Source organism: Ischnura elegans, chromosome 2 (assembly GCF_921293095.1).
Source record: "Ischnura elegans chromosome 2, ioIscEleg1.1, whole genome shotgun sequence".
Taxonomy (NCBI): domain Eukaryota; kingdom Metazoa; phylum Arthropoda; class Insecta; order Odonata; family Coenagrionidae; genus Ischnura; species Ischnura elegans.
This window is the reverse complement of record NC_060247.1, coordinates 135,761,430-135,833,518: the sequence shown is the minus strand read 5'-3', so window position 1 is coordinate 135,833,518 and position 72,089 is coordinate 135,761,430. Positions and strand designations below refer to the sequence as shown.

Genomic DNA, 72,089 nt, shown 5'->3' with positions numbered 1-72,089 from the left:
GGCCTTATACGATATGCATTTATTACATCAAAAAGCTTTTGGCATAAAAAGAGGCCGTGATGACACCAACCGCCAATTATATTTTATCACAATCGATTGTGATAGAGCAAAAGAAAAACGGAGTGACCCGTATTTTAACAGTTTATTGACATTTGCATCGCCCTCTTCTCGAGCTGTTTTCGGTGAAAAATCTACGACCCTTTCGCAGATAAGTTGCTGACGTCGCGAAGTCCCGCAAAACGTGTCTACACTTCTCGCCTTGTCTTCGGACCCTGATAACCACCTGACACGGTTCCACTTTATTGAGCAATTCATTTCCTCAATGAGCGATTCTCCCCGTGCAAGATGAATCTCTGATGACGTCACCAACTCCAGGAAAAACGGGTCTCCGCTTCTCGCCTAGTATTTGGACTCGCAGAACAACCTGTCGTTGTTCGTTGTTGCTTACAATCCCGTGAGCAATTCATTCCCTCTATGAGAGATTCTCCCCGAGCGAGATGAAACTGAACTCTGATGACAAAACAAACTCATGAAGAGTGAGCGATCAAATTTCGTTTGATTTAATGCAAAACTTAAGAAAGAGTAATTGAATAAGGGCAATTTTTGTCGTAACTGTTGTTCACCTTCTAATTACCGCACAATGTCAATGCATTGTGACTTCGGGGTTGAGTGCGCGACCCAAATTATTTGACAATGAATGAAGAGCTCTAACTAGATAAAATTTAGAGGCTGGGACACAATCCACGCGAGAGTGTGCCGTATGCTCCGGATACCGTGAGTGACGTGTGACGGGAGATTCCCTCCACGGACGCAATCGACGTAGCGGCGCGTCTCCTTAAATAGTTGACTGCCATAAAGCACAAGAGTATTGAATTTGAAGAGTTTGAAGAGTTATTGAATCCAAGTAACAGAGGTATGTAAACAAAGGCGGACTTGTTACCTTTTTCATAGGTCGATAAATACTATGTTTGGAAAAATGCATGAAGCCGGAGCGATGTATTTGGGATTCCTGTAAATTTTTTTAATAATCCGCTTTATTCTATCTATCTATTAGTCTCTATATAACGAAAGTTAAATTTATCATTATCGGTAAACAAAATATGCCTTTAAAATATTTTGAATCTTCTCTCGTAGAAAAGCGTGTTTAAAACTCATAAATCTGCTCTCCTTATATCTTTCTGTGGTTTCCGAAAGGTGTCTCTCATTGATCAGAGGGATCGTGATTGGTTCTCCATAAACGGGAAACTTGAAGAGATAGAAGTTGGCCTTCTCTCACGTACACGTACCGCGGTCGCGTTCACGTTCACGTTGGATGTGTCCATACCGCATTCTTTCTTGTTAGCCATCTCAACGCATATTCCCGTTAACGAATCACTCGTTCATGGTGAGTCGCAGCCTTTAAAATAATATCGAAACCTGCACGGTAAGCGTGCGTTAAATAAATAAATATATGTACATATTTATCCCCCGAAAATAAATGCTTATTACAGTCCTTCCTTTCTTTTTCATTTCCCGCTATTTCCTACTTTCTTAATTTTCTTCATCCTCGTTTCCTTTCATGAATATTTTTTTTTCAAAAATTATTTACCAAAGTTATAATTACACAACTAGCTTAAAGTAAAAATACGTCACCAACACTACTAGATTGTGAGATAATACCGCTTAGTTTGACTTTATAGAATCTTCAAGTGCTTTAGGCTCCTTACACCACTTAGCTTAATCGATCGACTATGTATAACGTGCATTTGAAGTACACTAAACGCATCAAATTCCCATAAAGCTGGATTCGATGTTATCGCAATGAATAAACTTTTTTAGAGCAAGGATCTGAAAAAAGCAGGCATTTCATGGGCGTGTTGAGATTTTTTTCGCGCAGATCCCAAGAATGCTTATGAGATTTAAATTGAATACGCTAAAAAAAAAACTTTGATCATGGGGTGATTTCCAGTGGAGGAATGCCTCGGGAATCGGTTAGCGGAAGCGCTCGTCATACGGTAGAAACTGCACCGGTGACCTACCTGGACATGGGCTCGCTGAGGAACAAGGCAAAGACAATTGAGTCATTTACGTTCCGAGGAGGACATGACTTCGTCGCTCAACCCGCGCTTTCCATTCTCAAGACGAATTTTTTTCAGTTTTTGACTTTTCACTGAGGAAGTCTTTGTATTAGAGTTCGTTTTTATTTGATTTCATCAAAATTTTATAACCTAATTAAAGAGGCACCTTGAATAAATTAACCGGGTAAAAATGCTACAATCAATTAATTAATATGTAATTAGGACTTCAACTTTGAATAAATTCAACCGATTCAGAAGTTATTCAGTGGTAGTTCGACATTGTAAAATAAAATGTAATCGCACTTTTCCATAATTATTTTATTTATTATTCGTAAGACGCGTTCGGGTCTCGGAGTAATCACAATGTACAAGTGTTGGTCTTAATCTTGAAAGGTTTCTAGGTCTTTTGTCATATGATAGCTCTGTGAGTCGAAACGCGTCGTACGCATTTAAGTGCGGAAAAGTGCAATTACTTACATTTTATTTTAATACACAACTTCGAAGTAAGTACCTAACTGTTTGCTCAACTTTACCTGGAGAGAAAGTGTAAAACAAGCTGGAGATACCATAAGAGTTTCAAACACCGTATTTTCCAATCAAAGTCAATTTTTCAGTAAGTGTGATAATAACTGCATTAACTGCACCGTGTGATTTGTGAAAACTTTTTTTTGGAATTTTTAAAATGGCTTGAAAAGTTTACAGCTCCTACAATACGCTTACAATTAAAGGTGCATTATTTTTACCTGCAAGGCTCAAACAAACTCATCCGCTCCGTACATTCAATTCCCTCGCTTTGAGTAATTACAGGTTTATAAAATCACTTTCAAGGCTGTAGCGATAAGTTGATTAAATATGTATGACCGTAAACTCCAAAATCGGGACCCAATTATGTGCCCGAGCAATTGGCTGGATGCAATAAAAACAAATCGTATTTACCAACAAAACATTTTACATTTAATTCATCACCGTTCTAAAACCGAATTTTATTAATGTCTATTATATTTTTCTATGGAGATAGTCTGCCATTCAATAGCTGAATTATGCGTAGATAACTCGCTCTCTCCTGTTACTACGACAAGAAAATAAAGACATCAAGCCAGCTATAAAAAAATAAGTTCATTTTGTAAACAATATATTAGGTAGAAAGAGGGAATTCCTGGCATTAGAAAGTGATACTAGATCCGCAGTAATTTCCTGAATTTCATAATGCTTGTAGGTCGATCGAGGCGGTTGAAGTCATTCTTAATTAGGATTAACTTTCACTTAAGATGCAATTTAATTTATTAAGGCAGTTAAATCCACATAAAAATTGAGTGAAACAGCCAAAAATTGAATTAACTGCGAATTCTATTCGTGCAAATGAAGCAGAAACCAGGTGCACTGGCAGTTAACATGGGTAATTTTTAGAAATTATTGCCGCTTTAACTGAATCTAACTCTTGGCCAAATTCGGAACGAATAAAACACCAGCATTTCGAAGCAGAGTGTTCTACCAGGCAGCAAAAGCGACCGGAGAAAAAAATATAAGAGACATCCAATAAGTGCGATACCGAAGCACTAAATTATACTCTTACGAAATAATTTTTTTTCCGTCATGGACTGCTGATTAATGTTACACAAAAATGCAACATTTTTCGGATTAATGAGTTAGCATTTCCAGGAAATTAGCTTATAGGTAACTTTGAATTCCCGGTTTTCATTTCGCTGCGCACATTAGGAAGGATGAATTTCAAATTCGCCTATTTTTCGAAGTACTCAGGAGAGAAATTACTTGCCCTGACCGGGATTTGAACCCAGATCTCCCGGATTGGCGCCAGATTTAAATGCAATTGGAACTACTGAAAGATATGCGATAGATTACTTCTTAGAGTTTAAATCCCATAAAGTGCTTTTTCCCTCACGGAATTTTCGCGGAGATCAAATACGATGGCTGCATATTCAAGGTACGCGTCCTACTAATTACTGCACTTATCCGTTAGACATAAATTATCTCTCAGTATATCGTTCGAATTGGAGCTAAGAATATAGTGAAGTCCTTATGTGATATTATCTGCGACAATTTCTCGAAGAATAATTTTATTATTTCGGAAAATCATCGAAAAATCCGTGTATCAGCAAGTGCACGCTCATTACATGAACCAAGGTTTCAGGGCCAAGATCTTTAAATTTCCTTCACCTAACACTTTAATCTGCTTTTCCCACAATTATCCCGATTCCTTACTCCCTCGAGCCTATTTCCTATACAAAACGGAACCCACACTAGTATGTCCCAGCGCAAGGTGAGATTCATTTTTCAACACTCGCTGATTCAGTGATTCTGAAATGCACCTGTGATCATTGCTCGCAATCATATTTTGACCCCTGCAGTCTGTGCGAGGCCATTGCATAAGAGAGTTTTCCTAAAGTCGTTTCTATTTTATCACAAACAAATGCAATTTTCGTCGATATTTAAAAGTGATTTTTCCAGCAAACAATTCGCCCATCTTTTTCAAACATACTACACATTTATTTATAACTAGTATGTGACGAAATGATAAATTTATTCACTCAAATACTATGTGGTACTGAGATATTTTAATATGCTAATCCCACATTCAACAATACCTAATTGATTCTTGTTCACTAACCATTTCCTTTTAGATGATATGAAATATTAACATAAAACTGGAGAGCTGTCCGTGATGAATGACGAATGGTCATCGTTTTTCCACTAGTTCAAATTGGCGTGAATTTTTCCTCAAAATTCATATTGACTCTTTTAGACTCTCTAGAGTAATCCATCTTTAAGTTTACGGCTCCGTAGAATGAACAAAGCGTTTCTTTCCACTTGCTGGGAACGTCTTTAAGTTTTAAAAATGTACTAATTCATATCTAAATGCCAATGAGAGAGTTCATACTAGGATTAGCATCAAATCATTCTCAAATAAATTCATACAATGAAATCAAATGCCAGAAAATTAATTTGGATTCCATTATTGCAAAACATTTTCTAGATTTCTGTGTCATTGTAAACATTTCAATCTCACAAAAGGAGCTGTCTCTCTCAACGATTGCGATATAGGGTGGTTTCCTATTATTTTTTTATTGCCTAAATCAAAAGATTATTACTGTTGGAGTACGTATTTCACGCTTTTAGATTTTTAAATTACGATATCTATTTTTCGCGATTAAATGAAAAGTGAACATTTTCAAGCGCGCGAAAACGCGACGGCTGGTATGAATGCTGGGAAAATCCCGTGTGACGTCGTTCTGGTTCCCGCTGCTGCAAGTGAGGTGACCTTGGGGCGAGGCTTTGAGCGCTGATACGACGCAGGATGCTAGTAGGAAGAAGAGAACCCTGCTAGCTGGTAGCGCTTGGCTTAAATAAGGATTATTCCCCTATCAAACGAAGAAAACTTTCCGATCTTAGCCAGTTTTAATAGGTGATTTTTAAGAGATGTTTCCCTGAGCTCTGTGCCTCATGCATGCATTGGTAATCTCAGACGATATAAAGCATCTATCTACTCGTATAGAAACTAGGTCACTGTGACGTCACGTAGAGTGGCATCGCATGGGCGCCAATATGGCCTTTTTCAAATGAAGATAAAATTGTCCATTGCCATTCGTCTAAACCGGTATTTCTAAAACCAAATAATCTGTATATTATGAATACACTAATGGTGGGTAACGAATCGCAATCAATGCCTTTCGTTTTCTTTGATGAAGGAAACTACCCTATTGCATCGGAAATATCATTACCCCTGTCTCTTTCATCGAGCACTTCATCAAAACGCTCATTTCGCTGCAAACATTTGGGATGGCCAATTTCAAGTATTCTCGAGCGGGAGATGGTATTGGCCAAGAGATGCAAATGGACTCGCCTGCTTGGTGCCGGAAAATCAAAACAGCGGTCGACGCGCAAAAGAGGCTTTTCGATTCAATTGCGTAGCCGTTCCGAATGCACTGCTTCAGTAAACGCTCCGAGATAAAAAGCCAATTGGAGAGAAAGAGATATATGGGATGGAAGTGAGTGAGCGTTCGAGGCGGATGTGGCGAGGAAAGTGGCGGCAGGGGGCGCCGTAAATCCCTCTCATATCCACCCCTTCCACTCTCTCTCTCTCTATCCCGATTGTCTCTTGTCCAATGCACGAGCACGGAGGGAGTTTATTACAGTATTCTACCGATTTAGGTAGGTTTCCATGGAGTACTAAATAAGTCATCTGGATGCCTCCAATTCCATCCAACACTGCCTTCTTCAATTCACTGTACTTCCTTTCAATCTATCTAAAAATCCTATTCTTTTCCTTCCCCTCCCTCACGTTTTCCTAACATTTTACCCTCCAACACTGTTTTCAACATCCCCACCACACTAAGTACTCGCTCCATCCATACCTTCTGTTTCCTCCGTACCTCATCTAAAAATTGCCTCTCCTCGCCAACCATATCCATCACTTCGTCGTTCCTTTTCCTCTCCGTCCATTTCACCCTCTCCATTTTTCTCCATACCCACATCTCGAATGCCTCCAATCTTCTCTCGTCTTCTTTCCTCAGTGTCCACGTTTCCGCACCGTAGAGATCTACACTCCAAATCAAACTCTACACTAACCTTTTCATTAAGCTCTTACATAACGATCCTCTCAGAAGCTCCTTCCTGTTCATGAACGCCTCCTTCTCGAATGCAATTCTCTTCCTAATGCCCTCACTACTGTATCCGTTTTCCTCTAACGTACTGCCTAAATAGTTGAACTGCTCAACCAACCAACTCAAGTTTTTCACCACCCACCGAAACATTTCGCACACAAAAGTTAAGTATAAAAGAAAAAAATCCTCCGAAATAATTTCCTTCATCATCATCATTATCATCACTGATCAACATCACTAAGATGGGTTTGACGCAGCTCTCCACTCAATTCTACTCCTATCAGCTCGTACAGTATTAAATTTATGTGAAATTATAAAGTTTTTTGCATTTCATTATAATGAGATTAAAGTTAGGTTAGTGCTGTGTACCCGTGAATGTAGGTACCCATCGTCAAAAGGAGCTGTCTCTCTCAACGATTGCGATGTCTTTTCATACCTACGTATTTCTTCTCGTTCACATCCTTCTTTACATGTTCCATATATTTTAGTCGAGGTTTTCCTTCTCCGTTCTCGTCATCTACTTAACCCTCGACCACTGTCTTCATCAGGTCATTATATCTCAAAATATGGCATATCATGTTGTTCCGTGTTCTTATTAAAGTTTCCATGCGGTTCCTCTTTTCTCAGACTGTTCTTAGGAGAGTTTCTTTCCCATTAATAACTCGGTCGATCCATTTTGGTCTCGTAATTCTTCTGTAGTACCATGTATTGGGCCAATAAATCGGCTCGGATCGCTATAGCTAATTTCAATTATTTTTTCATTTTAAAGTGAAATTTTAAATCTTTAAATTACAATAATTTATCGAAAAAATTCATAATTTTTTCTCCTAACTGTTACAATTTACTAATTAACCGTCCGTATTTCTCTTTAGTGCCCTAGAAAGAAGACTAGCAACGAGGGGGTTGAGCCTGGTTCACGAATATTTGAACAGAGGAACCTCCAAGTCCGCAGCCAAATGCGTTGCCTCCCACCGCGCGCATGCAAATGGGTTTACTAAAGTCTCCACTCGCGTCGCTGACGGGCAAGGCGATCCGTATTTCACGGAGGAAGGGCTGTTAGCCAAAATTTATACTCTTGATGATTTTATCCATCAAATTGATAGCTTTTCATTGCTTTTCATCGCAATTGCAAATGCTACGCTCCAAAATATTGAGAAAAAGTGGATCCTTCTGCACTCACTGCCGTGCTGCGGACATGTTGGAAACCCTATTTGGAAACCGAACCGAGAGGCTAATGATCCAATAAATTTTTGGAAACGACCGAAAGTGGCAATAGAGATAAACCTTCTATGGGATGGAATGAGGCATCTTCTATGCAGTCCCCTTGGCCTGGTTTAAACGTTTGAGTTGACTGGTTTAGCAGACGACTATTACAACGACCTCTCGAGTGTGGACAGTGACTGTGAAGCACTATCCAGACATCATCATTCTCTTTGGAAGTTGGGAAGCAAAGAGGAGGCTCCAGCACGTCCCGTGGAAGTTTTATTCCTATTGCCAAACGTGGTCCATTATTTAATTGGTCTCCAAAAGTTCCCGCGGCTCGAAGATGACTCATGAGCGGACCAACTAATGAACTCTATCAATATTTACTATATAATAATTATAAACGCGATGTATAGCATAAAAAGGTTAAATTAGATAGATCACATCTTCGAGAATCAACCTTCGCTAAACAGCCCTGATTATAGCTTATTTCTATTGAGAATTCGGATTCCTCTGACCGTCAGCGACGTAAGCGGCGGCTTTTTTAAACCTATTTAAATGACTGATGGGTGACAACACATCTTGAATAAGCCTTGTATTGTAAAATTAAAGCTATTAGCAGTGCCGATCCTCAGAAATATTCCCATTATTTTCACTTTCAATTCCCACCTTCGCCTTTCGTAGCATTCACCAACTAGGTACATCAACCTAAATTACGTCTTTGTCCCAATATTACGTTATTACAGATTCCCTGCCTTTCTAAACACCATTTTGTCTATCTACCCATCCCTGGATCTCTCAACGTCCATTGAGACGTTCAAAAAGCAGTTTGGAAAAGCTATCTTCTTCTGAATCTTAATCATTTATTCCTTTTATAGTTTATACATTCTAAAGCTAAATATTATAAGTTTTGCATTCAATTAAAAGACCAAATCGGCTGTTTTTGAATAAATAAAAAAATTTACTTCACATTCACTTTCCATATATAGAAATCGAGCATAGTCGACTTCTATTACAGTCAATTGCGAGGTGTAAATGGAGCTTTATCCACACGCAGCGATAAAACTAATGCAATTAAACCTAAATAAACGTTCCTGGATGTTTGCATAAACATCACCTTTAAAGAAGAGTGCTATAGTATTGAATAAAGTCGGTGTATTTCAGAATGAAAAATATTGTTCAATAGTTTTACAATGGTAATATTAAAATTTATTTTACTAACATTCGCTGTAAATTTTACCTCTACTAGCTTTAATCAATATGTGAATGAACAAAAATATCAATTGATAATTTTATAAAAATGATATGAAATATATTGGAAGCCTTAAAATAGCTTTTCAAAATCTAAATCAAAACTGTACGACATTGAATAATTTAAAACCTTCTACGAAATTCTGTCTCCTATCACCGTTCTTTAAATTAGTATTTATAAGTAGAATTCCTCCCTATTTCTGGGTGCTCACATATAAAAAGTTTACGACTCCTATTTGATACATTATTAATCAATTTAAAAGTGGCATTTACAGGGACGTTCAATTTCACTCTTTAAGCCTCATTCAGCCATTCTCTAGTAATTTTAAAATAACTTTGCTCTGCTCGAGAAAGCGTCAGGAAACATTTTGAGTGCTCCTAAAGTGTTTTATTGGCATAAGCGTCTGGAAGAGATAGTAAATGACGACAATTCAAACGACCTAAACTGATTAATTACTCAAGAATATAAACCTGAAAGTTATTTGGGAAAAGTAAGGGTAGAGTTCACACCAGGCTAAGCCATAGGTGTGTGAGTTTCACACATTCAACGGAAAATGTTTTAATTCTTTGCCCTGTAATATCCAGTAACTCGATAATTTTATTAGGGAGAATCCGAAGCGTTTGCACGGGATTTGAAATGTTGACCCTTCAATTAATAGCCAGGCGCTCCTCCAAAGAGGATACCACACTTTCCTTTTCAGTAAGAAGTCATCCAATTCCAATTATCAACCATCACAACCTTTCGCCTGTACTTTTCACTTGTATCCTCTATACCTACGCCTTTTCAAATAAGTTTTCTGCCTCTATAATTCATGATTATGAATCTAATTATTCAAATTCCTCGTGCGCTTTTATTTTGTGCCCTCCACATAAAAATGCCTCCCATGAGTTCCTACGCGTCTTGTAAATTTTAATAGTGGACTAATTCAAATTTCAATGCCAATAAGGGTTTTTATCCTTGGATCAGCAACAAATCATTCTCAATGACACCGATGAAATTAAATCAAATGCCTGAAAATCAAATCAAATGTCATAACTATGAAAACAAATTCGATATTTATGAGTTATTGTAAACTGTTAAATCTCATTTTTCGGCATTTTTAGAATGGTAATTCTTTTCTATTTATTCTTCACCATTGTCATTCTCACGCAAGTTATTGACGCCTCCCATCCCTGCTTCCCTCGCCCTTTCAACACCACTCTCTATGGGCACATAATCATTCACCACCCAGATGGTCAAATGAATAAAAAATGTAAACATAGAATAGTTTAAATTTTCCTGTAACTAAACTTCTTTGCAGTATTAAAAGTAAAATACGAGTTTACAGTAAAAGCAAATTATGGCTTACGACTTCCGTCAGCATTGATTTACGCCAAATATCAATTTTATGGTAATCTAAAAATGACTTGAAAGGAACAACAGGATGAAACTAAAACGAAAAAATTACAGATCCTTAAGGGCTACCATGGAAAAAGACGCTGTAACTATATTGATTTCAAGTGTATCTAATGCGGACTTGTTAAGGACACAAAACATTGAGCCCAAATGTATAAAAAATCACTCTTGTCTATTCCATTCAATTCCATCCGGCATTAAGAGCCAAATGCTGCCATTCAAACCGCGAGTGACAGAATTTTATCAATTACAAATCCTCATTTCACAGTTCTTTTTACTTCACCCACCGTTGGTCATCTGCGCGATTGAGCAAATTCTCTCAAGGTACTCTCCGCCGCCCCCACTCTTCACAGGCCTTTCAATTGGGAACTCTTTGTGTCCGTGACGAGATACTATCCCCTCTCCGGACTCGAAGCAACATGCGATTTCGACCGCGAGGACACACGTTATACGTTTGCGGCGTAGATAGCGATCCGCGGACGAATCCGTCGTTCCCACAGAGAAGGTACAGTCACTATTCTCCCATTCCCTCTCTCTATTGGACGCTATGAAAGGAGAGAGGTAGGTCTCTCCGTTGGGGACGATGAGGAAAGAGGAGGAGGAATTAGACGAGTCCCAAGCCGCACAAAAAGCCACCAATCAATACTTCAAATTTGAAATACCATGCTTTATTATTGTTTTTATTCATTCCGAAATGTCTGATACAAATATTGATGCTAGTGCTTACAGTTATGCTGAGTACCTATATAATTTCGTTTTTTATAAGAGTGCGTATTGGTAATGGACATTTGCATGGACAATGACCGCAGCGAAGAAAGCAAGGATAGAGGCCGTTGAAATGTGGTGCTACAGAAGAATGATGAAAATCAAATGGATCGACCTAGTTAGTAATGAGGAAGTCCTAAGAAGGGTAGGAGAGAAGAGAAGCCTCATGAAAACCTTAATAAGAAGACGGAACAACCTTATAGGCCACATCTTGAGACATGATGGCCAGATTAAGACAATCGTCGAAGGACAAGTGGAAGGCAAGAATGGAAAAGGAGGCCTCGAACAAAATATATGGAACAAGTAAAGAGAGATGTGAAAGAGAAGAAATACGTAGGTGTGAAAAGATTAGCTGATAGGAGAACTGAGTGGAGAGCTGCGTCAAACCAATCCTAGGATTGTTGACCAGTGATGATGATGATGATGCGTATTGGTTAAAAATATTGTGCTAAATAGAGTAAGATTGATGTGAAAATAAAATGGCGTATTTAAAAATGCCTAAGCGTAAATTGTAGTGCCACTAAAATATGAAATTTAACTTGGAAAAATCATTTAGTTTATCCAGGGTAAGGACCCGGTCAGTTGTGCTAATTTATTCTGTTCCAATGCAACTCCATGGATTGTCAAATGTATACCTTAAATAGAGACTCAAAATGATTGTCAACCAAAGAATAATTGCTGAAGGAGAGACCTAATGCATTAACATTATATTATTATGGATTAACAATGTATAGTTTGGAATATCACGATAAAATTCTTCATTTCCGAATTTCACATTCCTGAATGAATTTGCTAGTCTCAAATAGAAATAATATAATAATATCGGCTTATAGTTATAAAAATATTCCCTAAATATCACCAAATTTTCCTGTTCAAAGTAAATTTTTTTCTCGATAGTATTTGAGGCTTAGATATGAATTGGCACTGTGAGAGCCGTTAATCGTTTAAGAATGAAATGGTTCGTTATCAATTTTTCATCTTTTAGAGTTCTGAATTCTAAGTCCTGGCCTTAAATCGAGTCAGTTCATTACCAAATAATAATAATAACAAGACTTCTGGAGAAGTTAATACATTTTCAAGACGACGGCAGGAGAAGATTGTGAGTCGAAGGGAGGTTTGGAGACTTCAACGTCCGAAGTGGTGACTTCAACGGTCGAGGGGGAGATTCCCATCCCCCCCCCCCACATAACCCATTTGCGTAAGAATGGCATTTTTCGATCCGTTCGGTGCGACGCGCGGAGTGAGCGGCTCTCGCTCCGATTGCAAGGGCGGACGGGCGAAAGTATGCATCCGCGCCTCCTCCCCACTTCTCCACCCCCGTCCCAACATCGACAATGCCCCTCACCCTTCCGTGCACGTGTCGTGTGTGAGATGGAGTGCGGCTCCCCTGCTACAGGAAGCGGAGCGGATCGCAAGGGTGTGGGTGTGGGTTTGGGGGAGGGGAGAGGGACTCGAGAGAGGGTATATAAAGACACGGCCAGGGTACGAACCTCATTCCCACTTCCCACTCCAAGGCACACGGGCTTCGAGGCATCAGACCACAGAGGATCCACAGCGGGAAGAAGATGAAGTTCTTGGTAAGGCCACTATTAAGTACTATCCACATGGATACCCAGACTCGTTCCTCCATACGCCAGGTTTAAATGGGAACTGCGAGGAATATTTCTATTTCTCAGCGCGTTGAATGCGGCAGAATAATTCACGGCGTCTCCTTCAATAGCACTCGCACTCAGTGATTCAACGCGAAGATTTGTTTGGATAGGTAAGGGTGAAGTTCACCTCGAACTGTGCCAAAGCCGTTTGAATATCACACATTCAGGGTAGGAGGACCATTTCCTTTCTCTCGGCCACCTCGCACTCCGAGGATATTCTGTGAAGTGGCCGATTGCTCCACTCAGGAATTGAACCCGGGACCCTTCACTCAGTTCTACCCACTTGGCTACCTCGCCCCCCTTCAATAATACTCAAAGTAAATTCTCTAACACAGGCTTTGATCTACCACAGCTAGCCCCATTCACTAGCACTAAATTTCTTTAACGTAAAATAGCAGGAACAGTATACGTACAATTCGTAAGCACCGTCAGGATCTTCCATCTCTGACTTGAGTAATGAATACAGTCTCGCCCTAAAAGCCGTTGATTTCGCCGACACCGCTCCAAGGGAAATGTTTTCATGGCTCGGGCTCGATATTCTACGCACCACATACCTTTGATCTTTATTTTCTCATTAATTTTTTTCCACCAAAAACTGCATTACTTATTTTTCAGTCAATTTGGCACTTTTACCGCGCTTTAGTTAGTGTACTTTAGAGGTAGGTACCGAGAAAACATCAAATCATTCTCAGCTTTTTATCATTAAATCATACACTAATATGGTAATGAAGCAAGTCAAGGCAATTTTTAAATGTCCTTTGTCATAAATGATAGACAAACAGGCTTATCCATGAAGAAATTGCAAGGCAAAATTTATATTTTTTTAAAGTTGAATTTTAAAGGTCTGATTTTATTTGGAAATTTATCGTAGCATCTGAATAATAGCCCTATTTTTCGTGCAGCGAGTATTGTCAATTTTATTCATGAGTTTTTTATCAATGTCATTTGAAAAGGTTTTCGTCGTTTTGTTATCGCTTTTTAATGTGCGGTTCTTTCATAGCACAAAAAATTGACTTAATGACTAAGAAATAACATTCAGACATCTTGGGCAAAAATAATGCCCGTTTCATGACTTAACTTGAATCTGGGTGGAAATAGAAGCATCTCGTGGGTTTTAATCATGGCTTAAATACACTCGTGTTTGCGTTAATTACGCGCATTCATTGCTTTCTACTAGGCAAATTTGTAAAAATTGTACTCTATGTAAATGTTACTAAAATTACTTACAGAAAAATAAGTACTATTTATCATTATCGAATCACGGTAAGCCATTAAAAAATATAGAGACGGAGAGAGAATTTGCAATCGCTTCCCCGGTTTAACAGATGGTTTTTTTGTTCAATGAATTTTTAGCATTCACGTCGACATAGGGAAAAGTTCTCTGATGATGTTTTCCATGAAGTGTTACTAAATTCAAGTTTTTTAAGTTTCATATTTTCTCTTGTGCGGATCAATGCTTTCCGTTGCAAAACCCGCAAGGCTACCCAAGTGTTCCAACAGATGAACTCCTTCATTTCCGACATTTCAATGACTAACGCCGCAAGAGCTTTCAAGGCATTTCAGGCCACTAGCGTTCGTAATGACGAAACTATCAGTTGTAAGCGGAGTAAAATGTCTGTGAAGATTAGGGCTCAATATTTTGACATCAAAAGCAAAAATGCACTCATGGAAAACTCATCATAATGATGAGGCTAATTTTTCATCGAATAGCACACTGCTTGGTTGTGTTTAATAATCGAGCCTTAGGAGTTTTAAATAGCTCCACTCCTTTAATGATGCCTATATTTTGAAATATTCCCCTATTTTCGCATTATCATTGCTTTGTTCATTTAATATATTACAGGAAAATATGTTTCAATTCAAAAGCCATCTCTAAATACTGCAGGAATATTGAAATTCTGAAAAGTTATTTGCAAGGACCCGCCATTTCCATACAATATCCCCTTCTCTTTACGCATTCATTTTCGTTTAAATTTTTGCTATCTTATACCTTTCGGGGATTACATTATAAGTGCGTGTCTTCAACGCACGAGGAATTTAATTTTAATTTTTTTCATTTCAAAAGTTTTAAGAATAACAAACTCCGTTAACATTTTAAAAGAGTCTCGATTATTTCATTTGCGGTTGTAGTGTTTACTGTTTGAAATTTTTCACACGCGTCTCAAATATAATAATTGAACAGTCGTAGAGAATTCTGACTAATAGGTTGCTTAATTTCTCTAGTTTTCTTTTTCGAGTCACATACAAGTCATTCTATTTGAGTTTTTTCTCACTGACCAACTCTAAATTTTTAATAAGTATTGAAGTTATTTTTTAGTATTTTTCATAGTGTCAGACACAGATTTCGAAGTTAAAATGACTATTGTGTGGTCATTCTGACTAAATCATGCATTTGATCTTTATTTTTGGCTAATAATTGAAACGATAGTCTTTTAAGCGTTAGACATGGAGCAAACCTCCAACCAAAAGTCATCAACAACCTCAAACAAAATACTCTATAGTGTTTTTCTTTGACTCAGACTTATAATTTTTTTAATTGAAAAACGTATTATTTGTTGCAACTTTGACTTTATTGTACATCAGATCACTTGATAACGCTAGCATTTGTGGTGACGGTCATCCAAACGTTTCGCATGAAGTCTGACAAAAACATTTCACAATTCTCAAGTGCCCTAAGCATGTTACATGTTCGTTGCCCTCGAACATTAGCATGTTCGAGGACATACAGGCCCAAATCTACCAGATCACGACGAGACGGCTACTTTTAGAATGCATGCGCTGCAGCAACCACAAATTTGCAGTATTACATTCTTGCGATATTTTTTGCTCACATGATTTCACCCATAGACGGAGAAGTGTGAAATATCAGTCTGCGTTGGTAGATTTCATAAAGACATCGGAAAATTGCAAACAAATGTGAATTCAGAACTTTTTTCTACGTGAAATTAAACAACGATCTCGGCTACCGTGAAAATTCTAGAAGATTCAAGAATCAGTCTTTCAATCCAAATGGTGGTTGCGCTACAACACGGCTAATATTACATTGACATCCACATTCACGGGGAAATCCCGATACTGCAATCTCATGATAAGCCACACCACTTCCTCCCCGCATTTCACGTCTCCTCCGCGGTCCGCGAGTTCAACTTTCCCGCCAAGTCGGCGAAGCTCTTTGAGACCGAATCAGGGGTTAGGGTAGGTAAGTCACGGCCGCGAAGTTGTTGGCAAACACACGTCGTACGGCAGGGCAGGAGACGCAATGCGGTCGCGTGTCCCTTTGGTCACGCTCGCCAAGCACTAGTTGGTCATTTGGAAGTTCTTTCAGAAGGGGGGGAGGTTTATAACACTTTCTTTCCCTCACTCCCTTACGGCGTCCATTACAAAAGCCGGAACAGCCATTATTTCCCCACGTGCCACAGATCAAAGGTGGCGTCAAGAAAAAATTGAAATCCATCGCAGCGAAGTGTTCGATTCCCAATACAACAATGATATCATCAGCGCTATTGAGAGACTATCGCTTCCTGCAACTCACTTTCTCGATTTCCTTGGTAAACTTCCATAGACTCTCGCTTTTTTTCTTTGCATGCCTCGTAGATGCATATGCAACCAGAGTTTTGAACTTCGCTCTTGACTGCCGATTTCTTTCTCTGTTAAACGAATGAGGCAGGGAGCCGCTGGAGACTCCGAGGCTACGCGTCAGCCTAATAATGCTTGAGAAGACATATCTTTCAGAGCGACACCGAGAACATCATAGTAGAACCCCTCTATGCATCCAGGTCAGACAGAAACGAAAAGTTAACAGAGGTATTTTTCCCGACGGAAAAGTATGGGCATTCGCTTTTTTACCGAACATTTAGGGACTTGAATAAATTCTAGGCAGAACTTCGTTGGAGCCTTTCATTTCTATTTGTCAAAAGGTAAAGCCCGGCGTTCTAAAACCCCCGCCACACGCCTGTTGAAGCGTTTTGCGGGGTAACGTGTGGATGTGGACGTAAAAATGTGTTATAAGCACGTGTCCACCTTCATATTCGACTTCATGCCAGCCTACTGGTTCCTCTTTGATCAAGAGTCGTTTATGAACTATCTAAATCCTTTGAGAGAACGTTAGATTTTCGATAAAATATCCTAATCTGTTTACGGATCATTTTATCCCGGATGCTAACCTCCTACATAGACTACAGTATAGCTGCTAACATATATCTATGGAGTAGATCCATATGCACATCAACATTATGGTTTCGACTCTAGCCGATTATCACCTTCTTAAATTGTACTTGGAGAAGACAATCCATGCATGTCGCGATACGATTTAGATTCTTAAGCATTTTCAATCCACCGTGGTAACATATTGCAGTAATCCGCAACAAGTTTCACTCATTCCCGGAGCAAGGGTGGGACAGAGGGGGCACGTGCCCCGAGCGGCAGATTTCAGGGTGTGGCAAATTTTGAAAAGCTAATTTAAACGTTATTTAGCATTAAAAAGTTATGTAGTTGTTCTAATTAAATTATTTAACAACGATTATTAATTTACACGAGTAATTTCAACCCGGCCCTCAATAGTCCCTGCCCTAGGTTCACTAAACAGTACAGTCATCAGGTGGTCAATAGTTGGTAACTTGGCAATGCTACAGAGTAGCGAAAGTAGTCGGAAACGAGTACTCAGAGCGGGATAGCGGGGTTGTACATCTGAAGGACCCGGAATCAAGTCGGAAAATTTTACGCCCACACTCCTCAAGAGGAAAAGGAGGAGAAAAAGGAACGAATGCGATATGAGCCCGACGTCCCCTCCAGGGTAGGGACAGGATTGGGACGGAAGAATCCCAACACCGTCATTGAGGCGACGAGGGCTACCATCAGGGAAACCATGCTTTGCAGTTCCCGCAACCATTACATAATATTAAACATTAAATAATATTTTATAGTTAAGAATATTCCACAGATTTTTCCGTAGATAAAACTAGTTGTGAATAAATACCGTGCGATAACCACGGTAAAATAAATTTTTAATCCATATCTTATAAAATGGAGCTCCTCAAAGTATCAGCCGCATCTATCAATCACGTTTCGGCTGGCTTCACCCGGGATTTGAACCTCGTACCCTCAGATCGAAAGCCAAAAAGGATCTGCCCATTAAGCTACCACGATCTCCGATTTACAAGTCCTTGAAAAACATTAAAAAAGGCTGTTTTTAAATAATGCGAGCAACCCATCCCCAGCTTTCATGCTTCAAATTGCAGAACACTCCACCTACCCGGACTCTCCCCTCTCACCCTGCCTTCATAGCGCCGAAAAACCAACTCTTTCATTCCCAATCTTGACCCGTCAAAGTTTGAACGACTATCAAGTCGATATGCTCCTTTACCAATGTGCCTGATGATGACGATCCTCATCGAGATCTAAGTTCTAGTGAAGTTATGTAGTAAATCTATGTTGAATAAATCTTACTCTCACTATTTTTTAAAATGATAACTGAATTCCAAGTAGTCACGCAGAAGACGACAGAGAAAGTGTTTAGGCAAAATGGAATAGCAAATGACACGTCTTGTTTGACTCTTTCCCACCAGACGGCGTTGGCTCTGGCCCTCGTGGTGGCGCTCGCGTCCTGCGAGGAAGCCAAGGAACAGGAGGCGGCGGCGAAGCAGCCCGAGAAGCGAGGACTCTACGGCCTCGGCTACGGACACTTCGGCGGACTCTACGGCGGTTACGACGGCGGACACCACGGAGGACTCCTGCTGCCAGCCTACCACGGAGGGCACCACGAGAAGGTCATCACAGTGACCAAGGAAGTGCCCGTGCCGGTCCCGCAACCCGTCGCCGTGCCCGTGATCAAGAAGGTGGGCGTGCCCGTCCCGCACCCGGTCCCTTACCCCGTGGAGAAGCCAGTGCCCTACCCCGTGGAGAGGCCTTACCCCGTCCCCGTGGAGAAACCAGTGCCCTACCCAGTGGAGAAGAGGGTCCCCTACCCAGTGCACATCCCAGTCAAGGTCCCCGTCCCACACCCGGTCCCCGTGCACGTCCCCAAGCCCTACCCCGTCCCCGTGCACGTCCCCGTCAAGGTCCCCGTGCCGCAGCCCTACCCCGTCTACCAGAAGGTCCCCGTCTACATCCACGCTCACCCCCACCACGGCCACGAATACGGCCACGGAGGATACGAAGCAGTGTACCACGGCTGAACACATTCCACCTCACATCTCACCTTCACGCCGCTCCGGAAGTGACCCACTGCTAAACGTCTCCGGGAACGGAGGACGGCTTTCGGGAGGCGCTGATCCGGGCGACAAGATATTATAACATCACCTGCCGCGATTAAATATATAATATATTCATCTCTCATTGTAAAATAAAAATCGCTTCAAATCAATTCATCCTCAGTCGCGGCGAATTCATCTGAAAGCTTCATATTTTTGTATGTCATGCCAATGTATGTATGTATTTCGAAATACAAACTGTTTGCATTATTTGCGCTCATTGAAATCTACTTGTTTTTTTATTGTTCGAGCATTGACATAGCATCACCCAAAATGGTTGACTTAGGTTCACCAAAAGGTTCAAATGAGAAGGCAATCATTTATCAGAAATGAGAGTGAAAAACTCCATACTCATAACTACATGCTATAATACCGTGTGCACTGCGTAGTTATGTGGCACAGGGTATATACATGTACCCTGTTCCACATAATTGCCCTCATACAAGCTTTAAAACTAAGAGAAGTTGAAGAAGAGAAATAAAATCCTGAACATGGGAGACTGTCCACGGTATGATTAAGAACACCAACGCAGTATAGTGCTGAATCAAATGCTCCTTATTACTCCAAATCCTACCTTGAGGCATACAAAGCAGAATCTTCTCGTTCCAAAAAAATGGTAAACATAGTTTCTATAGGCGATTCAGTATGAAACTGCGTGACAATGAAGTGCGTTATGCATTAAAAAATTCATGGTTCATGAAGAGATTTTTCAAATATAATCTCAATGCTTTGGTTACCGTGGTAAATTAATTAATAAAAAGTAATATTTTTAACCAACTGCATCAGACGACTGTATTTAAATTAATTAAATTATAACATTAATTGAGTTTAAATAATCAATGCTGGAAGCCTCTTAACTGAAATAATGACGAAGTACCAATAATTCACACGCCGATAGGAATTTTTAAAAATATATAATCCAGCTTCTAAAAGATTGATTCTGAAAGACTAATTTAAAAATTATTTCCTCAACGAAAGAAATTTCCTTTTCGTACCAAGAGGCTTTTGGCGTTGACGAAGTGACCTGGTTTCACAAAATAATCGCTGGCCAGCGGAGCGTGTAAGCCCCAGGATAAACATTCTTATCTTTTTTCCTACAGACCTTGATTTCAATAGACCGTTTTCATTCTGCGCGCTATTCCAAACAGCAAAGTTCGGTGAGAGAGATCCTCCACCTTATCATAAGGTTATCTTTATCCTATTAAGTACACCTATCACACGCAATTAATACTCCTCTGCCAAGTCCTCAAGTAAATCTCATACTTGTTGCAACGCAGGAGGTTCTGAGGAAATGTCCTCTTCAATAACAATAACACTCGTTCTTTATAATTTTATATAATAGATGAATTCGAATAAAATTCTGCTTCATCACATAAAAGAGTCATCAGAATACATTCATGGATATAATTCAATCTGCCATTACCGTACGTTGAAGCTGTTTTACAAGAATCAACTTGGAAACACGTTGGAAATCTGCGTAAAAAATTTAAAATACGTTCAACATCATGTAAACATTTAATGTTAGAATTATTCGTGAGATAATAGGCATTTACGTGAGTCTGAAACACTACAAATACTGAAAATGCCGATTCACAAACTAAAAAGAGAGAGTTAGGGGAATGAGGAGCAAGAGTACGCATCTAACAGACAATTATTAAAACAATGAATCCAGGTTCAAACAATAAATTTTATTTTTGTACAATTCAGTCACTTTTATATGTACTAAAATCCCTATATTCCATTGAAATAGAAAAAATAAAGAACTGCCGTAATTCATTAAAATGTAGGAGAAAAACAAATAGGAATCTTGCCCCTCACAAAAGGCTAGAGTCCTAATCACTATTTTCACATGTTAACTTTTGCTTTCCAGAATATTTGGTGTAAGGTTATTTCCTCCATGTTTTACATTCATATCATACTAGCTGACCCGGCGAACTTCGTACCGCCTAACATTCAATGAACTTATAGTTTAGTTGCACCATTTATAAATAAAGAGCGGCTGTATCGTATTAATCATATTTGATTTATTATAAATTAAATGAGAAAATATTGATGAAATAAAAGTTATACGCATTCAGTTGTTGGCTGTTTGTGTTATTAACCGTAAAAAAGTGTTTTTAGGTCTAAGTCCGTAGCGTAAACTTGGCTCGTTCACGGGGCAGGTTAACGCAACTCTAGACCGATGCTTGACTGATGCTCAAAATAGTGTAAGAAAAGCCCCATATGAAGCAGCATTCATATCAAATGACTTTAGGCGCGCCAGTTATAGTATCTCTGTTTGGAAAAAATGCACTGCGTAAACGTGCTGCATGCGTAAATGCACCACGGTGTACCCTACACATTCGGGTTTAATGTCTTGCGTCAAGCGCCTTCTGATAAACAACAGTTTTTGTTTTGTTATCAGGCGCAAGATAAAGCGAATGAAGCTAAATAAAAATAGCGAAGTGAAGCAGGGACGCAGCAAGGGGGGTTTTTGGGGGTTAAAACCCCCCAAAAGCTCAGGGAATCTTTTTAAAAAACATTTGGTTATTAATATTAGGGGGACGGATGAGTCAGAAAATATTTAACCGTTCACAGAGCCACAAAAACCATTTAGAACCTTTTATCCTAAAAAATGTCTGGGGAGGGCCCCCCCACACCTCTCGCTTACCTTGGCGAGTTTTATATACCCTACAGACCCGCCAGTATTAGCTGCGCCTATCCTTAATTCCTAGCTGCTCCCTTGAAGCGAAGGAAGAAATACAGCGGATGGTTTACCGACTCGTAAACATACCACATATTATTTATCATGGGTTTTCACTGGCACATGAGAACAAACATCACAAAAACTGAAAGACTGACCATGCGATTTGTTAATCGTTATCACGAATGCAACACGAATTGGAAATTGAATACGTTTAAGCTCAAAAGGGCATATAAGTTGGGATCATGGAATCTTCGGATTGAGAACTTCCTCATCTTTGAATTTTCCTTTGAGTATAGTGGCGTGAATCACTTTCATTATCAGTTTTTTAATAACCAAACACGTTCCGTTGGATAGTTTTGGTTGGTTTCGGTTTCGAAAGATCATGACCACAGAGCCTACCTTCAGCTGTAAATCGTGCCGTGGTAAGCCAGGTGCGTCCAAGGACTTAAAATATTCAGATAGATAGTTGGTGACTTCGTCTTCGTTTATTACAAAGTTAAAAGATTTTAATTCATGCAGAGTACACGGACATTACTGATAATCAACAATTGCTTGGAGATTTGTTTACACACACGGTAGTTATGTGTTTGTTGACAACTCAATTCGAGCTGAGCATACCTCTAATTCAATTATTTTAATACTATTTTAATATTACTTTAATATTTTTAACATGTTTGAACATTTAAAGTTTTTTAATATTGTTAAAAAGATCAGTCAATACATTAGTAAAAACGGAAAAAAAATCTTATTTTTTTGACCGTCTTAACAATTAACACCTAAAAATATACCCAGGAGACAGCTGCAAAGCTGGGAACTGCGGAAAACAACAACGAGAAATATACTTGGACTTGGACTCCTAAAAATATATCTGTAACAATAAGATAAAGTTGAATTCTTTTTGTGAACTTTTCCTATTTTTTAATGTCCTATATGTTATCCGGGGCTGAGACGAATCCAAAGAGCCTAATGTCACTAAAATCGGTGCAGCCGTTCTCGAGTTATAAGTGTTCTAACTAACACGATTTTCGACTTTCTTTTATATATACCTATAGATTATCCAATCAAAATTTGGTGGCTCTGGGTACATTTTTCCATGACCTATTAATTCATAATCATTATTTTCCGGTGAAGTGAAATTAGCCGTTTGCCATTCACAGACCGCAGCTTAGTACTGCAACCCTTTACCTAATTTTTAGATATCTTCGCCTTTAGTTTATGGGTGTAGGGGAAGCTAGTAAGAATTTCAGACTGCTTTGTGTTTTAACGCGGATTTTGCGCTTGCAATGCTTTTGGATATGCGTTAATGGTCTCTAGGGAAACATGCGCCTCCCGATGTCTGCAAGGCAAAGTATTCTCAGAGGTGGAAGGTTGAAGAGGATTGAATGGTCATGAATGAGGTAAAGGAATTAAGGGAGGAACACACGAGGGTAAAAACGCTTCTCAGTCTTTTACGTACATTTACTCTCCTTGATCCCTCTTTTTTTCCATTTCATCTCCTCTCTGATTCGGAGCCAACCTATCTGTAACCTATTAATAATGAAAGACACTTTGTTTCTTCCACAAGTTTATAAAAATTTCAATTTTATTACCGGTTTCGGTTGTGACACCATTATCAAATACAGACAATATGAGGTGGGGGCAGGTCTATACGAGGGGGGATCGATAAGTGACGCACAAATTATTTTCATACAGAAAGTTTAATCAGTTTGGCAATAATAATTTTATAGCATTGAAAATACATATTTTACCTATGTTTCAACATAAGATCCAAGTCCCTCGACACATTTCTCCCTTCGTGACACTAGTTTGGAAATATCCTGTTCGTAGAAGCCCGTTTTTTTATAATACAACCATCTCCTCACATTCGATTGACTCCTTTATCAGCGTAGAAACGTTGCCCCCCAGGAATTTCTGCAAATGACCAAACAAATGAAAGTCCGAAGGTGCAAGGTGTGGACTGTAGGGTGGGTGTTGGAGTTGTTGTCAGCCAAAGTTGTCAATTTTTTCACGAACAAAAGCAGCAATATGGGGACGAGCACTGTCGTGGAGCAGTATCACATTTGGCCTGTAGCGTTTGTCGCGAATGGCACGATGCAACTTTGACAATATCTTTCCATATTTTTCAGTAGCGTATGTCACTCGCATTTAGTCCATTCACATCTCAAAAAAAGGAACTACACTTCGTTGCTCTTCGCGGGTGGACGATGCTAACACGCGCGCAATCTTAGCTCAGTAGTTCACGCTCCTGCCGAAAGAGCTATACCTTATCTAAATATGGCTGCTCTTGTGCAAACCTTCAAACTAAATGTATGCAAAATTTCAACTCCCCAGTCATAATAATGTGGCGGGAAAAATATGTTGTGCGTTGCTTATCGATCCATCCTCGTATATATTATGGTTGTTAATGATGGATGCCTTAGAAAGTAGGGAGATAGCAACAAATGGAAACCTGGTTAATGATATGACCTTTCCCAACCCATCCCCCTTATTACTCATCACCCTTCCAAATCCCCCACCCCCGCAACCCACTTGAAAAACTGTGCCTCCCCCCCACATTCTCCTCCAGGAATTACTATTCCCCGCTTGAAACCAAATTTCCCCCCCCCCCACCCCCCACATTAACAAAAAAACCACGTATCGATGGCTAAGTTATAACAACGCGTATCTCAAAAATAGCCACTTTTCAGGTGAGCAAAAAAATTATTATTTTTTTTACTTGTACACTGAAATTGAAAACCAAAAGTTCATAAAACTGAAAAAGAAGCATTCGTTTGCAAATTAAGAGTTGTTCTTTGCTTGTATTTTATTTTTTTAATGTTAATACACTTTTTTTAAGATACCTGTCTCAAACCGGCCGAATTTGAGATACGTGTTGTCAGAACTTAGCCATCGATAAGGTCTGTATTTGATAATGGTGTAACAGCCGAAACCGGTAATAAAATAGAATTTTTTATAAACTTGTGGAAGAAACAAAGTGATTTTCATTATTAATATGGAGCCCTTCCACCACACACGTGCTTCAAGTTTCGATTTCTATCTGTAACCAATGAAGGCAGGAAATCAGACTTACTAAACGCGTATGGACCAAGCGAGTAAATACCGGAAGTATATAATCCCTTTGCTGCATTCCCGGCAGTTGCTGCTTTCTCAAACACTTCAGAGGGCCAAAGAATGTTTTATCTATTGGCTGAGTGTTGTGTGAGCTATGTAGGGAAGGTAGAAATGTCACACGAATGAAGTGAGTCTCACAAAATTATATTGCAGAAAGGGAAGCACAGGAGGAATGGTTGTCTAAAATGAGCATGACTGGATTATCAACAGAGGGTTTTGCATTTTCCTTTGGATGCTAAACCGTCTGTTTCAGCCAGTTCCAGACAAATGTTTGAATTGATGAATCCCGAATCAATCGTTAGCAAAAGAGTTTCTGGAGATGCTTTATTTGCAACCTTATTTTTCAAACGCTTTCTTGGGAAAATAAGGGCTGTGCGGGTTATTCACTCATGCCTGTAAACGGTTTGGATGACAACAGGGAGTATGATGAATACCTACGAATAAACCGCACCTAAAATTCTGGAATTAGTAATATTTTCTGAATTTTCAATCATTAAATGCTATATTTTCTATTACACATACTGCCTTATAACGTTTACGCAGAGATAATTCATCAATTTCTATGCCACCTGCAAACATATGGATTCTCCACTGCTCCTACTCAGTGTAGCTACCTCCAAAATGTGTTATCCTAATGTTTCAAATCAGTTTTTCTGTAACTTTTCTGCATATTCTTTCAATACAATTATCAAGAAAGTACACGTGATATTTATGGCAGAAGCTGTGAGGTCATGAAAAAAGCAATGGTAAAAAATGGGGTCGGACTCCGATTCCAAGAGTCCGCATGCGGACACTTGCCCAGAACTCTCACCCCAGAAGCACCTGCTATAGCTAATACGCCATAACTTAACCACATGGTGAGCTGCGAACTAGCTAACTGCATGAATTTTTGAGGGAAATGTTGCACATAAAGGAACGCTAGACAAACGTAGTTTAGTCAAATAAACGCTCATACCGCAGATAAAAATTACGCGGTCCTACAAATTAGATAAACGTTGCGTAAAAATGAAAAAAATATGAAAAACCCACGTTCTGACTTTCTTTATCTTCCGCTTACAGGATCCCTGTGCTATATTCGGTTACATTAATGAAACTAATTGACTACAAGTGGCATCATCCCGGTATTTGGAGAAATATTTCGGAAATGGAATCTTGCCCCATGCGGACTGTTGCCCATCACCACCCTACATCTACATCTACCTCTACCTCTGTTATTAATCCTTTTTCATGAGGGTCCCAAACACTGGCAGCGTATGCTAAATGTGGTCTAACGAGGGAGAAGTAGAATTTCTCTCACTTTGTCGTCACACTTCCCTAATATTCTTTTAACAAAACCCATTTTACGATTGGCTTGACCGGTTATTTCTCGAATATGTTCATTGAACGATAGATCATTATTGAGTCTAATTCCTAGATATATCACGGATTCAATAGTCTCTAATTGGGTACCCCGAATAATATAGCTACGTTGTAGGGAGTTATTCTTCTTCCAGAAATTCATTACGACGCATTTTTCCAAATTTAATTCTAACTGTCATGCATCGCACCACGCTTGGATAGCAGCAAGGTCATTCGTTAGTTCATCTATATCTTTGCTGGAACGGATTTCTCTAGAAACTGCAGCGTCCTCTGCAAATAATTGTACCTTACTGTGTACTACTTCGCCAATGTCGTTTATATAAAGAAGGAATAGGAGTGGGCCTATAACTTTACCCTGAGGGACGCCAGAAGAGACTCTTAACCTCACTGGAGACTGCACCGTCTAATACTATTCTTTGGACGCGGTTATGAGCAGGGGAGGGTGAAGTGGCTGCCTAAGTATAGAAAATGAGGATAAAAATGGATCATAAATGATTTTACTATGCTTCTCAATGGGAAAAGAATCTAACCCTACGCCAAATTTAAGGCATTACGAAGATTGCAAATTTTCCTAAAGCTTTCAGAATGGATAATTTTTTTACTACCCACTAAGTCATTGGTACGATGGACCAAAAGATAATTATTACTTATTATCATTAATATCGACTCTTTTTTCAGGTTATCTTACCAAATCATTTTCCATTTTAAATATGCAAACTATGACAGGAGGCTAGATGAGTAGAATTGCTGATTCAAAACAAAGAAAAAGCGTTAAGGCTAGTGTATTGAAGCAATAATCATCAATTATCCGTTTTATCTTGAGGCTGTAGTGCCCATGCGCGAACCCAAAATCAGCGTTGCGTTTGGTCGATTTTTCACCGATACTTCACCAAATTTTGTTGCTTGAAAATTAGCCCGAAGCGTTCGCACTCGCACTGTAGGAGTCATTTTTTTCATGCACTCTGCATCCGTATTTAATTAGTTCTAACCGAGAATCGTGGAAGAGGACTCCTCGTAATGAGAAATAACGTGGATTTGAAATTGAGAAGTAGGTAAACTCCGGAAAAACAAACGATGTGGCTAAGAAACAGCTGAAATCAAATTCAATACCTTGAATGAGGTAGTTAGCTGTTTTAGTTCTTTAGGAGAAGAATAGATGGCGTCCAATCCAGGGTTTTGTTTATTGACATTACCCCGAGGCGAGGGTGTGAAGCTAAACGTCAGTCCATAAAAAATATTTATAAATATAAACGAGAACTGACGAAAAAATTAGCTTCACCTATGCAATCTCGGGTGCTCTAAGAAAAAAATTTGCGTAGACTGAACACCATCTATCATTGGGGAAGTATAAGGCCAAACTGCCGCTCAAGGTATGGAAGCTAAGTAAAAATATGGCACAGTCACGTCACCTCCTTATCGAAGCTCAATTCTCAATACCATACCCTGCCTACGTTAATGCGTCATCCCGATGTGTCTTCTTTCACGATACAAAAAAAACTAAGGTGAAAAGCACATGATAAAATGACAACGCCACTACGATGTAAAATTTTAACCCTAATTTTCCTGTAAATGAGTTGTTGACCAATGCTAATTACACCAGCTAACATCTGCGATAACACTTTCCATTAATTCCATGATTGACGAAGGGATGATGGAATCACAAGCTTACTGCTCCATTCCTAATAGGGTGGTTTCCTTTTATTTTTTAAGACCTAAATCGAAAGATTAGTACTCCTGGAGTACGTATTTCACACTTTTAGATTTTTAAATGACTATATCTATTTTCCGCGATTAAATGAAAAGTGAAAACTTTCAAACGCGCGAAAACGCGACGGCTAAGTATGAATGCTGGGAAAACGCCGTGTGACGTCGTTCTGGTTCCCGCTGCCAAAGTGAGGTGACCTTGGGGCGAGGCTTTGAGCACTGATACGACGCAGGACGCTATCAGGTAGCAGAGTACCCTGCTAGCAGGTAGCGCTTGGCTTAAATAAGGATTATTAATACCTTATCAAACGAAGGAAACTTTCTGTCCATAGGCAGTTTTAATAGGTCATTATTAAGAAATTTTTTCCGGAGATCTGTGCTTTATGCAGAAATTGGTAATCTCAGACGATGTAAAACTCCTATCTACTCGTATAGAAACTAGGTCCCTGTGACGTCACGCGGAGTGGCATCGCATGGGCGCCAATCTGGCCTTTTTCAAGTGCGGTTAAAATTGACCATTGCCATTCGTCTAAACTGAGATTTCTATAACCAAATAATTTGTATATTATGAATACACTAATGGTGGGTAACGAATCGCAATCAATGCATTTCGTTTTCTTTCATAAAGGAAACTACCCTATTTGTTCAATAAACCGGGATTTATCCTTGACACGTATGTTAACAAGAATTTTTCTCAAATTAGCGCAATTTCTTCTCTGGGTTTTGATTATCAACGGAGTCATGGTACACGAGTTCAGCATAGGGGAGTAGGTAGTTATTTGGGGCGAAAAATCCACGGAGAGAAAAAATCAATCCCCTTGATGGGGATTCGAACCCGGATCCCACGGTCTCCGGTCGAGTTCTTTAGCCAGTTAAGTTACCAAGGCGTAATTCTCTCCTGTGGAAATTTGTGGACTATGCCGGACAAGGTAGTATGTAGAGCTGAGCATGTAATGCGACTACCAGTGAAAGTTGTGAGCACTGAGCCACCGCCGGAGAGCGAAGCCCGACCTTCGAACACTGGGAGGTGTTCGCTCTTGGCTAATTTCAGTATGCCGGGACTAGCCACGGTGATAACTTCACGGAGTCAACCTCACGCCTCGGTAGCATTATAGAATCAAAATCAGAGGGAAAAAGTGGTGGTGGCCGTTGTTCACCAATTTACTGAAAAGTGTGTTTACTAATGCATGGAAAATCTATAGGAAGGCTAGTTGGCTCAAAATGTCTCCAATTGATTTCTCAAAGATCATATGACGCTCTAACGTCAATCAAAGGTAACCGATTCAGTTATGGCAATCACTAAGAAATACATGCAGAAGGACCATTAAATCCGAAAAAAGACTAACCTTGTCGTAATTCTTTACTAGCAGACAGTAAAGAAGATAGTGCAGGTTACATTATCGAGAAGAAGGCATCAAGGAAAAGGTGCAGGTAATGTAATATGCCAATGTACGAAAAAAATGTATGCGAAAACGCACCATTACTTTTCTGGTATACATCATTTTTTTGGAGCCTCAAATTTTTCAAAATTTCTTTTCTAGTACCTATTAAGACTAACTATGATGACAAATTTAAAATTTTGTACCGAATATTAGCCTTGGCCGTTAATGGGTTAACTTGCTTAAACACTCGACCGTAAATCGGAGGATCCGGACTCGAATCTCGATCGGGGCGAATGATTTTTTCTCCGTGAAATTTCCGCACAGTTTGTGCATTGCGGGTGACTCCATTTAAAGTTATCACCGCGGCTAGTCCCGGTATATTTAAATAGTTAATCATTTACTTTGACAAGGCCTCTGATCTCCCAAAAAATTCGCCATAATTTCAAAAGGTTCCTCTTTCGAGTGACCTTCAGATGCAATCACAGACCATCTCGTGCACCCAAGCACAATGGCCGTCTTCTCCTTCACACCCGCTGCCTTCCACTTTTGATTTCACTCTCTCTCCCTCCACCGGCCTCGCATCCAGCCACAATTATTCATTTTCACCAACTCCGAGGACGCGCTGGGCTGGATTAAGATGTTAACAGTTTTAGCCGTTTTGTAGTCTCTAATCGGATAACCTTGAGCCACTGACGCCACGCTTTGGCTGATGAACACAGAATTTAGATAACACACCTGCATTACGCATTAAACAACACTAAAGCACAATTTTGAGCCTTACATTCCTTGTAACTATTGGCCCTAATTATTTTTCCATGCAAGAGATGTTATTTTATAATTATACAGCCTACAATTTTCAATATTTTGTGCTGAAATTACGATAATTACACCTAAAAATCATCTGTTTTTAATTCACAGCATCTGCTGGTGAACTTTAAAACATTTGATATTATCACTACAATTATATCTACAAATCAACTGTTTTTAATTACAACTAAAAATCATCTGTTTTTAATTCATAGCATCTGCTGGTGAAATTTAAAACATTTGATATTAATATCATTACAATTATACCTACAAATCAACTGTTTTTAATTCACAATATCAGTTGATAAAAGGTAGAAAATAAATAAAATGATATAGCTATTTCACTCATTACTTTTTTATTATTATTAAAAATTCAGGACTTAAAATTGTTGCTATTTTCCATGCTAAAAATAAAAGTGGAAATTTAATATAGGACTAAACTCGACTAAGAATGTTGAATCAGCAAAATTGCTTTTACCACGTAACTATAACTATTTAAGTGTTTTTGGCTTTTTATGGCCCATAATCATTTTATCGTAGGATTAAATGAATTTCAACTTTCAAGGAATGGCTTACACGAGACTTTTGCCATGGGGTGCCATATCCTATCACCTCGTCCCGCATTTCTCTCTTCCCACGCTGAGTCGTACAAAGATAACACGCCATAAAATGTCCTCAGTAATCGTCCATTCACTTCCTCTTTTAGCAATTAATAGATCATTCTGCCTTTCACTTGTGGACCGGAAAGATCTAATCACTTCTAATTATGGAAACGATGCAGTTTGTTTCATGGAGTCATGAATACAGTCATACTCTCTGACATAAGAGTTATCTACGGCCTGCAAACACATTTAGAGTCCAATGCAGTTATAAGTATCAAATTCTAAGTGAAAACGTCAGGAATTACGTATTGGACTGCTGCCTAAAAATGGTTAAATGAGAGTCGTTCATTTCGCTTCTAACCGATTCAAACGAATCATTCTAAAACTTTTCACGAATGTTTAAAAAAAATAATTTTTAGAAAAACATATTCACTATATGTGCATATATATAGTGAGTAATATTTCCTATACATAGTGAATACCTCTTCCGTCAAATAATGTTCGTTGAACACTTGTCAAAAGTTTTTTAATGATTCGTTTGAATTGGTTGGAAGCGATATGACCGACTTTCATTTAGACATTTTTCGGCAGCAGTCCGTTTAGCAATTCATAATTTACTCACTTAGAAAAGGTACTTATAAATCAAAAAACTCTTTATGTGTTTTCAAGATGCAGATAACACTTATGTCAACGATTAAGACTGTAGGAAAAAATATTCACTACATGCGATCGTAAGTATAGTGAATAGTTTTCATTCGTTCAATTGTATTAGGCTCAACGATGTGGAAGTTAATACTCGAAAATGATAAGGAGACTTCGTTGATTTCCACTGATTTATTTTGTCCGTACGTTATATTTCGAACCATAGAGGTCATTATCAAGTACAAAATTGAATGGCAAGCAAACATATATATATATACTATTTGAAGGGGTACTCTCTCCCCCATCCCCCTCAAAGAGTATATTTATGTTTGCTTGCCATTCAATTTTGTACTCGATAATGACCTCTATGGTTCGAAACGTGTCGTACGGACAAAATAAATTAGTGAAAATCAACGAAGTCTCCTTATCATTTTCGAATAGTTTTCATGTAAATATATAGTGAATATTCTGAAAAAAAAAATAATACCCTTGACAATAGCACTCTTGTCGAAGCCGAGGTCGGTAATAGTGTGTCAATGTCGAACGTACAAAGTGAATTTTCTTCTCCAACAAAAAGCTTCCAAGCATTAAAGCCACCAATGTCAAAAATGTTTTCTATTATATTTAAAATTTGAAAAAACACTTTCATTAAATAAATATGATATTTTCAGTAACTCTTTTTGCTGCATTAAAATATCTATAATGACATAAACAACTGGCCTTTAAGTGATCTTCCTTATCAAATTGCCCTCTTTATAAAATATAAACGTGGAAAAGAGATCTCAGAGGCGATGCCAAAATACATGCATTTAACGAAAAAGAAAATTATTCACATTTCCAACAAAACTTACTTAGTCAGCAATACTTGCTTCCTTGCACTTGCCTCGGGAATCATTGGGGAATTGAAATATATATACACAGAAACATACTATGAGAGGAATACCTGATTGCACAACCGTTTCGACATGAATATTGGTTCCAAATTGTTGCAGAGGGCTGTGAATGTGTTTCATTTTATGACATCTAAAAAAGAAATTTTGGTAGAAATTCCTGCTCCCATTTAAAACCTTAATTCTATTGCGGAAGAATTTCTGAGAACTACTTGGCTGATAGCTTCCAACGATAGCATATGTCGTTTATTTCGATTCCATATAATTTGTTTTAACATTAAAGTAACGCTTTCCCTATGCCCCCCAGCAGTTTTTGACCAATCGCGCAGCTTTTCCTCGCATTTTAGTAAGGTCTTTGTACACCCGATCTCATCTGCCGATTGCATACACAAGGTCTGGCCACACGAGTGCGAAATATGAGCTTAGTTTAACCAGCGTATTGCATCATTTACTTTCGGCGTTGAGTACAACTGCGGATTGTTTTCTATTCTGCCCACTGAGACTTGAGAGGGATTCATTCAACTTGGGACGACGGGATGGTCTGAACGCTGACGCACGACTCAGGAAACTTAGTGGTAGAGCCTCCCTTTCGCTCTCCATGGAAACTCGGGATTTTTCTCATCGCCCAGCATGACGGAAGGAGAGGTAAAGAAAAGGGGCTGTGGAGTCGGGAACAAACTCCTTCCATTCAAGTCCCCATTGTTACTCCTTCCAACAAGATGTTCTCCCTCTATTTTCCCACGCAGGGAGAACGCTAAAATTAACGGGAAGTCTCTTAAGTCGAAAGGAAAGGTGATTTCAGCGACCGGACGACACAAAAGAGGCATGCAAATAAGACGGACGCCGAAACTGAAACTCCTTTCAAAGCCGCTGTCGTTGTGTTACTAGCATTCTCCTCCCGGTGAGGTAACAGAAAATAAGCTTTATTACGTTATAAGCGATTTTTAGTTGTTCCTAGGAAGCGCAATTATCAGCGATGGACGAAAAAAGAAGTAATTAGTCAGTAAAATAGCACAAGCGAGACGGGCTTTCTCTTAGAAGAAGAAACTACTAACGGCTGAAAATTCGATTAGTCTACTACAAGTATAGACGTGAGAAAAAATCCATAAGATGCTACATACGGAGAATGTTTCTCCATGGGAGCGAGGATTGGACTCTGACACCAGCATAGGAGTCAAGAGTGGAAGCAATCGAAATGTGGTGCCACGGAAGAATCGGTGGCACCACCTTCTGTAAACCTCAAGGAGAAGACGAGACAACTTGGTTGGCCACAGAATGAGACATGATGGCCTGATGAAGACAATCGTTGAAGGACAGGTGGAAGGGAAGAAGGGCAAGGGACGGCCCCGAATGAGTTACATAGTACAGGTTATAAATGATGTATAAGAGAAGAAATTCGTCGCTATGAAAAGGCTAACAATAGGAGAGAGGAATGAAGAGCTGCCTCAAACCAACCTCAGTAATCACGCTTAAAAAGTTCCGCCTAGAATTTATTTAAATCCATTATTGTTCGGGGGAAAACTAATTCTCATACCTATCCGTTTCGGCAAAATATCCCATAATTGGCTCGGCTTGATGTTCAAGTTGTAGCCGAAATTATGGAAAGGCAAGCGGATAGGAGAATTGAATGAATGGAGACCCAGAGAAATTAGGGGAGACGAGATCCAACAATCGTACCCAGCGATCATATACTTAACAGAATTTTAATATACATCAGTTAAGGGATTCTTTTGGTTTACGTCTTTGACTTTTTTGTCTTGATCTTTGAAAGATTCCGCGCCGACCTTGGCCTAAATTCAAATATTAAATGTTTTATGAGGAAGCAAGCGGCCTTGTGTGCACGTTTTTAAGAGGGGAGAAGATGAACTCGAGTGAAACCACGCAGCAAGTGCACAATCACGGTCGTTAATTATCACAGTGCACCTCCTATCACTTCCAAAGGCACCTCTCTCGCTAAACTCACTCCTCGGCGTTTAGGCCGGTTCGTACGGAAACAAATAGCCATAAATTTAAACTTAACACTTAACGAAAATTTAGCTTCATAGTTTTGAAGAACTCACAGAAAATATTAGCCAGAGTCCTCTGGATTGTTGATAATACACTACATAGTTACACTACAATAGACCCTATGAGGTAGTAGTGTAGAGAACTGCCATCCAGAGGACTTTGATATTAGCGGGAACGGGACGCCATCTATCATTCTGCAGACGAACTAATACCAATCCGTCGCTAACACTGTATTGAAATTGAGTTTAGCTGACCAACTTATGGGTGGAATACGATATTTGGTGGTACTGAGTAACAAGAAACATAATGACAGATGCAAACTCTAATATTGTATGTTCCGCATATTTTTTAATGGTCTGACCCAGGTTTTGACCCTTCGACTAGGTTGCCCTTTGTCTTATTCCTTGATAATATCATTGCGTATAGTGCCGAAAATTGGGTCAGACCATTAAAGAATTTGTGGAACATACAATGGTAGTAGTGTATCTGTGATTGAGTTCCTAGCGGTCTCGATGTCCTTCCGGAGTTTACTCATCCATTACAAATTCTATCCATGTTATCTTTCATCCCAAATATCTCCTTCCATGATTTTTTGTTTTAATTGCCAAAAAAGGTAAAAATGTTATAAAATACTATATATATAAAATGACAAAGACACAGCGCGTTCCGAAAACTTCTCGCCAATTTTTCCGTTTATCCAAAATCGGTCAAACGTCACGCTAATTGGCCGTAACTTTAGACTACTTTTCATCGGAGACAACTTTTCTTTTTCACCACTGAGACCGAGGAGCTCACTCTATCACGCTGATTTGCGCCATAATTTCACCAAGTTCCTCACTAATTAAAAAAAAACGCGATTTAGGAATGGATACTGGAGTCTCACGCCAAGTAGTGCCTACGGATACTTTGTTGGTGATTTTTGCAATGAAGCAGTTTTAAGGACATTACTTGGGGACGTTGAAATCTCCTTTGGATACTTTTCAGCCACCGACAAGGATCTACTCTTGGCCCAGTGGGTTTTCCCTATAGGTGAAAGTCTGCCTAGGCAGTTTTTACAAATTTTAACATTCATTACTTATCACTTCACCGTGGTGCGTAAAAATATCACCACTACTCTTCTCTTATTTTAATTGCGTTTTTCGCAAGGTTACAGGATCACCACTTCCGGAGAAAATTCTGTTTCATTAAATTCTTACTGACCAACAAAATGTTAAACATTTTATATGAAAAATGTCATTACACCTGCCTTATCCTATCCTGATACAATGTTCATTTACTGCCCAAAAAATAGGCTCTAGACTGTTATTAATTTAGATTAACGAGGAGTGTCTATTTAATAAGTCTAATAACTTAGAAGAAACCTTACTCGGTTTAAGAAAAGTATAATTTTCTGCGGGAAACAAAATTCCTAAAAAGTACCCAAGTATCCATTAAAGATTCTTCTTTTATCTCCACAGATCCTACTTTCAAATTTCTTTTCACGATAATGGATACCCGCTTTTAATTTTGGTGATCAGACATAAATCATTCGATCATTTAAATCATTCATCATCAGTAACTCGAGTCCAATAACTTTTTCCTCCTTTGAGTCCATATTAATCATAGAGTAAGTCGTTCTCGCGGATTGTGAGTTAACGATTCTTTCGATTCATCGAGAACCACAAGACCGAATTGATTGGATCATCCTAGTGACTTAATTCACAAAGACCAAAACTTTGAAAAGAACGAACTCTTATCATGACTGGACGAACCTTCCCCTTCCAATTACGACGGATGTTCGTGTATCTTTAGGAAATCCTAAAAGATTTCAATAAGTCTCTGTGAGACGCAGTAAATATTGCAGTGGATTGATCGCTCAGAAAATAAATTTTGACGGAATAAGGTTTTTTTTTAATTAGAAAAAATAATTCGTTGCATACTCACTGAAAAGTAAACTAAAAATAAAAGTTAACTTTCAAGTTTTTTTCGAAAAACTTTGTTTATAAAAACGAATTTATTGATTTATTATCATTTTATCATGATAAATTGAAGAAGGAAGTATCAAAGGTCAGAGCGAGGAAACCAAAATTTTAATATAATCGCTGATTGCTATCTGTGAATCGAATTAAAATCAAGGAAGATAGAATATCGCTTCCCATTTCCCCAACCTTGAAAAAAGACAAAGAATGGAAGGGAGGTCGTGTTCACTAACTGTCGTGAACCATCACGCACACAGACGCTTTCTGCACACATTAATCACACTTAGTTACAAATAAAAACATTTTTGCAAGCAATTTGGTTGTATTGTCAACCAATGACTAAAACAAATGTCCTGTGTTCAATACCGTGGATAGTTTCAGGCGTCACCAGGAGTGATAGAAATACTAAGTTAGTAATAAACTCTAATTAAACTCAATAAACACCAATTTAACTTGCATATGCATATGGTATTTGAAGGAGACGACCGACAGGTGCAGTCATTTGCGTCATGAGGGAAGGGAAGAGCGAAACCCGGCGTCGACGTGAGCCTTCTCCTAACGAAATGCGGCTGGAGGATCACGGACGATGCATGGGCAGAGTTTAGAGTTTTATGTTTGGGGGCCAGCAATACTGCCGGTAATTTAGGGGATATTGATGAGCCTCAGTGAAGGTCCGTGATTGATAAACCACAGTTGAGGTCCCTAGGGACCTCCCCTGGAAATTTTGTGTGAATTAGCTCATGAAAACAGCATTTTAAGGACTATCCGAGACTAAAATGTTTCGGCATTTCTATAGGTTTAGTGCTTTTTTTTAAGACAAATTATCATTTAATATGGGGGGGGCTAGGCCACCCCAAAACTCACCGATGCTTAACATCCCATCATACGGACGGAGTGTTATTTGTACTTGAAATGCCCTCCATTAGGCACTCCAGTAGGGATCGGGCAATCTCTGAAAAATCCCGCCACCGCCGGGCTTTGTACCCGGGGCCATGGGGACCGAAGGCCACGACACCAACCCGAGCACCTTCACTCAAAGATTCCCCGATATATTGGTTAAGACGAGAGAGAGTAGACAAGTCCTCAAGCGCAAGAAGTTCACGCGTTCAGCTTTGGAGGGCCTCTTCCATTCTCTGAGACGCCTAGCACTTTGAAGGGAGCAACAAGTTAACATTTATAAAATAATTGCTTATAAATAGAAAATGGTAACCAGCTAAAATTTGTAACCTTTATGATCGTGATACTGAAATGAAGCAGAACGCATTGACTTCCGCCATAAGGGCTACGGGTTCAAATCACGGTTGAGGTCTTTTGACCCGGCAACAAATTCCCCGGATGCAAGCTATCTCATGGAAAAGAACTGGCCCTCCTAACTTCAATGTGCTTCAGTCACACCACTTTGACTCAGTCTGGGGCGATCTCTACCCTCATCTTTCCAAAATTAGCGTACGTCATTCGCTGGATGAGAAATTCCCATATTATAAGTATATTTTCTGATGAATACGTTGTGCCTATTTTATCTGTCCAATCTAGGCTTAGATTGCTTGAACAATTGAGAATGGATATCTTTAGGAGCGACACAGAGAACATAATATTAGAGCCACATTATATTTCCAGGTCCGATAGAAGCGATAAATTAAGAGAGATGTTTTGCCGAACGGATAGATATGGGAATTTGTTTTCCCTCGAACCATAAAGGACTTTAATGAACGCTAGTCTCAACTTCGTTAGAGCACTTCATTTTTTCAATCTGTAAACGGCTGGTGTCCTAACATTCCTTGCCACACGCCTTTTAGGCGACTTGCGGGGTATTACGTAGATATAGATTAACAGGGACAGGGGCAGATCCAGGATTTTTTTCCTGGGGGGGCACAATTGCCTGACAGGTCTTCCCATATTTGAGATTAAAAACATAATACAGCAATTGCTGTAAAAAATATTCTCTTTATTTTGATATTTAAGTTATTAATATTATTATTGCAGCTCCGTAACTCACAAAATAAAAAGAACGTAATATTAACTGTATTAAAAATCTAGTCTATTTTTTAAGTGTCTGTGGGGAGCCCCCCCCCCCCCCCCCCCAAATCTGCCTATGTATATGGATGTATGAGTATTTATGTTATCTATCAACGGTACAACTAAGCGAAAATAACAGAAAAAAGTTTGTTCTTGCAGAAGATTTTTTAATTAACCAAGCCAGATATTGAAAAATAATGCCGTTATAAAGGGAAAAAACCCCATAATGCATGTAAAGGCTATAGCGGGATAAGATGGTAAAATCTGCACTAGGCTGGATTCTTATTTGGGATTATGCACTCGAAAGTAAATATTTAGAAACCCCTTTAGCGAAATTTTTAGATGCCTAGGTGGTCCCACGGTCCTTTTATCGTAAAAAACGTGTTTTTTCGAAAAACATTTTTCCTGAGCGATCCTTTGCTTTAAAAAATCTGAAAAAATTCATGAAAGTATACTTTTATGTCCAGATACACCCTGATTTTTTTCATACTTTTTGAGTCAAAATTGAGTTTATGAAAAATATTTTAATTTTTTCATGAATTTTTAGGTTATGTTAGTAATATTTGGCAAACTTTTAAAAAATCATTTTTTGTGTATTTTTTATTGTTCTTTTGAATGGCCGTGTTAGATTTGCCATTTTTACTCCGGAAAATCCTCAAATTTTGAAAAAACCCAATTTTTGGTGTTTTCCCCATACTTTTTAGCAGATAAACTCTACCGCATGTCAATTAATAACGATTTTTTAATTATATTTTCGTTTTTTTTACATGGTGGGATCAGGTTTGCCGTTTGAGCTTTAAAGAAAATATAGCCCTGCGTCTTAGTGAGCTCCCTGAATACATGCTGCACGGTATACAACTGCTATGTAAAATCTCTAAAATGATAAAAGGGAAAATATTAAAAATTAAATATAAACTATGCTTAATTAGCATCATTTTATTGAATTTTGTAATTTTATCGAATTCGTATTACAATTGTGGTAGAAGCCGCATACTTTAACAGCTAGTCAATGCGTATTTTTGCATTTGAAAGGGGGACTTGGAGTCTTTGTAAGGATTATTTTGTTAAGATTATTTAAATGTGTTTGGGAGGATAATACAGAACTATTGGGGAATTGATGAGATATATTGTTGTAATGGCACGCTGGGGATATTGTTTAATTATGTGCGCGGGATTGTTGCAGTGCAGTTTGGCTGAGGGAAATGTATTGTTGACAGTCAGTCGTCACTCGAGAAATGAACTGATCGGTGGTATTTTCGGTGCGCGCGAGTGTACTTAATACGGCGAGTCATAACTGTGAGTATGTGGAATTCTGAGAGAACTGAATTCTGTGTGAACCTGACTGTGTGACTGCATCGTCAAATAATCTTATTTCATCTGTTTTTGGATTAGAAATTGAAACAAAAGTGTCAGTTTTTTGTGAATCAGTGATCAACTCATTTGAAAAAGACGTCCTGCCAAAATATTTTGTAGTAAAAAGTATTAAAAGGGAGGATTTAATAAGCTCTCACACTTTAGTTTATGCAAAAAAACTTTATAATTTAAAAGACAAACTTGTTTTGATTTTTGATTGGACATATTTAAGTCGTCAGAAGAGTAAAAATAATGATTATCAACGCAAGTCATATTCTGGTCAGAAGAGATATGCACAGCTAAAACCGTTCACTATTTGTACCACTGACGGATTCGTGGTTGATCTACCTGGTCCTTTTCTAGCAACCAAAAATGACGCAACTATATTGAGAAAAGTAATGAATGATCCAGTTGGTATAAGAATTATCATGAAGGAAGGTGATATATGCATAGTGGACAGGGGTTTTAAGGATGTGATACCCTTCCTAGAAATTCTCGGTTTCATGGTTCTTATGCCTGCCATAAAAGGAAAAAGGTCTAATTTAAGTGCGATTGAATCCAATGAATCTCGCTATGTCACAAAACATAGACGGGTTGTAGAGACATTCTCGGCATTCTTAGCAAAAAATACAAGCTCCTTCAACAGCGTTCATACGGTAATATTGAGTGTGATCTTAATAACACTTTTGGCAAACGCTTAAAGAATGATAAAGATGAGGACGGATTACAGGATATAATAATTTGAATAATGTTGGATTCTGAATCTAACGAAAATACTTTAGCAGTAGAAGCTGAGAAAGCTTGATGGTCAAGGCGACCCACTTCTGCGATAAAACTAACTGCTGAAGAAGTGGAAGATTTTTCAGAGAAGACTGAGAGGGACCTCAAAATATTTTTTACAGGGACCTATCAGTTAGGTCATGCCATTTGCTACTTAGCCGAGTTAATGGATGAAAATAATAGAATTAATTTGGAGTATATAAGGATGAAACCCAGTATCATTGAAGTTTTAATTAGATCAAGACACATAAATAGTAAGGCCTACAAATTTTATGTCGAATACAAGCCTAATTCTTGATTCAGTATATATTAATTGCAAAATAATTCAATTTGATTTCATTCAACACAGTTAAAACAAACAGTTTTATTCCGAAACTCCCACGGCATAGCAGGTATACTGACAGACAACTAAATTCATGCTCAACTCCCTAAGTACTAAAGTCTCACCTCTTGCTCACGTACAGTTCCACCACTCACAGTTATGACTCGCCGTATTAAGTACACTCGCGCGCACCGAAAATACCACCGATCAGTTCATTTCTCGAGTGACGACCGACTGTCAACAATACATTTCCCTCAGCCAAACTGCACTGCAACAATCCCGCGCACATAATTAAACAATATCCCCAGCGTGCCATTACAACAATATATCTCATCAATTCCCCAATAGTTCTGTATTATCCTCCCAAACACATTTAAATAATCTTAACAAAATAATCCTTACAAAGACTCCAAGTCCCCCTTTCAAATGCAAAAATACGCATTGACTAGCTGTTAAAGTATGCGGCTTCTACCACAATTGTAATACGAATTCGATAAAATTACAAAATTCAATAAAATGATGCTAATTAAGCATAGTTTATATTTAATTTTTAATATTTTCCCTTTTATCATTTTAGAGATTTTACATAGCAGTTGTATACCGTGCAGCATGTATTCAGGGAGCTCACTAAGACGCAGGGCTATATTTTCTTTAAAGCTCAAACGGCAAACCTGATCCCACCATGTAAAAAAACGAAAATATAATTAAAAAATCGTTATTAATTGACATGCGGTAGAGTTTATCTGCTAAAAAGTATGGGGAAAACACCAAAAATTGGGTTTTTTCAAAATTTGAGGATTTTCCGGAGTAAAAATGGCAAATCTAACACGGCCATTCAAAAGAACAATAAAAAATACACAAAAAATGATTTTTTAAAAGTTTGCCAAATATTACTAACATAACCTAAAAATTCATGAAAAAATTAAAATATTTTTCATAAACTCAATTTTGACTCAAAAAGTATGAAAAAAATCAGGGTGTATCTGGACATAAAAGTATACTTTCATGAATTTTTTCAGATTTTTTAAAGCAAAGGATCGCTCAGGAAAAATGTTTTTCGAAAAAACACGTTTTTTACGATAAAAGGACCGTGGGACCACCTAGGCATCTAAAAATTTCGCTAAAGGGGTTTCTAAATATTTACTTTCGAGTGCATAATCCCAAATAAGAATCCAGCCTAGTGCAGATTTTACCATCTTATCCCGCTATAGCCTTTATTAATTTTAACAATGGCATATTCGAAGCTTTCTACATTTAATAAAGGTCTGTGACCCATAATTACTTTTTTCTGGGATTATGTTATCTCTCACACAATTCCACAAAATAAAACTATCAATCTATACATAGCATGGGATCAGGTGCAGAAAGACTTAATCCGCGAACTGAATAAAATACAAAGAAAGGCTGCATGTTTCGTCAAAAAGTGCTACGGGCGTACAGACAGTGTTACCCAGATGTTAAGTGAATTAGGCTGGGAGCCGCTGGAGACTCGGAGGCTGCGCGCTAGGCTTAGATTGCTTGAACAATTGAGAATGGATATCTTTAGGAGCGACTCGGAGAACATAATATTAGAGCCACACTATATTTCCAGGTCCGATAGAAGCGATAAATTAAGAGAGATGTTTTACCGAACGGATAGATGTGGGAAATCGTTTTTCCCCCGAACCATAAAGGACTTTAATAAACACTAGTCCCAACCTCGTTAGAGCACTTCATTTTTTTAGCTGTAAACGGCTGGTGTCCTAACACCCCCTGCCACACGCCTCTTAGGCGACTTGCGGGGTATTATGTAGATGTAGATGTAGATAACCCAGTAAAAAATTGACAATCGGTCTCTCCAATCTCCACACCCGCGAAATTTAAAAACTCCCGCTATGTTTTTAACACGCCTCGTAATTTAATGATAACAGGCGCCCAATCCCTGAAGAAAAAATCCCATCCCAAAACACTCACGAGGGCCCTTGCGTGGGTCGGGCAGGGAGAAACAAGGGCGACGAGGCGATTACGATATCGGGTCGAGTCGGAGGAAAAGGCGCGGCAATTGCGAAACGCGATCCCGGCATTGAGAAGGTTTCCCTTATCTGCATCCTCCGAACGCAGTGCGCGATTACATCCCCTTCCTATACACCCCGCGAGACACCCGCTGATTTCACCTTCTACAGGCTGAACACTATCTCGGCATTGTTGCTTCACGATTTGCCCTCCGCCGGTCACGAATAATAATAATAATAATGTTTATTGTTTCACACAAATATTAATTTTAAGAAATATATGGCTACAGGAACATAGGTACCCCTTTGAAGTTAATACTCCACTTTGGGGTTACCGACTCGTTCTTCAGTTAGAGTGCTTTTGTACATATTAGACAAAAAATGTTTCCTTGCTGGATCATTCGTATTGAGAAATAATAAGCTCCCTATTATATGAAACATATATAATATGTAAACATAATATATATAGATGAACATATGGAACATGAAACCACTAACTAACATAAAACAATCATAGTATCTCATTCCATTCATCACAATACCTCATTCACCTAAACAAATGTGAAACATCATTATGAGCAAACAGCCACATCTTTACCCTTTTGCAATATCTGTATACATTCATTTCGTCAGTTTTGTATTTTGGTAACTCAAAGTAAATTTTCGGTACCAAGAATAGGTAACTTTGTTTAAATAATTCTGTTCTTAGTCTGGGTATGCGAAAAGTATAACAATGTCGGAGATTATGAGATATTGGTAAGTTCTTTTCACCACCTCTAATATAAAATATTCTAAGGGCCTTATAAACGAATAAATACCTCAAAGGTAAGATGTCTATTTTTTTAATGGGGAAAGGGAATGAGTTAAGTTTGATGCCCTCAGCATTACCCTTATCACCTTTTTCTGAGATACCAGGAGTGGTTGCAAATTATTCAAGTATGCTCCACCCCAACATACAATTCCGTATTGTAATCTTCAATTTACTTATGCATAGTACACCATTATGAGAACAGACACTGGATAAGATATTAAGCACCTTTCACACTACTCGATGTGTCTCGAGCAAGAGATGTGGAAAAAGTCATCTTGAACGCTAAAATGAGATTTCGAAGTGGTCATTCCAGAGTGAATGCTCAACGTATCTTGGATCGAGTTTCTGAACGGCATTTCTCACTAATATAGAAAGCTTAAATTTTACTTGTATAACGTCACTTAGCATTATCAAAGGAACCATCGAAGGAATAACGTCCAGCGTTACCGAGACAATTATAATCATAATTTTTTCTTAAGATAACCAATTTTTAGCAATAGTTTCCTTCATCAAAGAAAACGAAAGGCATTGATTCCGATTCGTTACCCACCATTAGTGTATTCATAATTTACAAATTATTTAGTTTTAGAAATCCCAGTTTAGACCAATGGCAATGCTCAATTTTAACTGCATTTGAAAAAGGTCAGATTGGCGCCCATGCGATTCCACTCCACGTGACGTCACAGGGACCTATAAGGTATACGAGTAGATAAGAGTTATACATCGTCTGAGATTACCAATGCATGCATGAGGCACAGATCTCAGGGGCACATCTCTTAATAATCACCTATTTGAACTGCCTGAGGTCGGAAAGTTTCCTTCGTTTGATAAGGTATTAATAATCCTTATTTAAGCCAAGCGCTACCTGCTAGCAGCCTGTATCGTAGTGGCACTCATAGCCTCGCACCAAGGTGACCTCACACGGCAGCATCCGGATCCAGAATGACGTCACACGGGCTTTACCCAGCATTCGTACTTAGCCGTCGCGTTTTCGCGCGCTTGAAAATTTTCACATTTCATTTAATCGCGAAAAATAGATTTCTTCATTTAAAAATCTAAAAGTGTGAAATACGTACTCCAGGAGTAATAATCTTGCTATTTAGGGAATAAAAAAATAACAGGAAACCACCCTATAATTTGCCGTGCTGAACCTTCCTACTGCTTGAAGAAAGATCTGAGGTTTCCCCGGCGTATGATATTGTTGAAGTTATTTCGGGTTTCCCACCGGACTCATCGGGACTCACCGGGCTCAAGCCCTGATGACGATGGACGACACGACCATCGAAACGTCGGCAGAGATGGAGAACCTTATCCGGTGGGAAACCCGAAATAACTTCAACAACTTCCTACTGCTTCATTAGGTGGCCTAAATGGATTGCTCTGCACCGCTCGCCGAACTTCGGAGATTTTTGACAACTGATATAAAGTGCTTCCCAAAAGGTTAAAAAAATCCACCCACAACGGGTCCGACTGGTACCTCCCCTAATGTGTCTTCCAACGTGCTCTCGTTTCGCCCGAATCCATCGTGTCCCTACGGGAGGCGCAGGACGCTGTGTTGTTTACCTTACACCCTGGATCTTCATCCGAGGAAAATATTCATGGCCAGACTGAAAAAATTGAAATGTGAGGGCCATTTTTTATTTTTATGTTTAGCATTTTATATTTTGGACTCTATATATTCTTGTGCTGTATGTTACCACCCGACCATTGTCGACTTGCAACAATTTGATTGCAAAAGCTTCCACAGCTGCAATATTATCATGATTCAACTGTTTGTTTGACTGATTGTTTTCAACTTTGTTATTCAACCAAGGAGGCAATGATTTTATCTTTTTAATTAAATTATTTATATTTTCGATAAATAGAAAAACTATTTGATATCAATTGTTATTGCAATGAATTGAAAATAGTGCTGAGGTATACGCATGTTTCAAGCTTTTATCCTATAATGAATGTAAAGTAGAGCTTGACAAAATATTTTTAAGTTAGCAAACCAAAAAGATAATAGCTTGAGGCGTAACTTCAAGAAATTACTTCATGTAGAAATGAGAAGCAGTAAATTTCACACGCTTCCCTATATAAATTATACAACTTTCCACATCAGCATTTTAACCGGATTTAAATACATGGATATAAAGAATTTGGCATCGATATTGCATATTTTTTCTAGGTAAAAATTGTTAACAGCATGTACAAACTAGGTGGTAACAAGTTTTAAGCCAATAAAAATTTTGCTTGTCTTAATATAAAATGTTTATTCAAAATCACTTAAAATATTTTACACTCAATTCCACTGTCTCATCGGAAAAAATACCATTTAGCCTAAGTGGCGCTTCGTACATAAATTTCAAATTCGCTGTCGATGGTAAAGGGCATTTTTTCTGGACCCGATTTTCCGACTTCTCTTTCAGACCCCCTATTTAGGAGATAATAAAATCTCTTTTGAAGACGGAATCACAATCAATGCTACCGTGAGTGAGGAACTAGATCTGATTACACTCTGGAGGATAATTCTGTTTTGAGGCACACTTTATGATATAAAGATAAAGAGGGTTGATTTTATGACTTGTTTAAAATTAATTCATAGTACCTGATATTTAATTGCCTAATCAACTTAGGGGCACATGGCAATATTTTGTGTAATGGTGCGAAAGATAACATAATCACAGAATAAAGTACGTGCTTCCAATTCATGGGTCGATAATCATCAATTTCCCCACACCCAGTGTCCCCAATGTCAACCCTAGATCTTTCCACAGCATTGCACGGCATTTTCAAAATTCTTTCGGATTGCAATCATCGCTAGCTTCCACGCGAAAAGGCAGACACCCATCCCAAGGACATTTGACTGCGGGAGGTGCGCAAACAATAGGGATTGAGGTTACCGGGAGAAGACCGGAGAGACTAGATAACACGAAAAAACTCGCTTGGAAACGTCCCCAAGCAGAGCTACAGCACCAGGGGGGGGGGGGGGTAAAAAGGTGCTTTTGTGAGGCAGAACCAGAGCGGCGACCCACCCCACTGAACCCAGAGCACAAGAGGAAGCACCAACAATGCCGACACCCCATTGACCTTTTGAGTTTTAAAAAAATACGTACACTGCGCTCCCTCCTGCTGCGCTGGGATCATGCCCGTGAACGAAAATGCAAGTTGGAGTAAGTCGAGTGTCGAAGTCTCCGAAGGAGTGGTTGCCCGATGCGATCCACGATTTAAATCCCTTGAGAGCCAGAGAGACCACTTGACCCAAGCCCTCCATGCTAAGCGGTTATTTTGCGTTTCGGGAGAAGGGTTGGTTGAGCGAGCAAAAGACAAGGCTACATTATCATCTACCGTAGCCTGCGTTATTCATAAGGCCGTCCAACGTGAGCTGCAAAAGGGCAGAATGAGTATGTCTGGAGTTAGTTCCAATTGTCGCCGCGCTGGTGCGCTGTTTTGAGAACTAAATTCGAATGGGAATGAATGGCGAACGTTTGAAGGAGACGCTATTTATGTCAAATTTAGTTCTCTTTTCGGGATTATGATAAAATTTAGCTTGTTTATTTACTTTTGGCACTTATTTTTGGTATTTTAACGGAAAAATGATTTCGAAATTATAGGTATTTCCGACAAAGTGTTTTTTTCCTAAACACAGGACCTTTTACAGCGTCCGTTTCTTTTTTAGCATAATTGTATACAACGTAGGCTACGCATCTACATACTACTCCGCAAGCCGCCGCTATATGCGTATGGTGGAGGGTGTTAAAACATGTAACGTTGTGTTCATGATGTTTGGCGTAATTCATTATGCACTGATGCTTACATTGTATTTTTGTTATTTGCATGCATATTTGTATTTAATTTTGGAGTTTTGGAGTTGAGGGCGCTATGGTGATGGGGAGGGGAGTGAACAGGGGATTGTTTGAGAGAGAGAGAGAGAGAGCCATTTTGGATGGAGGAAATGAAATAAAGCGCTTCAGAGTATAAAAGATTATTATTATTAATGAGAGGAAAAAGGTTGCGAAAAAGGTCCGTTTACCCTGCGTAGTGCACGGTCCGACGGGACAGGCACCGGCATCGGTTTTTCTGGTGCACCTTCCCTCAAAAGGGTCGGACGAGACGCGATTTTTTTCATTTTGACTCACTTTGCTTTTGTACATAAATAAGACTCAGAAATAAAAGTAAAAATTTCACTTATTGCCTCCATCCTGCAGATGATTTTGGCGAATTGAAGTTTGACTTAATACGGCGTTCTAGAGATTGTTTTCCGTCATGTGCCTCTCAGGCTCACCTCGCCCCGATTTAGAGAATTCCAGACCGCGCCCTGCGCAGGGTTAACAGATAAAAAGGAAATGATCTAACGAAATTCCGCTGAAAATCTGTAGATGTGATTTATTGTTCGAGGGAATATGACTTTATTCGTTTACATCTACATAATACCCCACAAGCCGCATAAAAGGCGTGTGGCAGGGGGTATTAGGACACCAGCCGTTTACAGCTATAAAAAAAAAGAAGTGCTCTAACGAGGTTGGGACTAGCGTTTATTAAAGTCCTTTACGGTTCGGGGGAAAAACGAATTCCCATATCTATCCGTTCGGCAAAACACCTCTCTTAATTTATCGCTTCTATCGGACCTGGAAATATAGTGTGGCTCTAATATTATGTTCTCTATGTCGCTCTTAAAGATATCCATTCTCAATTGTTCAAGCAATCTAAGCCTAGCGCGCAGCCTCCGAGTCTCCAACGGCTCCCAGCCTAATTCGCTTAACATCTGGGTAACACTGTCTGTACGCCCGTAGCAGTCTACCTACTTCATAAAAAGTAAAAAAAAACTGTTTTAAAAACATTCAAAGTAAATAAATAAATTTCGTTGGAGGGGGAGAGCGCGGGGCCTCCTCTCCTGAAGGTAACTTCAACACATACTCATATTCAAATTTATATTTATGATAATACATCTAAATCTATAAACTACTCCTCAGCCTCCTCGAAGGGGTTTGCTAGGACAACAACCGTTGACAAATTAAAAAGAAGTACTCTACGGCTCCTTGCACACACACCGATTTAGGACGGCCGGTAAAATATCGGCCGTCCACATTCTAATAGTGAACAATGGCAGGGCATGAGAGCTGGCACACACACCGATCACGCGCCGGCACCGACGAAATGCCGGTTAGCTGCCGGCCATTGTCACTGTGGATCATCGGCGCCGGCTCAAAAACACAGCAACTTATCGTTTGACCGGTAAAAATCCGGCGTGTGTGCAAGCAACGCGTCGCCGGTAAAATATCGGCCGATATTTTACCGGCCGTCCAAAATCGGTGTGTGTGCAAGGGGCCTAACGAAATCCCACCTAGCATTTATTCCAGTCCTTACTTTTTCGGGGTAAAAACGGATTCCCGTAATTATCCGTTCGGGAAAATATCTCTTACTTTATAGTTTGTGTTGGACCAAGAAATATATTGAGGTTCTTAATTGATTTGATAATTTATAGTAGAATTTTGATTATAGCAAACAACAGACCCGAGTTTCAATTCTTCTTCAGGTGAAGATGATACAAAGGAGTGAAACCTTCGTCGCGTTATGATTTAAATCCATTAGTAATCGAAATTCGCAAGTTGTGTTGATTTCCTTCTTTTTTTATGCAGTGGAGTCCCGCCAATCGTAACAATTTGGGGCCGAACCCTGTTCGTATGAGCCAAAATAATTGTAAAAATAACCAGTTTGGAACAGAAAAATGAATCACAAGCGTATGCAGTGCAAAGGACCCTTTATATAACTGGACGAAACCGTACTCGCCCTCCGCCTTCTTTGGCAGTCTATCACTCCCCATTACTATTATTTACTTCAAATAAACTATTGAATACTGCACGTAGTTTATAGTTTATGCCGTGTACAACATTTTAAACTTTGAAAGTAAACGAATCATTATGTACTGTTTAAGGCCAAAATGTTAAATAAAAGAACTGTACTGTACACAAAAAATGTTAATTTTCTTCGGAAAATATTTCATTTCGGAGCTGTTCGCAATAAACGTTTTCATATAAGCGGAATTCCACTGTAGTTATAAAATGTTGTTACATGTTATTGCGTTCTGAATTGATCAATTTTTTTCAATGTTTGTCTTTGCGTTTTGACTCACGTTTTATAAGCAAATCTACATCTACATAATACTTTGCGAGCCACCTCTAGGGTGTTTGGCAGGGGGTGATCACCAGCATGCAAGAGGAACTGATCTAGGAAAGCAAAAATTTCGGATCGTTTCTCTCCTTAAAAACGTAAGACCTTCAAAACTTCTCTCCCATCACATGAAACTGAACTTGTGTCCATAATGCCTTCTCGCTTTAAGCGTAACTGTTGCTCAATTTCAAGAGGCAATTGCAACTTGCAGGTAAACAAGCTCGTCTGCTACGACCCAAATTCTTTGATTTGACGCTAAACCAACTGAATGGCTCCCGAGTTCGCATAATAGTGATACATTCGACCCGTAACACAAGAGGGAGAATTAGCTTCTCTCCGGGGGCTCTGACTTGGTCTCAAGTTACGGATGTTGCGCCATCTTTTGAATACGAATTTCTCAGATGATAGGTGAAAGGGCGTCTGGCGGAAGCAATGTGAAACTCCGCGTTCAAACTCACCGCTGTGCTTTATTATCGGGGTGGGTCTAATTAATTTCCCATCCCCTCATGCATTAAGACGCAAAGCACCCCCTACGTTCCATACACACGTCTTAAACACGCAAAAAACAAACTCAGATAATCAGCAAAAAAACTAATGTAATGAATCAATCGGAAAACTACGATGCTATTATTCTATTCACTACTGAGTAATCTGTGGATATAGTTTCATATAAATCTACTAAAATCTGTTACTAATTTTGCCTATTTAACAAAATTTGCATGCAGTAGTCATCGGTTCTTGTAATGAACCAAGGCCTAAAAATTACCTTGAATATATTCCACGTGATAGGTACTATCATTTACGACTCTAAAACTCATTGCATATATCTTAATCGCAATTGAATATTTGTTTTTTAGACCCTATAGCTAATGCCTAAATATAGGTTTCAAAATAATTACGTGCTTTTTCTGCGCCAAAAGTAATCCTGTTGAGTTTGATCTTTAGATAGAAATTTCTGACACATAAATTTGTAGCAACCACATAACAGTTTCATCTTCTACCATCAAGGGAATGCATACACAGTGGCGCCGACTCCATGGCGCCTGAAGGGTCCCGAGCCCCCTCAAAAATTCGTTCTAGGTGTGAGGAAAAAATGTGTCAGGCATGTTGATTTTCCCCGGAGTGTCCAGATATCGAGATTCGAGTTATCAGAGTTCTAATATTGATCATATTACTCTTCTAAAATGCTTAAAAAAACTTAAAACTCACTAGTTAAAAAATTTCCCGGGGCAAGATCCCCGGTTTGGACCCCCCCAATATTTTTTGTAAGTCGACATCCCTGTGCATACATCACAATTAATTCATCACAGGGTGAAAAGTTAACAACATTAGATGTATTTAATGTATTACTGATATATCAGGTTGTTCTACGTCTCAAATTAGACCATTTCGGAGCATTGAGATCCACCTTCACCTACTGTCACGAGAAATTTTCAACTCAATCTTCGAAAACTAAAGAAAAATAATATCAAAAACTCATATGCTGCCACGGGAAGAAAATAATACTTAGCCATCTGATTAAATTCTGAATGTATTTCTATATGAAAGAAAATTTAGCTATAGATTGGTGAAAATTCTGCATCATTCAGTCATTTAAACGAAAGTTATTCATATATTAACGCATTAACTGTTCAATTGAACACCACTATGTTAAAGTACTACAGCAAAAATGACAGGGATCACGGTCCCTTACTCCATCATATGGCTGTCTGGTTTTCCGTACATGAACGCTAATTTAAGTACTAACGACTGTCAGTCAGAGCAAAGCAGCTTATACTTAATTTATTGTTATTTGTAAGTAAAAATAGAATATACATTAAAGCGTTAGGTTCAGAAATGCAGAACGCGATTTCCAGTGATTTTTTCTACCATTTTGGAAGATTCGTTAGAAATTAATAACTTCCATAAAGATCCAACCTGGTTAATGGAAAATGAACGTATTATAAGACATTGTTTAATGCGTGATTTCGTGAAAGTTGTTAATGTTCATAAAAACATGGTAGTAATTTTCGCCACTAAGCAAGGGACTCTACGAAAGTGAACTTCGTGATTTGAGTGTCGTATTATTTGTTTAGTGCAGAAGGCTTATAGAGATGGTTGCCCATTGCCAATGCCTTTTTGAACATCTTAGGCACCAAACTCGGGTTCCTGAGAGTGTGGAATACTCCTGTTTATTTATGAGAATGCCTATATTCTTTCATCCAGTCTCAGCGCATATGTAAAGTCTAAAACAAGTTGTATAAACTCAAATATTTCGACTAATTACACTTAATTTATAAGTAGATTTCTTGATAGACAGTGCACCGCAAAGCACGGTGATATAATATTTTGAAGCAGAACTATGTGGAGTGCAATATGTTTTGATGCATCACCCAGTCAGAGTAATACAACTAGTATTTACTTTATTGATACTTGTTAGTGGAAATAGAAAGTACCTTAAAGTCAGATTTATAAATGCAGAATCGAATTCCCAACATTTTTTCCAGCCAATTGGACAACTCACCAAAAATAAACAACTTTCACATAAAGATCCTACCAATTTGGTTCATAGAAAATGCGAATGTAACAAGAAATTGTTTCAGGAACGACTTTTTGAAAGTTGTTCATATTCATAAAAAACAAGACAAGCGCACCCAAATATTTCAACTGATGATACTTCATTTTGAAGTGGCTTCTTTGGCAAACATATTTATTATTAAGGTATTCCACCGATTATTTTAGGTTTCACTGGAGTGCTGAAGAAGAATTCTGGGAGCCTCCCCTTCCATCATGCACTTCCCTCTTCAATTCACAATAAGTCCTACTCCCTTTCATTCTATCTAAAAATCCTATTCTTTTCCTTCCTCTCCTTCGTTTTCCCAACATTCTACCCTCTGACACTGTTTCCAACATCCCCTCCCCGCTAAGTGCTCGCTCCATCCATACCTTCCGTCTCCTCCGTATCTCATCTAAAAGCTGCCTCTGCTCACCCACCATGTAGTACGGCGCTTCGGCGTTCCTCCTCCCCTCCGTCCACTTCAAATTCTCCATTCTTCGCCACACCCACGTCTTCTGTCGTCCTCCCTCCTTAGTGTCCACGTTTCTGCACCGTAAAGCGCTACACTCCAGGGGCCGTATTCTGTATATCGTCGGTACCGCACCGATCTGTTTCCCTTTCAAGCCCACCGACTGGACATCATTCCGTACCGACGACGGCACTTTCAGCGATTCTGTAAGGTCGTCGGTTTCAAACCAGTCGGTACGGTTCCCCTTCCTTCCCAAACAGGGAAAATCCGAAGTTAGAAGTTATCTAACGTGTTCCCACCAATGAAAGAAGGGTAAAAACAAATGAAGACTCATTGGCACAGTTTTTTGTCGTCATTCTCAATCTTTTTGTTTGCGGAAATTACGACTTATTGCTATATTAAGATAATTGATAGGTATTGGATAAGTTGTAAACAATGCTTATACAATGTGTGGTAGTAATGCTGTACCAACAGAATCGAAGGAAACAATATTACAACATCACAATAAAGTTTGTATGCGAAGGAGATTGTTGTTGCAGGAATGAATCATTGAAACTATCCTTGAGATCGTAGTTTCTTTTTTTAAATATTGGTTCCGTATATTGCTATTTATTCATGATTTGGTAATATAGTTGTCATTAAGTAAGTTCCGTCTAAATGTGAAGGTTATGCCATTGCCACCGTAGCAGACGAAAATCACAGGCCATGGAACGTGAACGTAGGATTCAAAAGCAAATGTAAATGTTATATTAGAGGACCAAGTTAGGAAATTGTAATAAAAATATGGAGCTGGATGTTATTAAAAGAAGTGTAATGACGAGGAAGTAAAGAAATTGTGATTGGGTGAAATACATTATGTTTAAGTTGCGCATTCCAAGTGAGAGAAAATGATAATATTGCGGTAAACCTCATACTCATTAACAAATATCTTCTTTTATCGTCAAGGGAATCAATGGCTGACGATCAAATGAAATATAGTTGCCTATTACAAATGAAAGAAACTGATACCGTTGTGGCAAACTTCATACTTGAATAAAAACATCTTATTTCTATGCCGAGAGAAACGCCAAATGATGATTGAGTGAAATAATAGTTGCCTATTCAGAGTGAGATACAGTGATAACATTGCGGAAAAACTCGTATTTAATCAAAAATATCTTTTTTTATTTCAAAGGAGCACATAAATGATGATAGAGAGAAATAAAGCCTATTACAAGCGAGTGAAAGTGGTAACATAAATGAGAGAAAGTCATTATATGTTAGCAAATATCATGTTTATTAACCAATATCTTATATTTCTGTCAAGGTAATCAATGTAGATGATGACACAGTGAATTATAGAGGCGTATTCGAAGGGGCAGAAAAAGATAACATTGCAGCAAACCTCATTATTTACTCGGTGATGAGGTAAAAACAAAATAAAACGTACAATGCGCACCGGAGAGTTCATGAAACCCACTAGTCGGTGGCCGTACCGACACCTTTTTGCTGTCGGTACGGCTACCGACGATCTCCCGTCCTCACGTCGGTGCCGCACCGATCGGGTGCGTACAGAATTGCACCACTGCTTGCCGGGAGTCGGTGTGACGTCGCACCCGACAAATCGGTGCCGCACCGTTCGGTTTGGAGTTACAGAATACGGCCCCAGATCAGACTCTGCACTAACCTTTTCTTTAAATTATTACAGAGCGAACATTCATAAGCTTCTTCCTGTTCGTGAACGCCTCCTTCGCTAATGCAACTCTCTTCCTAATTTTGTTACTACTGTATCTGTTTTCCTCTAACGTACTTCCTAAATAGTTGAACTGCTCAATAGCCGCTGATATATATATTATTGAATGGATTTCAATATTTTTTCACCCAATCTCATTAGATAAGAAACGACTAAAACAAGATCTGTCAACTCAAATATTTCGACTAATTATACTTAATTTTGAAGCAGCTTCCTTTATTCACGTTGCACCACAAAGCCCAGTGATATAAAATTTTTATGCAGGATTGTGTGGAGTGCATTAGTATACATTTTGATGCAACCATTGCGATTGCCAGATGCTCCTGCTGGCGAGAAAGCGCCCTGTTGCGAGGAAAAAATACAAATGGGTAGGCTCCCGAAAACTGGAATCGCAGCCAGATTACGGAGATGTTAATCGGACGAAAGGAAGAAGGCAATCGCGGCCTCCTCGAGATGCCTGCGTGTTCACCTACACGGGAACCCTATCTGTTGATCTCCGGGAAAGACAAGAGGAGAAGGCCGAAGTCAGAGGAGTAGTGGTGGGAGGCGGACGGGACGGGGTGCTTCTTGGTGCAATATGGGAAGACGCTAATGAGGGAGGAGGGAGGTGGAGGCGCCCCCCACAAGACACGAGGGAAAGCCAACCTCATCCGCCAGTTCACAGAGGAGGGGGTAGGATATATATAAGGCTCACGCAGACACCACAGTGACATATCAAACAACACTCGTTCCCACCTGGACAGACTGCCGTACCGTTTTAGAGGAAACGGAGACTTTAAGGAGTGAATTTAGGATGAAGACAATACTGGTGAGTTGAGTTGCAGTGAATTACTTTGATTTTTTAAGCAGAATAATTTCTGTCTGATTTTCAAGAAATAGAGAGCAGACCGATACATATAAGGTGCTGTTAAGGCCGTTTTACACGGTCCAAGGAATTGCGCAATCTCACGTACGTGCGAAGGCGCAATCAAAATTACGTCGTGTAAAGCGGTGAATTGCTAGAACACATGCGAGAATGCGTGGATACGAGACAGCAAAATAGCCCCTGCTCTAATTTCGTTCTCGCATTCGCGCAATTCCACGCCATTTTAGAAATTAATGCAGCTCTAACCTGCGCAATGCCGTGCCCCGTGTAAAACGGCCTTCACTTCCGCAAACAATAAGGGACCATGATATTTGCGATAGTTTAGCTCTAGGATCGCTTGACTCGGACTAGATGAAATACGCTCTGTGCTGAAGAGGTTAGAGTTTTGCCTAATATTAAGTTGAGTAAAAGTTACAAAGTTTCAATCTTTTTATTTTCCCATGGAATTACTTCACTTATTTTGAACCACAGCATAATGACCTTTTTCGTGAATTACGACATAAAACGATCTACAGTCTTGAAATCGATTGGAGAAGACTAACGACACCTTTTGCTTCCCCCGATAATTGAATCTATCTAAAGCACTGCAGAAACAAGTGACTTTGCACGCAATCACGCGCACGGGTGCAAAGTTAAATGCACCAAAAGACGAAGTTTGCCATGAAAAAATATTTGACTTAGTTAAATATTTTAACATGACGACATTCATCCTTTGGTGCATTGAATCTATCTAATTTGCTACTGGTTTATTTCGAGAGATATTTGAGCCTTGGATAACTTCCGTCTAGCATAAGTCAATTTATTCCATTTATAGCTGCTGGAAGCCAGTAGACACTGTTTAACTCCATAGTTACGCAAACTTTGGTGGGGTTAAGAGTTGGGAGCATGCCTTCATTGTTCTCCAATAGTTGTAACAGTTCTCACTCGTGCTGAAATTACAAGGGAATGTCTTGAACCACAATTAGCTCCTACAAGACATCCGATCATACCCTTAAGCACGTTCCTTGCATCAAAAAAGGAGCACAATCAGAGAGTATTCAAACCACAGCCAGTGTAAGTGCAGTGCATTCAATTTTACACCTCATGGTTTGTGAAAAGTTGGCCCAGAATGAGGATGCATTCACTACACCCAGTGTGTGCGAAAAAGTCCACGTCATTTGGCTAATTTCATTCATTTTTCTCTGATTTTAATATTTGTACATTTTTTGCGTTAATAAATAATACGAGTCAAGTAAACTCGTTCACTTTAATGTTAGAGTTTCCTTGCATCATTAGTTTTCTATATTCTTAAAATTATTTTGGATAGAAATTTTGAAACGAACTTCGATAAATGCTTTCAATTATTGTGTGCCGTCTCGTTTCTCAGTCATTAGATTTGACGCGTTACAGTTCTCATGAGACCTTTACTCTAGTAGTAAATAAATATGTTTTCATTTTTGTGAATAACATTCTGAATACGTACACATTCATAGCATTAAACACTAAATACTCTTCGGGGAGATAATATAAATGAAGTAGGAATGAAATATCCTTTGAAGATATCTTTAAAAACCAAGTAATAAAAACATAACAACTTCACCCCTAAACGATAACTGATAAGGATGTATCAACGTTGAAATACGCGGTTTCGTTAAGAAGTTTTTTTAAGAGGAGCCTGCAAAGAATATTTCATTCATGATGGAACAGCTCCGACACGTCTCGCCTGAAAAAAGTTTTCTCAAAAGTGAGCAAATTCATGTATTCCAACCTAAGACAAGAAGGCTATATTTTGTGGAACCAAGTGACAAGTGACACATTGACAAAATAATGTTTGTATGTACCACAGAAATGTTTTACTTACCGACTTAGGTTTCAAAAACTTATGTTGTGATTTAATGAACAAGAGAGATGGTAAAGTTTCGAAAAATTGGAAGAAGAGTTCTCGGGTTTCCAGCCGGGTCCAAGGGTTTTTCTGCACCGACGTTTCGAAGGCTAAGTCTGCCATCGTCTTCAGGGTTAATCTCCTTCATTCACCCTGAAGACGATGGCAGACTTAGCCTTCGAAACGTCGGTGCAGAAAAGCCCTTGACCCGGCTGGAAACCCGAGAGCTCTTCCTCCAGTCTATTCGCAGGGAAAACCTTAGATCCTTCACTTTCGAAAAATTTATTTAAAAACGTACGACGCGTTTCGACCGCCAGGCCATTCTAAAGCACAGCGAGTGTGATTTTTAAAGATACCTTTGTAGACAGGTATTCTGACGTACGATTTTATGCACGAAATTTCAGGCATGATTTTAGGGCTCAAATTTTACAAATAAAATATTCTGAACAGGGAATTCAAGATACGCGTGAGTGGAATGATCATTTGACATAATACGTACTTTGAGGCGAGGAGCGGTCGATATTGCGGTGGTCCTTTCTTTTTCATTTTTCAGTTATTATTACGCGTGATGAGTAATACTTACGTGTGGTAACGTGTTTGCTAAGTGTTTGAAACGATTGATAGCAGTTGAATATGAGATTATGAAAGTTCTTTAAATCTTTTGATCAGGATAAGCTCTACTTTTGAAATGAGATGAAATAAATGAGTAAAAACATGAAGCAGTTACGTATTCGGGTTACAATCCCCCTTGAGTCTTTAAAAGAGGCGCCAAATATAATTTATATACTTTATTTTAATAAATAATCTTACAAAATTACTGTTTATGAGTCCTAAAAGTCACTTTTTCAACATTTAAAAAAATCCCAAAATATTCCGGGGGCGGGACCCCCCTTTGACCTGGGGTATTTTCCATGTACCCCTGAATGGCCCCGAAATCTCGGGTAAACCCTCCCTCCCCCATTTCAAAATCCTGGCTACTGATAACTGACGCGAGGCTCGGAGCGGTCAATATGATCTTTATTTTTTATAATTTTTGCTTTGTGGTCTAAATACTCTCTTCCTCATTAATTCTCCCAGGTATTCGCGTGCGTCCTCGCACTGGCGCTGTCCGAAGTGCCCGCCAAAGAGGAATCGGAGCCAAAGGAGGGCTCCAAGCAGCCCGGAAAACGAGGCCTCTTCGGGCTGGGATACGGGGGACTCGACTACGGGTCCCACGGCCTCTCTAGCTACGGCTTCGGCTCCTACGCCGGACTCGGCTCCTACGCCGGACACGGCTCCTACGGCGGCGGACTGTACGGACAGAAGACAGTGACCATCACCAAGGAGATCCCCGTCGCCGTGCCGCAACCGGTCGCCGTGCCCATCGTGAAGACGGTCGGCGTGCCCGTGCCGCACGCCGTGCCCTACCCCGTCATCAAACCGTACCCCGTGGCCGTGGAGAAGCCCGTGCCATTCGCGGTGGAGAAACCCGTGCCCTACCCGGTCGAGAAGAAGGTTCCGTATCCCGTTCACATCCCGGTGAAGGTCCCGGTTGCCCACCCGGTGCCCTATCCCGTGGAGAAGAAGGTCCCCTACCCCGTGCACGTCCCCGTCAAGGTCCCCGTCCCCCACCCCGTCCCCATCTACAAGACCATCCCCGTGTTCGTGAAGACGGGACACGAGAGCTTCGGCTACGGATCGCACGGCCTGGGGCTCCACTGAGGAAACTGCGGCGAAGCGAAGCAGCCCTCTTGCGGGCACCAAACGCCAAAGAGAAGACATGACATGACATTCGTGTATAGCATACGTCATCCGGAGACATTCCATCCTCAACGCACTTTATATATATTATAAATAAATGTATCTATATCGGCAATAAAATACGTTACTAAAATCGATCCAGTCCCTTTTTTGAATTTTCCCAAAAATTTACAGAAATCTTAGTCAGTAATAATATAATATATTTTATTAAAACTTCAACGCCTCGAAAACATCGCATTTAAAGGCCATTACAACGGTGGAATCTAACAGACCACACCGTTGCGCGATCATAAACCCCCATTCCCTCGATAGGTGCAACCTACCCAAGCGGGACTCGAACCCGCGACCATCGATTTGGCAGGCGACGACTTTACACCGTCAGTGATATTGAAACCGTGCACTACTTGAAACTGGAAACTAACACTTGTAAACCTGTGCTCAAGACTATCCAAAAGGCTAGGCAAAACCATCACGCCAGCCAATCAGAGCGTGACGCTGACGACAGTCAGCAGTCACATGACCACCAGAGTGAATGTATATAAGCAAGTTATAATTCTCACTCGACACTCATAGCCCTGAGGACGATGACCGAGTCGGACATCGAGACGTCGGCAGTTATTAAGTTCCTGACCCGGTGGAGATCCCGAGAACTCTTCACTAAGTCTATTCGCCGGGAAACAACGAAATCTTTCTTTACACCGTTGCCACTGAGGCCGGAATGATAACACTTTGAACTGATGAACTCTTACACTTTGCTCTGCGCCGCAAGCTCTGAGCCGCGAATGTCGTGCGAATCATGGCTCGCGCTGCGCATGCGCAAACAAATCTCTGCAAACCATACCATGAATGGGGTCCTCAGTTGCTTATAACCAGGAACAGCTTGGCGTCATTTATACGGGTCGATGTTGAGACAAACTGATTCAATGGGTAACTGTGGAATGGAGCATATCGATGGCTAAGTTCTGACAACACGTATCTCAAATTCGGCCGCTTTGAGACAGGTATCTTAAACAAAGTTTAATAACATTAAAAAATAAAATACAAGCAAAGAACAGCCCTTCGTTTGCAAATGAATGCTTCTTTTTCAGTTTTATGAAATTTTGGTTTTTAATTTCACCGTGCAAATAAAAGAAATTAATCGTTTTTTTTTGCTCTCCTGAAAAGTTGCTATTTTTGAGATACGTGTTGTTGTAACTTGGCCATCGATATCTGTTTACGTGAATGATCGAAGAAATTAGGTCGCAAAAACAGATAAAATACGACCAGTACAGCGGCCGCTTAAGTTAAAAAATTTCCCTACCATTGAAAAAAAAACTTTAAAAAAACTCAATCCCTTGACTTTGGAGCGAAATAAACGATCCTTTGATTCAGGCTTAACCGTTAGCATTTACAAATAAATTTCCATACCTTAGAGTATTTCGTAATCCCAGCTCTTTGGCGCACGTTCCAACCCTTTTTCTCCTTGTATGAGCGTACTCCTCTCCCACGGCGATTTGAATTTGTCTCCTTCCATCCGATGGGCTTTCACACGAGGATTTCCGATTCCCGAAGCACTTCGAAAATCCTTTCCCGTCGCAACACAATAGCACGCCAAGAACATAACTCGAAACGCCATCCGTAGAGCTTAAGAAGATGCTCAAAACACGCGCACGCAACACACACGGAACGAGAAGAAAAAAAAACACGCGCGGAGAACGCAACGGTCGACAGCGAAACGGTGATCGCCGCGTGTCGTTTTGCAGCACCGTGAAAGAGCCATCCGATGTTTGGCTGGGTATGTCTCGGAGAACGCATGACCGCGTCAACAAAGCCGAAATGAGTGAGGGCTTCACTCGTTCGTTCTCCGCTGACCCCAGCACACTCTGCGGGGAGAATCCGCAGCTGTCGAAGTCATGTTCCCACGTAGAGTCATCGGCAGAGCAAGGAGACGTTCGTTGGCTCTGCCCGGGAGAGAAAGATAAGGTGGGCATTGGAATACAGAAGCGGAGTCATTGGATCAAATGCCCAAACACTAGATGTGGACGGAGTCGTTCTTTTCATAGATTCAGTCTTCATGAAGCAAGTCACTAGAGCGTTTCATGCAATTATTTTTTCAAATTTTATTCTTTCAGCGATAAGACCATTTTGACATTCAATGTGAAATATACAATTGAGGTCACTTCAAGCATTATATGCATTAATATGACAGTAAGAGCTATAAATGTGCAGCAAATAAAAATATAAATTAAGAAAAGTTAGCATCATTTTCACAAATCATAAACGGCAAGTAATGGCACGGATATAAACATGAGGAGTTTAAACTAATTAACAACATGAAGGACATGTATCAATAACCCTAAAATAAACTGTAAATGTGCAATGACAAAGAAAAGAAAAAAATGAAACTATTTAACGACAGGAAGGGACAAGTAAGCATCAACTAAACAATAGTAGACTGTAAAGAAGCAGTAACAAGAATAACAAGTTTAAGAAGCAGATTACTTTAAATGAAATGATCATAGCAGAAGTAATTGTACCTACACATTTTACAAAAGTTAGAGTTTTAACAAATTAATGATATAAAGTAGTAACCGATACCGAAAAACAATAGAAACTTACTTTTAATGTAGTAAAATGAATAGCAAGAGTTCAATGTGCATTAATTTTATGATATCTGATATAGCAAAGTTAATGAAGACATACAAAGCATTCATCAAAAATTAAACAAAGATTCACCAACTGGATACAGGTGTGGCCTTTCGTGGGCACCACCATATAATCATCGAAATTCACTCAATAATTGATTCAATTGACTCATTAACTTCGCTCTTGTGATTCTCGATGAATCAAAAGAACCGTACACTGATCAATCCGCGAGAACGACCTACTCCGTAACCGATGTGGACCCAAATACGGAAAATAGTCACAGGATACGCATACGCATATGAAAAATATTACGCATACTGACAAATTGCCCTTCCACATTCATGAAAATGCAAAACTTGCCAACTGATCATGAAGGGCATCTGCTCTTGAAGCTAGAACATGTAAAAAATACTATTAGAAATACTAAGATAGTTTATAATCATGCAGTTAGGAAGACATAAGTTAGTAGGCTACAATACAAGTCAACTGACCCATTAGTATGTCCTACCGCTGTAGTTATAGTCGTATTACATCATGGAAAAAACGGCATTCTGAATATATCTGTTCTATAATCTCTCTTATTTTATTTTTATCTACCGTAGTATGTTGGCATTCTAAATACCAGGTAAGAAATATTCCGACCGTGGACCCTGAATATCAGGCTCTTCAATGCTGAAGTAAAGTGAATGCTACGGAAAAGCATTGGGTAGGAAAGGAGTATAGATCGAAAGAAATGCGAAGAAACAAAGGTTCTGAAAAAGGGAAGAAAATGAAATTTGACAACAAATACAGACGCACAATCACTCATTTACCTGGTAGCAGATTTGTTTTGAGTAAATATTATTCTGCTTATACTAACTTGTCCTTTTTAAGCTGTGCACCGCAGATGAAATTGAATAACCAAAGTTGTTGCGATCAACACTAAGCTTCGATAGCTCAGTTTAAAAACGCAATCGCAAGAGACACCGATTTATGAGTGCGGATAACGTTCGCATCGGTCCCAAACGTGATTTAACTATGATAAAAAGTTATTTGCAACGTTTAGTTATTGCTTTGGCTTCTCAGAAAATTATGAACCAGGAAATGGGTATATATACGAAGTATAAAAAGTTTTTATGAATTAATCTTTAAAATTGCCACTATTATTTTAAATTAAATTAATAATTTATAAAGTTAGCATTATGAATTATATAGTCACAAGAAGTTAGGAAAAAATATTCTCGTAAATTCTGTGATGCATAATATACCTACGTGAAGGCAAACACGAATTAAACCATTAACAAATCAGATGAAATGGCATATTGCTTCAAAAGTGTGGCCCCGTTGAAGGCAATAAGATTTCGCGAAACATCGGCAGTTAAACTACAATCTTTTATTTGGATATAACCTCAAGGTCTACTACAAATATTAATGGATATATTGGTCAAGAATAATGCAATATCTGTATTACGTATGTACCTCCCATTAATAGGGTGGTTTCCTATTATTTTTTTATTGCCTAAATCGAAAGATTATTATTCCTGGAGTACGTATTTCACGCTTTTAGACTTTTAAATGACGATATCTATTTTTCGCGATTAAATGAAAAGTGAAAAATTTCAAGCGCGCGAAAACGCGACGGGTAAGTATGAATGCCGGGAAAACTCCGTGTGACGTCGTTCTGGTTCCCGCTGCCGTAAGTGAGGTGACCTTGGGACGAGGCTCTGAACGCTGATACGACGCAGGGTGCTAGCAGGTAGCACAGTACCCTGCTAGCTGGTAGCGCTTGGCTTAAATAAAGATTATCAATACCTTATCAAACGAAGAAAACATTCCGACCTTAGACAGTTTTAATAGGTGATTATTAAGACATGTTTCCCTGAGCTCTGTGCCTCATGCATGCATTGGTAATCTCAGACGATGTAAAACTCCTATCTACTCGTATAAAAACTAGGTCCCTGTGACGTCACGTGGTGTGGAATCGCATGGGCGCCAATCTGGCCTTTTTCAGATGAGGTCAAAATTGACCATTAACATTCGTCCAAAATGGGATTTCTAAAACCAAATAATTTGTGTATTATGAATACACTTATGGTGGGTAACGAATCGCAATCAATGTCTTTCGTTTTCTTTGATGAAGGAAACTATCCTATTGTAGGAATGTGCACTATACATGGGGAAGCATCGCTCCTTTATAAAAGTAAAAATATGAAATGTAGGGACGGCCAAAAACGCATTTGCACTTTGAGGTTTAACAAAAAATATTCTCGTAAAATCTGTATTGCATACATTACATGATATTGCTCAGCTACAAAAGAGCTACTTGTGACAAAAGCTTTCTGAAGGGAAGAAAAATGAAGTAGGTGCTGTCGTATGTTAGTGTATAAAAGTAAAGTCCAAATTTATGAACCAGGCTTTAGGTATACCGCTTTTATTTTGGACTTAATTAATGAATTTTCAATGTTAGCCCTGCGGGTATTCTCAATTTACCCAGCAATACACAAGTACGTGGTTTGGAAAAAATATTCTCTTAAAGTCTGTATTGCATAATCTATGTGAAGGCATACACCATTTAAACCATTAACGAATCAGATAAAATGGATTGCTTCAAATTGTAGCCCTATTGAAGACAGGAAATTTAAGCGAAACGTTGGCTGTTAAACATTAATCTTTCATCTGGGCTAAACCTCAAGAGGCATCTACTGTTATTACTAATTATACGCACTTCGTAATTTCCATTCCATTGATTGTAGTAATGTGAACCAGACATCGGGTTTTACCGCTCCAAAGCACATGCGTCGCCATCCCAACGGAACATAAGCAACCTCAGCAAACAAAAAGCTCTTACACGTAAGTTGGGGATGAAAAAATACTTCATTCCTACAGTCCCATTTCCAAGGCGTCGGTGGTGTAATGGTCAGCATAGTTGCCTTCCAAGCAGTTGATCCGGGTTCGATTCCCGGCCGACGCACATTTTTTTGTAGTTAAATATCTTTTCAAATGAAAGAGTGAAATTAACCGTGACATTTTTAGTATTTGTACACGATGTATGCTTTAGCTGATTGTGTAGAACATGGGTCTCCCAGCTAAGGCCGGATGACATACGCGACGCCTGAGACCGTCTCATTCAGCTGGTAGAGTTTTCTTTCTCTGCGGAAAAATAACAGAAACTAAGGTGAATCGTGCCGAGATATGCTCTCTGCTATCCTCACAAGTCCTCGGTAGATAGCTTCCCAATTCTCAGAAGAATGAATTTCAAGCAGGCAGCGGTTGTGTTTTGTTTTCCAAGCGATCTTTAATTCGCAAAACCTCGTCTCTCTGAAAAGGAGGTTTAATCAACCCACCCACAAACTGCTGTTTGATAATCAATGCGGTCCTCGGATTGAAATGTGAAGATACAGGTAATACAGGTTTAATGATCACGTGGAGAATACCAGGGAAATTGATTACAGAACCGATTAGCTTTATTAAATTTAAAATGTCGTTTTTTCCGCCTACGACAAGGGGCCATAAGAAAAACGATAATTTAGCTCCGGGATAAATTGACAAGGTAAAATGTGCTCTGCATGTATATGTTAATAACTTATTATATTTGAAAATACTATCTTCCTGCAGGAATGATTTTGCTGCATGTGTAACTCATGCGTGAATCACTTACTGCGATAACTTTTCGTTTTATATTACTAACTATTAGTTTTATTTTAAATGTTCGCATTTTTCGTATCCTTTGCACTCTCTTAGCTTCTGGTCTGATCGCATCTCGCAGTGTTTGCTCTGCGTCCAGCAAGCGAGCGCGTGTCTAATTAAGGCTTGGAGGAGTAGTGCATGCCTGGTGTGGAATCACCCCGTCTCATTCACTATGATGGTCGCTTGGTAGCATATGATATAGTTAATAATTAACTTCTATTTTTTTATTCTTTTATTGTTTGGACCTCAAGGATGTACTCGGCCGCCAATAGGCAGTCTCATTGTTAGTACAACCTTCGGGCCAAAGATTTTGGAGTCCTGTCCCATAAAGGACTAAAAGTGAAAGTTATAACCTTAGTTTCTCTCTCTGTAGTTGTGCATAGCTTTGTACCACCATTTCATATCATCTACAGCGCATAATTGTTCCAATCAATTTTCAGTTGATCCATTGAAGTAAGCAGAAGTATGCATTTCTTACAACAATTTCTTAAACTTATTCGCATTAGCAATTGTTTATCCATAAATAGTTTCTGCTACATCTGAATTTTTTACATCAAAATCGGAAGTTGTTGGATAGAAAGCCATGGCAATTCTAAGCTCTCAAAATTGGGTGACTTGATTTTATGCGCAAAAGAACAGCTACCTACTCTTTTGAGAAAAAGGAAGTACAAAAAATACAAAGGAGCCGCGGTCTTTTTAAATCATATCATAAATCTTAGACTTGGATAGGATTGCATCATGTTTATTACTGATTTGAAATTGGTCGTTTGGTAATAGAGCTTCTCAAACTCGGGCTCCCTTGTCAAACAGTCGGGGCTTTCCCGGACAAATCATCCCCTCCCTTGTCGCACAAGATCAATAGGTTCCTGTGCCTTTCACCGCCTGATGTGGTTGAGAATAATTTGCACCTTGGGATTATGGGGGAAAGACATGGACTCTTGGCACGCAATAAGAACGTCTCATGGATCCCATATGTCCCCCAAGGCCTCCTTTGGGAGACCCCCGATCTTTACAATCAGCCAAAGACCTCACAGTAAATAGATACTAAAAAAATCATTTTTAGTTTGAATCTTTCAATTGAGAAAAAATTCCAGAAACTTAGTGTGACCTTTAGTTAGAATATTTAAATGTGCGTCGGCGTTGCAATCTCTTATTGATCGAGGATAAAAGACAGTCGTTTTGATGAAGAGCAGATATAAATTGATATAAAGATATTTACTGAATGGTTATGATTTATATTCATAGGAGAGGTTTTCCTAGAAGAAAGTTATCTAAATTTCGCATAATCTATCTTTCTAGCCTTCTGATTCATGTATCACTGGAATATTAAAATGTCTTACAAAAAAATGTGCGTCGGCCGGGAATCGAACCCGGATCAACTGCTTGGAAGGCAACTATGCTGACCATTACACCACCGACGCCCTTGGTTACAATGGAGTAGAAATTAAAGCTTATTTCCTTTTTGAAACTTGCTTCCCTGTGTAAGGGTATTTCGTTTTCTGAGGTAGCTTATATTCCATTTAAATAGCGGCCTTGATAGACAAAAACGGAACATCTTCAACAAGTTGGTCACGTGATGGGGCATGATGGTAAAAAATTCAGATGTAGCAGAAACTATTTATGGATAAACAATTGCTAATGCGAATAAGTTTAAGAAATTGTTGTAAGAAATGCATACTTCTGCTTACTTCAATGGATCAACTGAAAATTGATTGGAACAATTATGCGCTGTAGATGATATGAAATGGTGGTACAAAGCTATGCACAACTACAGAGAGAGAAACTAAGGTTATAACTTTCACTTTTAGTCCTTTATGGGACAGGACTCCAAAATCTTTGGCCCGAAGGTTGTACTAACAATGAGACTGCCTATTGGCGGCCGAGTACATCCTTGAGGTCCAAACAATAAAAGAATAAAAAAATAGAAGTTAATTATTAACTATATCATATGCTACCAAGCGACCATCATAGTGAATGAGACGGGGTGATTCCACACCAGGCATGCACTACTCCTCCAAGCCTTAATTAGACACGCGCTCGCTTGCTGGACGCAGAGCAAACACTGCGAGATGCGATCAGACCAGAAGCTAAGAGAGTGCAAAGGATACGAAAAATGCGAACATTTAAAATAAAACTAATAGTTAGTAATATAAAACGAAAAGTTATCGCAGTAAGTGATTCACGCATGAGTTACACATGCAGCAAAATCATTCCTGCAGGAAGATAGTATTTTCAAATATAATAAGTTATTAACATATACATGCAGAGCACATTTTACCTTGTCAATTTATCCCGGAGCTAAATTATCGTTTTTCTTATGGCCCCTTGTCGTAGGCGGAAAAAACGACATTTTAAATTTAATAAAGCTAATCGGTTCTGTAATCAATTTCCCTGGTATTCTCCACGTGATCATTAAACCTGTATTACCTGTATCTTCACATTTCAATCCGAGGACCGCATTGATTATCAAACAGCAGTTTGTGGGTGGGTTGATTAAACCTCCTTTTCAGAGAGACGAGGTTTTGCGAATTAAAGATCGCTTGGAAAACAAAACACAACCGCTGCCTGCTTGAAATTCATTCTTCTGAGAATTGGGAAGCTATCTACCGAGGACTTGTGAGGATAGCAGAGAGCATATCTCGGCACGATTCACCTTAGTTTCTGTTATTTTTCCGCAGAGAAAGAAAACTCTACCAGCTGAATGAGACGGTCTCAGGCGTCGCGTATGTCATCCGGCCTTAGCTGGGAGACCCATGTTCTACACAATCAGCTAAAGCATACATCGTGTACAAATACTAAAAATGTCACGGTTAATTTCACTCTTTCATTTGAAAAGATATTTAACTACAAAAAAATGTGCGTCGGCCGGGAATCGAACCCGGATCAACTGCTTGGAAGGCAACTATGCTGACCATTACACCACCGACGCCTTGGAAATGGGACTGTAGGAATGAAGTATTTTTTCATCCCCAACTTACGTGTAAGAGCTTTTTGTTTGCTGAGGTTGCTTATGTTCCGTTGGGATGGCGACGCATGTGCTTTGGAGCGGTAAAACCCGATGTCTGGTTCACATTACTACAATCAATGGAATGGAAATTACGAAGTGCGTATAATTAGTAATAACAGTAGATGCCTCTTGAGGTTTAGCCCAGATGAAAGATTAATGTTTAACAGCCAACGTTTCGCTTAAATTTCCTGTCTTCAATAGGGCTACAATTTGAAGCAATCCATTTTATCTGATTCGTTAATGGTTTAAATGGTGTATGCCTTCACATAGATTATGCAATACAGACTTTAAGAGAATATTTTTTCCAAACCACGTACTTGTGTATTGCTGGGTAAATTGAGAATACCCGCAGGGCTAACATTGAAAATTCATTAATTAAGTCCAAAATAAAAGCGGTATACCTAAAGCCTGGTTCATAAATTTGGACTTTACTTTTATACACTAACATACGACAGCACCTACTTCATTTTTCTTCCCTTCAGAAAGCTTTTGTCACAAGTAGCTCTTTTGTAGCTGAGCAATATCATGTAATGTATGCAATACAGATTTTACGAGAATATTTTTTGTTAAACCTCAAAGTGCAAATGCGTTTTTGGCCGTCCCTACATTTCATATTTTTACTTTTATAAAGGAGCGATGCTTCCCCATGTATAGTGCACATTCCTACAATAGGATAGTTTCCTTCATCAAAGAAAACGAAAGACATTGATTGCGATTCGTTACCCACCATAAGTGTATTCATAATACACAAATTATTTGGTTTTAGAAATCCCATTTTGGACGAATGTTAATGGTCAATTTTGACCTCATCTGAAAAAGGCCAGATTGGCGCCCATGCGATTCCACACCACGTGACGTCACAGGGACCTAGTTTTTATACGAGTAGATAGGAGTTTTACATCGTCTGAGATTACCAATGCATGCATGAGGCACAGAGCTCAGGGAAACATGTCTTAATAATCACCTATTAAAACTGTCTAAGGTCGGAATGTTTTCTTCGTTTGATAAGGTATTGATAATCTTTATTTAAGCCAAGCGCTACCAGCTAGCAGGGTACTGTGCTACCTGCTAGCACCCTGCGTCGTATCAGCGTTCAGAGCCTCGTCCCAAGGTCACCTCACTTACGGCAGCGGGAACCAGAACGACGTCACACGGAGTTTTCCCGGCATTCATACTTACCCGTCGCGTTTTCGCGCGCTTGAAATTTTTCACTTTTCATTTAATCGCGAAAAATAGATATCGTCATTTAAAAGTCTAAAAGCGTGAAATACGTACTCCAGGAATAATAATCTTTCGATTTAGGCAATAAAAAAATAATAGGAAACCACCCTATTAATGGGAGGTACATACGTAATACAGATATTGCATTATTCTTGACCAATATATCCATTAATATTTGTAGTAGACCTTGAGGTTATATCCAAATAAAAGATTGTAGTTTAACTGCCGATGTTTCGCGAAATCTTATTGCCTTCAACGGGGCCACACTTTTGAAGCAATATGCCATTTCATCTGATTTGTTAATGGTTTAATTCGTGTTTGCCTTCACGTAGGTATATTATGCATCACAGAATTTACGAGAATATTTTTTCCTAACTTCTTGTGACTATATAATTCATAATGCTAACTTTATAAATTATTAATTTAATTTAAAATAATAGTGGCAATTTTAAAGATTAATTCATAAAAACTTTTTATACTTCGTATATATACCCATTTCCTGGTTCATAATTTTCTGAGAAGCCAAAGCAATAACTAAACGTTGCAAATAACTTTTTATCATAGTTAAATCACGTTTGGGACCGATGCGAACGTTATCCGCACTCATAAATCGGTGTCTCTTGCGATTGCGTTTTTAAACTGAGCTATCGAAGCTTAGTGTTGATCGCAACAACTTTGGTTATTCAATTTCATCTGCGGTGCACAGCTTAAAAAGGACAAGTTAGTATAAGCAGAATAATATTTACTCAAAACAAATCTGCTACCAGGTAAATGAGTGATTGTGCGTCTGTATTTGTTGTCAAATTTCATTTTCTTCCCTTTTTCAGAACCTTTGTTTCTTCGCATTTCTTTCGATCTATACTCCTTTCCTACCCAATGCTTTTCCGTAGCATTCACTTTACTTCAGCATTGAAGAGCCTGATATTCAGGGTCCACGGTCGGAATATTTCTTACCTGGTATTTAGAATGCCAACATACTACGGTAGATAAAAATAAAATAAGAGAGATTATAGAACAGATATATTCAGAATGCCGTTTTTTCCATGATGTAATACGACTATAACTACAGCGGTAGGACATACTAATGGGTCAGTTGACTTGTATTGTAGCCTACTAACTTATGTCTTCCTAACTGCATGATTATAAACTATCTTAGTATTTCTAATAGTATTTTTTACATGTTCTAGCTTCAAGAGCAGATGCCCTTCATGATCAGTTGGCAAGTTTTGCATTTTCATGAATGTGGAAGGGCAATTTGTCAGTATGCGTAATATTTTTCATACCATATGGTGTGCAAGTGAGAAACCTATAGAGAACACCCTAGAGGTGGTTTGCTGGACATTATGTAGATATAGGTATATCTATGAATTCTTACCGGGTTCAACTCAAGGTAATTTGCTTTATCTCCACCGGCCGTGGATAACCTATGCCTTACTGATTATCTAGACGTTCTAAGTAGAACCTTGTCTTAAAAACGTTAAAAGAACGTTCATAAGTTGCTGTCCCCTAGCTTTAGGCTTAAGATTATCCTACCCACCATTTGAAACATGCAAAACTTTTTCTCTTAAGGCCTGTTTACACGGTACATTAACACGTACGGGCTAATGTCTAAATGTATGAACGCGAGAATAAACGCCAACATGCAGTGTAACCACTAACTTGTGCGAATGCATGCACAGAAAATAGAACCTGTTCTAATTTGGTTCATCTGTTCGTAGATACATGATCCGTCCCGGTCCACAAAAATCATTCATGCAAACATAAATTAACTCGTAGGTGTTAATGGATCGTTTAAACGGGCCTTTAGACGCTCTCAGAATTTAGAGCCACTAGTTATTACTCGTAGTGTGGAATTGTCATGCTTTTTAACCCTCCCAGTTGTATTCTTCGCTGATGAAATTCCATGACAGAGGCTGAAAGTAGGGTAAGCCTCATCTAAGGCTTCACTAAATTAGGTGTTAAGAGAAATAAAGGTCAACTGTAGAATATAGTAGAGAATGGTGCTGGTAGATTCCATGGTGTCGTATTGATGAAGTTACTTCTACAACACATGAATCAACTATCTGCAGAAACACCCACGAGGCATCCATCCGGCTGGGGATTGTGGCTAAATATGAAGATGAAGACGTGTGATAACTTGCGTTGGTCTGGTAGTTGATACTATTCCTTAGATCGCCCACGCTAACTAGATTCAATATCTCAGTTTACTCGAAAGCTTATTTGAAAACGCAAGCGAATTCTCATCTTCCCGCAAAAACTCACCACGCATCGGCGAATCATAATAAAAATTTGATCATGTAATATGAATAAATGAGAAGAAACAATTAGAGTGGTAAAAGGGAATTAAGTGCTTTTCGTCCACATTTGCGATAATTCCATAAAATTCTAAAGCTGGCTTTTTTCTCATATCGCAATTATGACGCACGCTTTCGATGAGCACGCTTTTAAATATTGAACGATCTCCCATTCTCTCAACGCGGCCTGTTGGTCTAGGGGTATGATTCTCGCTTTGGGTGCGAGAGGTCCCGGGTTCAAATCCCGGACAGGCCCAGTTTTTTTTCAATCCCATTTTCGCCATATTGTATATGTCGCTGGTTCTTAT

General features: G+C 39.1%; 1 protein-coding gene and 4 non-coding genes across 5 annotated transcripts; 3 read left to right on the top strand and 2 right to left on the bottom strand.

Annotated features, from left to right (window-relative positions):
- The first annotated feature begins 12,797 nt into the window (after positions 1 to 12,797).
- On the top strand, positions 12,798 to 59,060 carry LOC124153260. Its single transcript, XM_046526358.1, has 4 exons — positions 12,798 to 12,868; positions 18,508 to 19,114; positions 55,210 to 55,310; positions 58,306 to 59,060. The coding sequence occupies exons 1-4, from the start codon at positions 12,857 to 12,859 to the stop codon at positions 58,927 to 58,929; spliced, it is 1,344 nt and encodes a 447-aa protein (XP_046382314.1). The 5' UTR covers positions 12,798 to 12,856; the 3' UTR covers positions 58,930 to 59,060.
- A 5,411-nt stretch (positions 59,061 to 64,471) lies between these two features.
- On the top strand, positions 64,472 to 64,543 carry Trnag-ucc. The gene has a single exon. It is a non-coding gene; the product is annotated as a tRNA-Gly (tRNA).
- Positions 64,544 to 66,608: 2,065 nt separating this feature from the next.
- Trnag-ucc lies at positions 66,609 to 66,680 on the bottom strand. The gene has a single exon. It is a non-coding gene; the product is annotated as a tRNA-Gly (tRNA).
- Positions 66,681 to 68,116: 1,436 nt separating this feature from the next.
- Trnag-ucc lies at positions 68,117 to 68,188 on the bottom strand. Its single transcript has one exon. It is a non-coding gene; the product is annotated as a tRNA-Gly (tRNA).
- Positions 68,189 to 71,965: 3,777 nt separating this feature from the next.
- Trnap-ugg lies at positions 71,966 to 72,037 on the top strand. Its single transcript has one exon. It is a non-coding gene; the product is annotated as a tRNA-Pro (tRNA).
- Positions 72,038 to 72,089: the final 52 nt, after the last annotated feature.

What these genes read in the sequence shown, in the direction of transcription:
- LOC124153260 (XM_046526358.1), top strand. An exon ending in CGAAGCAGTGTACCACGGCT is followed by an intron (nt 19,115 to 55,209) that starts GAACACATTCCA and finishes CAGACACCACAG; the next exon opens with TGACATATCAAACAACACTC. An exon ending in TTAGGATGAAGACAATACTG is followed by an intron (nt 55,311 to 58,305) that starts GTGAGTTGAGTT and finishes TAATTCTCCCAG; the next exon opens with GTATTCGCGTGCGTCCTCGC.